A 70660-nucleotide genomic window follows, 5' to 3' on the forward strand; every position below is an offset into this window, starting at 1 on the left:
CCGTTCCCTTCTTCCTCTTGTAGGCGGCTAAGAAAAACATCTGAGCAGCGAACTTGTCCCACTCCTCCAGTTCAGAGGCTCAGTCTGGTTGGCGATTCTAAAATAAAATGCTACTACTACTACCCACTGGGCCACTGGGCACACATTGGTTGAATCAACGTTGTTTCCGCATCTTTTCAATTAAATTAATTTGAACCAATGTGGAATAGACGTTGAATTGACATCTGTGCCCAGTGGGTAGAATCACACTTTGATGCAAGTAGATCTTACTTTTGGTCTCTCTTTCTCTTGAAATGCATTTTCTTACAGTACACGTACCCCCGAGACACACCCACAGAGAGGTTGGAGCACAGGTGCACAGGGTCAACCACCACGCAGCACCCCTGGAGCAGATAAGGGTTGAGTGCCTTTCTCAAGGGCACAACGACGGGAGATGGCATTTAGAGACCCATTTAAACGTGGTGCTAACATAAGTCCTTAATCTTGTCCACATTCTGATTGGGCCCACCTTTCTAGACAGGTTTAGACGATTAAAAGATGCATTGTGATCTGATCTTCCTGACCACCTCTGAAGGTAGTCAGGCACACATTGTGTGTAGACGGAGCTGAACAGTGAAACCATTTAAATAATCATTATCCAGCCCTCTTAAAACATTGACAGGAGGCACCATTGCCTCAGGCCATCAATATGTGTCTTTAAATAAATACATATTATTTTGCAAGAATATTTCTGAAATAATTTGAATACAGGGAGGGATCAGGAAGTCTGGTCAAAATGCAGACACAGTGTAGATTCATGTGAACAAGATCAGGACAACGGATGCATTATAGCACCAAATGGAGCTTATGATTTGATCCTTATTATATTAACGCTGTAGACAATGTCCAGGACAGAGTTCTTCTCCTAGGAGTCACAGTGAGGCCAAATCGTCCAGGGAGGAATGGACAGGTCTGTACACCCACTCAGTGAATTTACAGGACAGGTGTCTGGTCTCCCTCTCATGGAACTAACGATGCATCATGTTCTCAAACAGCTAGAGGAAGAATACAACAATTGGCCAACACTGTAATGGAAGAATGTAGCACATTATCATAAACACATATGGAGGAACAATGGATTTTCTTCTGATGTCTAGCATGAACAAAATATTACATTAAAGATCAGATGGCTTAATTTGTAAACAACAAACTGTTGATCTGTTCTCCAGTAGGTCTACATACAGTAGTGGTTCGAACAACCATACAACATTACTCCATATCAGACTCCTTCCTTACCCCGATCTTGCCAGTTTTATAGGCGTCAGGCCCTGGTTGTTGTCCAAGTCTTCCAGCCTCCACCTGGGGTGCAGGTGAGCAGCCGTGGTGAGGATGTAGTCGTACATGGAGGTGATGAAGTCTGTGTTCTCTGGTGTGTTATCAGTTGACACCACCACCAGGGCATGCAGCACCATGTTACCCAGGGAGTCCCTCTCTCTCATATCCACCCAATGGTAGGAGTTCTCCAGCAGGAAGGAATCTACCTCAGGCTGGTTGGTGCACACAGCCAGGGGCAGAGTCAGCTCACCTGGAAACACATTTTCCCTCACTTTAATGTATTTTCCATCACTCTACCCACCACAACAGTGACAATTGTATTTTCTGGATATGCAAACACACTTTCTGTAAGGTTTCACAAAACCCTTTCATACAATTCCCTGTCATAAACAAGGGAATCATTATTCTCTCAGAGGAATGACTAGAGGTCTGACAAGCAGGGAAGTCTTTTGCAAACCTACCAGAGGAGGGCACTGTTCAAGGCTCAGTGATACTGACACACTCACCAAACTACAGTAGAAGCTGAGTAGATCATGAGCTGGAAGAATTTCCCACAGGCTTTGGCACGGACTTCTGCTCCTTTCTTGATCAATAGCTGAACAGAACAGGTGCTCCTTCTCTCAATGGCAATATGAAGGGCTGTTTGCCCTGAATGATACAGAGATAGAAAGGATAGACTGTCAGAAAATGCATGGCCTTACATATACACTAACATGACTGTATTTTTATATTACATTGGTTGAGGACTGTGTACATAAAACTGAGTTGTCAGAAACATGGTGTAGAATAGATGAATAACATCAAGTAATGATAATTCTGGTTATATGAAAGTTCACCTTTGTAATAGCTGCTGGTGTATGCTACATTTATAAATGATTTGATGTCCCCCATCTTCTCTGAGATGTCAAGGAGAAATTTAATTGCGTTATTTCTGCCGTCTCTCAGATTCAGTAGAGCCTTCAGCAGGGTGTTTTTACCATACGATTGATCTAGGAGAGCAGAAGGTGAAATAATGGAGTATAAAAGAATACACAGACTAAAAATATTATCCATTTACGTACATTTTATTTTGTCATTTAGCATTCGCTGTTATCCAGAGCGATTTACAGGAGCAATTAGGGTTAAGTGTCTTACTCAGGGGCACTCCGGCAGATTGTTCACCTAGTCAGTTCAGGGATTCGAACCAGCAAACTTTCAGTTACTAGCCCAACACTCTTAACCGCTAGGCTACCTGCGTTACATTACAGGGCCCTTATAACTGTGTAATCACAGTGTAACAAATATTGTAATAACTCATTGTTACATTGTACTTACACTGTACTTGGGTTAGGGATAGGGTTAAGGCTAAGGTTACAGCTATAAGTACAATTTATAACCACTCTAGGGCTAGGGTTGAGGTTAGGGTTGAACTGGGATGTGGACATGAAGATAGGGTTAGGGTAATGGCTAGGGTTAAGGCTATAGTGTAGCCGAGGTGTGGACATGAAGCTGTAAAGTACTAATGTACAATGATACCCTAAAATGCAAAAATTATACAATACTACAGAATATAAAACACAGTGTGCCTAACACTCAGTGTTGGAGAGCTTCTTCGTGGACTGATGCAAGTACTGAACCAGACCCTCAAGCTTCACGACATTCCCAGTGGACACGGCCTCAAACAGCTGCCCCCTCCTCTTTGTTCTCCTCTAAACCTTTTATTTTCCTACAAAGAAACATGTTAGACTTTAGTATTGGGAAAGCATTTCTTTTTCAATTGGAAAACAAAATACACATGGTCTTGCCCAAAAGGGCTTTAAAACAAAAGGCCTTATTCTAATGATATTGTAAATGAGCTTCTGATGAACAAAACCTTCCCCCTGAGAAAGACAGTTGTGTCCTCTCAAACAGTGTTAAAACTGTTATTAGTGTTACTACAATAAGGCTATAAACACCAATTGTCCCCATACAGCACAGTATGTGTTATTACGTTCAGTGAACGTGCCGTCTCACTTGTCAAAGTTGAGATTGAATCTCATCTTGGGTATGGCATTCTCCAGTTCCTCCTCCATGGCAGTCAGGCTTCTTCACCTGTCTGCTCTGTGTCTTCTCATCATTCTTCCTGTCCACTGTCTCCAGAGAGAAGGTAGGGTACTCTAGGTCCATTGCCTTGCTCATAATGACTCCTCGCACCGATGGTCTGGAAGAGACCATACAATGATAACACATCACATTCATGTAAATACAGTATGTTCAGTATGTTATAAATCCCCTGAGAGGATTTACCAAATCTAATTGGCTCTCTTCCTAAGTTTTGACCTGGTCAAATATTGTTTGGTCATACACATTTTAATAACTTAACATTGAATTTACATATGACCAATAATAATTTCTTACATTTATCTAAAATGTGCCGTAAAATGTTCATAGATCCTCTGAAACATGGTAGGAGAGTTGACCTCTGAATACACCAGCTTTAAGATATGTGATGTTTCACCCCCAGATGGCTAACAAAGCTGGTTATTTATTAGTACTTCCCCATTACAACTGTAATAGAAAAACAACTTGTTTTGTTATTATTTCCCTCAACATGCCTTAGAAAAGAGGAAGGGGTAGACAATGACTCAGAGTGAAACTGTAAAGTTGTTCTCTGCCCACCATGAAGGGAACATCACATGTGGAAGAACAGAAAGAAGTCAGGACCATAATTCAACCAAGTGTCCATCCCCATTTATAACCTAGCACATCTAGACCCATCTCATTCTCATCAAATATTTCAGGTTGATACCCTTGATTAATTAAACCACATAATTGAGACAAATCTACATAACTGCGTTATTAGGGGCTACAGCATTCTGAAAACAAATCATATAATGCACAACATTAGTCACATTTGTTTTTTGAGCAACATATTGTTCTTCTGCTGATACATTATTGTAAAACGAATGTGTCCATCGTGTCCATTTGCATGGCACCACACTCGCTCAGTGTTAAACAGTGTGCATGTGAAGAAAGACTCTTATCCACTATGAGATCATGTCTGTATGCATAATTGATGTGGCCATTTTGCTGTCACTTGATCTACTTTTCGGATCCACATCTACTTGTCTCATAATGCTGCTGGACCCATTAGGGCTCAAGATGGCTTCCTCTCAGACAAAAAAAAAATGTGATTACCAACCCCTCCCTACTGTCATAGGCGTCGTAAGGATTGGACCAAGGCGCAGCGGGTAAAGTGCTCATCTTCTTAATTTATTAAAGAACATTCAAAACAAAATAAACAAACAACGATAACAGTTCCATAAGGCTCCCAGGCTATACAGAAAATAACCACCCACAAAACACAAGTGAAAACAAACCCAACTAAATATGGCCTCCAATTAGAGACAACGACAACCAGCTTCCTCTAATTGGAGGTCATTGCCAAAAACCCAACATAAAAATAGAGAACTAGATATACACATAGAAATAGAAAATATAGAACATAAACCAAAAACACCGAAACACACAAAACAAAACACCCCCTGCCACGCCCTGACCAAACTACAATGACAAATAACCCCTTTTACTGGTCAGGACATGACAGTACCCCCCCCCCCCCCCCCCCCCCCCCCCCAAAGGTGCAGACCCCAAATGCACCTCAAAACACAAAAACAACCCCAAACTTAAAGGGAGGGAAGGGAGGGTGGCCACCGTCAACGACGGTCGCTGTGCTACACCCCCCCTTCACAATCCTCTACGGAGGTGGCTCTGGGCGTAGCTCCCGTTCAGAAAACTCTGGGCTGAGGGGTGTCGCTGGAGACTCCGGGCTGAGGGGCGTCGCTGGAGACTCCGGGCTGAGGGGCGTCGCTGGAGGCTCCAGGCTGAGGGGCGTCGCTGGAGGCTCCGGGCTGGGGAGCGTCGCTGGAGGCCCCGGGCTGAGGAGCGTCGCTGGAGGCCCCGGGCTGAGGAGCGTCGCTGGAGGCCCCGGGCTGGGGAGCGTCGCTGGGGGCCCCGGGCTGAGGAGCGTCGCTGGAGGCCCAGGGCTGAGGAGCGTCGCTGGAGGCCCAGGGCTGAGGAGCGTCGCTGGAGGCCCAGGGCTGAGGAGCGTCGCTGGAGGCCCAGGGCTGAGGAGCGTCGCTGGAGGCCCAGGGCAGAGGAGCGTCGCTGGAGGCCCAGGGCAGAGGAGCGTCGCTGGAGGCCCAGGGCAGAGGAGCGTCGCTGGAGGCCCACGGCTGAGGAGCGTCGCTGGAGGCCCAGGGCTGAGGAGCGTCGCTGGAGGCCCAGGGCTGAGGAGCGTCGCTGGAGGCTCAGGGCTGAGGAGCGTCGCTGGAAGCTCAGGGCTGAGGAGCGTCGCTGGAGGCTCAGGGCTGAGGAGCGTCGCTGGAGGCTCAGGGCTGAAGAGCGTCGCTGGAGGCTACGGGCTGAGCAGGCGCACTGGAGGCCTGATGCGTGGCTGGCTTTGGAGGCGCCAGACTATTAACACGCACCTCAGGGCGAGTGCGGAGAGCAGGAACAGGACGCCCCGGACTGGGCAGGCGCACTGGAGGCCTGATGCGTGGGGCTAGCTTTGGAGGCGCCAGACTTTTAACACGCACCTCAGGGCGAGTGCGGAGAGCAGGAACAGGACGCCCCGGACTGGGCAGGCGCACTGGAGGCCTGATGCGTGGGGCTGGCTTTGGAGGCGCCAGACTTTTAACACGCACCTCAGGGCGAGTGCGGGGAGCAGGAACAGGACGTACTGGGCTGTGAAGGCGCACTGGAGGTCTGGAGTGCACGGCCTGCACAACCCGTCCTGGTTGGATGGTCACTGTAGCCCGGCAACGCTGCGGAGCCCGTATCGACCGCACCGGAATGTGCGTGCGGATGGGCGAGATAGTGCGCACTACCCTGTAATGCATTTCTCGCCCCTCTGTCCGCCAGCTTCGTAGTGCCTTTTCCGCCAGCACCATTCTCCGGAATCTCGCGTCAAACTCCTCGCTTAACTCCTTGACTGGCTCCGGTTTGATCCACGGATCTCTCCTGTACGCCCGGGAAGTTAGATCAGGGCTGCCCCCTGACTTAGCCAGGGGGCAGCCCCAAAACAATTTGGGGCTGCCTCTCCAACTCCTGAAATGGAGGATACAATGCCTCGTACCTCCATCGTTCCCTCTTCGCTTTCTCCAGTTCCTCCTTTGGGCGCTGGTACTCCCCAGTCTGGCTCTATGGACCCTTGCCATCAAGGATCTCCTCCCACGTCCATGACTCCAAATATCTCTCCTGCTGCTCCTTCTTCCGCTGCTTGGTCCTTTTTTGGTGGGTGGTTCTGTCATAGGCGTCGTAAGGATTGGACCAAGGCGCAGCGGGTAAAGTGCTCATCTTCTTAATTTATTAAAGAACACTCAAAACAAAATAAACAAACTACGATAACAGTTCCATAAGGCTCCCAGGCTATACAGAAAATAACCACCCACAAAACACAAGTGAAAACAAACCCAACTAAATATGGCCTCCAATTAGAGACAACGACAACCAGCTGCCTCTAATTGGAGCTCATTGCCAAAAAACCAACATAGAAATAGAAAACTAGTTATACACATATATATTTTCTATTTCTAACATAAACCAAAAACACCGAAACACACAAAACAAACACCCCCTGCCACGCCCTGACCAAACTACAATGACAAATAACCCCTTTTACTGGTCAGGACGTGACACCTACTAATAAAAAGATACACAAAAACAAAACTACAGCTTCTACCAACTGTAGCTTGTCAACGATGAGATCTCCCTCACCACAATGTATACTATGTTTCTCACTTGAAAACATTATTGTTTTTCTCATTCTAATAGACATCACATTAACCGCAGTATAGCTGAAACTCAGGCTAAGTAATCTAGTTGTTGTGCTTGTTTTAATCTGCTCTGATACAGTCTGTCTGTAACTGTGTACATTTGAATTGTCCTCCTGTGCAGGCCTTGTTATAAACCGACTAGACTTTTAGACAATAACATCATGTATCATCATGGAAACAATACATTTTAGAATTGCAGTTTCAGACACGTGTAATTAATAATGTGCATGCAATGCCAAACAGTGAGAAATTGTGATTTGGTTATCTTCATGGTGTCTACTGGTAGCCTACACAGTAGTTTCTCAGTGATCTCATGCACAACATGTTGACTGGAGGGAATGTTTACAGTTTTAAAAACTCTCCTACAAGTCAGTTAAAGCAATAGAACTGAAAGCTTCTCACATAAACAAAGCAAATGCAAGCCATCACCAACACCTACGTATGATCAAATCATTCAAACAAGGACATGAAACCATCTGGGATCTAACAAACTGTGTACTTACACAGAAATTAATTAATTCCTTCCGTGCCAGTATAAAGAGCATTTCACTGAGTGGTCTGTTGGATCACATTTTCTCTTATGTCTCTGTCCATCATATCATCTTTATATTAAATAAAGGTCTTAAATCCACAACCACAAGACAATTCAACCTCTACAAACAGAGGGTGCGTGAATCTTACTCACTACAACTGTGAGTAGTAGTGAGATTCATACACACATGCAGGGAGCATCAGAGAGTATAAGAGTACATTACCACCAGAGAGAGCTCTGCTCTGAAAACTTAAAAGGCTAGATGGCTGACCCTTGGTGTTATTGACCCAGCCTCTGTAGCACAGCTGCGACAGCAATGATAGTGACCAGGAGATGCACAAAGGATCTTAGCTAATTGTTATGAAAGTTGACAAATAACAGATTTATTGTAAAGGTATGTTGTTAACATTATATTCAAAAGTAAATGGACATCAGTTTAGCCATTGGCTCTTGTTTATGCATAATCACCATATGTATACATACTGTATCCCTATTGATAAAAACATAGAACACCACATCCATAGTTGATAAGGTGTTGGACCAACATTATTAGTAAATCCTCAAAGTTGGATGGCAAGGTAAAATTAGCAAATTCGGCATTTCACAATCTCTGCTTCAAAAGTTAATTTCAGTGTCCTGATTTGCCCCTTGTTGTACAACATTATGTTGCAAATGCTTAGCTAAAATATCATCCCCTTCTCATTACTTCACACATTTAGTAGCCTACAACATTTTGCACAACTGACCAGAGGTTTTCTAATGTCCCTATATGACCTAATGGTACTGTCTAGTTAGTTAGAGGCACAGGCATCTATCTTCTTGAATACTTTGTATACATCATAACAATGTAATAACACAAAAGTAGATTAATCTACACTGAACCCAAAAATATAAACGCAACATAAAAGCAAGTGTTTCATGAACTTAAATAAAAGATCCCAGAAATTTTCCATACACACAAAAAGCTTATTTCTCTGTTTACATCCCAGTTAATGAGCATTTCTTCTTTGAAAAAATAATCCATCCACCTGACAGGTGTTGCATATCAAGAAGCTGATTAAACAGTATGATCATTGCACAGATGCACTTTGTGCTGCGGACAATAAAAGGCCCCTCTAAAATGTGCCACAGATGTCTCAAGTTTTGAGGGAGCGTGCAATTGACATGCTGACTGCAGGAATGTCCACCAGAACTGTTGCCAGAGAATTTAATGTTAATTTCTCTACCATAAGCCGGCTCCTACGTCGTTTTAGAGAATTTGGCAGTACGTCCAACTGGTCTCACAACCGCAGACCACATGTAACCACACCAACCCAGGACCTCCATATCCGGCTTCTTCACCTGCGCGATCGTCTGAGACCAAAAACCAAAGAATTTCTGCACAAACTGTCAGAAACCGTCTCAGGGAAGCTCGTCTGTATGCTCGTTCTCCTCACCAGGGTCTTGACCTGACTGCAGTTCGGCGTAGACTTCAGTGGGAAAATGCTCACCTTCAATGGCCACTGGCACGCTGGAGAAGTGTGCTCTTCACGGATGAATCCTCGTTTCAACTGTACCGAACAGATGGCGTCGTGTGGACGAGGTTTTCTGATGAGAACCTCATGATGGTGGTGGGGTTAGGGTATGGGCAGACATAAGCTACGGACAACAAACACAATTTAATTTTATAGATGGCAATTGTAATGCACAAAGACACCATGATGAGATCCTGAGATCCATTGTCGTGCCATTCATCCACTGCCATCATATCATGTTTCAGCAAGATAATGCACAGTCCCATGTCGCAAGGATCTGTACACAAAGCTGAAAATGTCCCAGTTCTTCCATGGCCTGCATATTGTACTCACCAGACATGTCAACCATTGAGGATGCTCTGGATCAACGTGTACGACAGCGTGTTCCAGTTCCCACCAATATCTACCAACATGTTGGTAAATGTTGGTCACACCAGATACTGACTGATTTTCTGATCCATGGCCCTACCTTTTTTTAAGGTATCTGTGACCAACAGCTGCATATCTGTATTCCCAGTCATTTGAAATCCATAGATTAGGGCCTAATAAATGTATTTCCATTGACTGATTTTCTTATATGAACTGTACCTCAGTACAAAAATAGAAATTGTTGCATGTTGCATTTATATTTTTGTTCAGTGTAATTTTACATAATTACATATTATCAGATGATTCATTACTTACTTATCGTTTTGAATGTCTCATCACAGGGGGTTTACTTCTCCTTTCATATAACATATAACATTCAGTTCTTCTTTCTTTCAGAACCACTTTGCAGAGCTTCCCGAGAGTCTGCCTTTTCTCAGATCTACCAACATGCTTTGTTGTTGGTGAGTCTCTGTTCCTGTGACTAATATTGTGGTCAGAAAACCTCTGCTGATGAGAAGAGACTGATATATAGTTAGAGGCATCAACAAGACTTTGGCATGTAAAATAAATCCTTTATAACATAACAATTGAATCATTAAGTAAAAACAGTTGTAATCATTAACAATACTAAAATCTTACCTAAGTAATTATTACTAATAACACTGATATGTAAGCTAGCAGTAGCAGAACAATGTTTTAGTTGAAATTTCAAGTGCACTAATGCAAACATGAATAAAGTAAAAACATTTTTTACTGTAGTTAACTATACATGACCAATTACCACTTACTATAGACCTAATTGAACTTTTAGTTCATACTATAAATGTGAGACATCATTTTGATTGGAGATTGCACAATGAGTTTCCAATAGAATTCATTAATAAACATGTCTGAGGATATCAATGGAATGTAAAATAAGCATGATGTTGATTGTAATAGTCACTGTTAGCCATTCAGAAAAAATACAATTCAATTATTCAAATATGCAAGTAAACAAATAGTCCCTCTGTGTGAATCATAACTCACATTCTGTCATGAAAGACTATCGCCACACCCACAGCTGAGTCCACATCCTGTCCGTATTCCACAGGCAGAGGAAACGCCCTTTCTGCTTCCTGTCTGAGTACTGCGTTACGGGATAAGGCACTCCCACTGCCCTTTATCCTTTGCACTCCGGCCTCCAGCAGGAAGACAGGGTGCATCATGGAGGTGATATTGTCCAGAACACCACGGCACACCGCTCTGGTCATGTGGCCCAGGGAGAGGTTGGAAGGGTGTATGTTGGACACCTGGCCCAGGCTGAGCGGGTCATGTCTTTCCCCCAGGATGGTAGGACTAACCCTCAGGTCACTACTGTCCACTCCAAGAGCACATCTGATCAGCTTCTCATACAAGCTGGAGTCGCTCACTTCCACCTCTATTAGGTAAAAAGATGAAATAGGTGTAATGACTAAGTAGCTCTCATGGACTTAACATGCCTTCTGCAAATGACACAAACGTACAGGGTTTATGACTAAGTCAATGACAGTTGGTGAAAGTTTATGGATTAATTTACCTAGTTCGTTCATCCAGCCACTCAGCATGCCTACAAGAGTGGCCATCACGTTCCCGCCGTTGAGCGATGCTGCCACCGCCAAGTAGGAGCCATCGAAGTAAGGGAAGTAGGAGATGGAAGAGGTGGGATCAGGGATATTTGGCGGGGTGAAGTCAAGTGGCATGGCATAGGTCAGCTGGGCTGAGGTGCTTATATTGAGAACTGCAAAGAGGCACAGAAACGGTTACCTTATTATAATCAATGATAAAGTTTAATTTCAAAAGTGAATGCTTAATCAACCCCTAGTTCCTATCATTAGCATTTAGGCACTAAAGTAGATCTGAAAGATGGATAGGTGTGTAACGGTTGTCGTCGGGAATGGAGGACCAAAACGCAGCAGGAATGTGGATGCTCATCTTGTATTTTATTTTAAATAAAAAGAACACCAAAACGAAACGCACAAACAACAAAACAGTCTTGTCAAGCTCACACACGCAAAACAAGAAACAATCTCCCACAAACACTAAACCAAACACATACCCATATATAGGACTCCCAATCAGAGGCAACGAGAAAACACCTGCCTCCAATTGAGAGTCCAACCCCAATAAACCAGACATAGAAATACAAAAGACCAGAGACCACATAGAAATACAAACATAGAACATTACCCAAAAACCCGGAAATAATAAATCAAACGCCCTACTAAATAAACCACCACCCCGAACCACATAAAACAAATACCCTCTGCCACGTCCTGACCAAACTACAATAACAAATAACCCTTATACTGGTCAGGACGTTACAGTACCCCCCCCCCCCCCCCCCGAAAGGTGCAGACCCCGGATGCACCTCATAAATAAATAAATTTAAAATAATAAAAAAATCCCCCTAAACTAAAGGGAGGGAAGGGAGGGTGGCTGCCGTCACCGACGGCACTTGTGCTACACCCCCCCCCCCTCCCCAACCCACCTATACAGGTGGTGGTTCAGGCTCCGGCCTACTGTCCTCCAGAATGCAGACAGACTTGATCAGTTTCGGGCCGTAGGCAGACTCCCCTCGTTCCGGATCGTAGGCAGACCTCTTCCGTTCCACACTGTAGGCAGACTCATTTGAAACACAGTTACTTATATTTAGTTCCGGATCGTCAATAGACTCCCTTGGTTCCGGGTCCCTGATAGACGCCCTTGGTTCCGGGTCACAGGCAGACTCCACACTGTAGGCAGACTCATTTGAAACACAGTTACTTATATTTAGTTCCGGATCGTCAATAGACTCCCTTGGTTCCGGGTCCCTGATAGACGCCCTTGGTTCCGGGTCACAGGCAGACTCACCCGGTTCCGGGTCACAGGCAGACTCACCCGGTTCCGGGTCACAGGCAGACTCACCCGGTTCCGGGTCACAGGCAGTCTCCCTCGGTTCCGGACTAGACACTGTTGCCCGGATACTCTGGACTGCACACTGTTGCCGGATACTCTGGACTGCACACTGTTGCAGGATACTCTGGACTGCACACTGTTGCCGGATACTCTGGACTGCACACTGTTGCCGGATACTCTGGACTGCACACTGTTGCCGAACTCTCGAGGCTGGGCTGACGCACTGAAAGCCTGATGCGTGGTGCTGGTACTGGAGGTATCAGCCTGGGAACACGCACCTCAGGGCTAGTGCGGGGAGCGGGAACAAGACGAGTCGGACAGGGCTGACGCACTGGACCGTAGAGGCGTACTGGCGGTCTCGAGCGCAGAACTGGCATCGCTCTTACTGGCTGGATGCCCACTTCCCCCTGGCAAATGCGGGGCGCTGGTATTGAGCGTACCGGCCAAAAAATACTTGGCCTCGCCACAGTACCCATTACCCCGAAGCATGGGACCTGTCCATTCACTGGTTGCCCAGAAAAGGTACGGGGATTTGGCCTGGGGCTCACTCCTCGCCCAGCCAAACTACCCATGTGCCTCCCCCCAAAAAAATTATTGGGGCTGCCTCTCGGGCTTAAACGCCAGTCGTGTCCCCCGGTAGCGTTCCCGGTCCTCACTAGACTTCCTCCATGGACCCTCTCCGGCCAGAATCTGCTCCCACGTCCATTTCTCCCACCAGTCCATATTGAATTCCCCTTGCTCCTTACTCCGCTGCTTGGTCCATTTGTGGTGGGAGATTCTGTAACAGTTGTCGTCGGGAATGGAGGACCAAAACGCAGCAGGAATGTGGATGCTCATCTTGTATTTTATTTTAAATAAAAAGAACACCAAAACAACAAAACGAAACGCACAAACAACAAAACAGTCTTGTCAGGCTCACACACGCAAAACAAGAAACAATCTCCCACAAACACTAAACCAAACACACACCCATATATAGGACTCCCAATCAGAGGCAACGAGAAAACACCTGCCTCCAATTGAGAGTCCAAGCCCAATAAACCAGACATAGAAATACAAAAGACCAGAGACCACATAGAAATACAAACATAGAACATTACCCAAAAACCCGGAAATAATAAATCAAACGCCCTACTACATAAACCACCACCCCGAACCACATAAAACAAATACCCTCTGCCACGTCCTGACCAAACTACAATAACAAATAACCCTTATACTGGTCAGGACGTGACAAGGTGTAAGCACAGAATTCAGAATTTCCCACCTAGCCTATCGGAAAGTTTAAGGTGGAGCTGTTACCATATATAGCTTATATCTATTCAATCCTCATTCAGCAATACTATTGACATTCAAAGGTCAAACTGCCCCTCTTCACCTGCATCCGTCCTGTCAGTCATGCTGGAGTAGACAGAACACTGGAAGTCCCCCAGGGCTGCCCCTACTGGTGTGCTGGCAGGGACACCATGCCACTCACAGCACGTCTGACCAGCCATGCAGCCAGACGGCACACACTCAGGGAGCAGGTGCACAGGAAAGCCAGCATCCTTCAGACTAGAGCATGCACACACACGCACACATACACACAAAGATACAGGTAACTGCCAAAATAACGGAAACACTTGAGTAAATGAGGGATACAAAGTATATTGAAAGCAGGTGCTTTCACACAGATGTGGTTATTGAGTTGATTAAAGTCTCTATGCAGACGTTTTTATCTCAATATCAAATCATTTCTAGGTAACAATAAATCATTTCCTGTGATTGTTTTCAATCAAAATGGTCAAAAAGAAACCAAAAATTACTTCTTAGCAAGAGCAATTTCTTAAGCAAGAATTTTGGGAGTGGTCTGAGTGGGGAGGGGAAACTGAAAACTAGCTGCTATTGGCAGAGAGGTTTAGAACTGTCCTTATTTTTGTTCTATTGACTAATTTACCGCATAGTGATGTCACCAGACAGGCAAAAACTCCATCCCAGCACAGGCTGTCTTTTCAAACAGCTCTTACACTAAAAGGGCATTATCATAATTTTCACAATTTCACAGTATTCTTCCAACATCACAGTGTGGAAGTATATACAAAACACAGAAAAATCTAGTTTTTTATTGCACTCGGCCTTTAAGCAATTAACGTCCCATCATGCTTATGGTCATGTGACCCCGCGCCTCCCGAGTGGCGCAGCGGTCTAAGGCACTGCATCTCAGTGCTAGAGGCGTCACTACAGACACTGGTTCGATTCCAGGCTGTATCACAACCGGCCTTGATTGGGAGTCCCATAGGGCGGCGCACAATTGGCCCAGCGTCGTCCGGGTTTGGCCGGGGTAGGCGGTCATCGTAAATAAGAATTTGTTTTTAACTGACTTGCCTAGTTAAATAAAATGCTGGGCAGGCCATTATTTTGGCTACCATGGCTATGACCCCATACAATGACAATGCCCCCATCCACAGGGCATGAGTGGTCACTGAATGGTTTGATGAACATGAAAACAAAAACCCAATTGAACACTTATGGGAGATTCTGGAGCGGCACCTAAGACAAGGTTTTCCACCACCGTCAACAAAAAAGCAAATTATGGATTTGTCGTAGAAGAATGGTGTCCTCTCCAATAGAGTTCCAGACACTTAGAATCTATGCCAAGGTGCATTGAATCTGTTCTGGCTCGTGGTGGCCCAATGCCCTATTAAGACACTTTATGCTGGTGTTTCCTCTATTTTGGCAGTTACCTGTACATGTTAGCTAACACACAACACAACATAACACAACAAATGCATTCATATTATGTTCAGAATGTAGTATGTTAGTAATAACATATTTTGTACTAAAAAGCATAGAATTGGTGCTAGAAAAGGAAGAAGGCCAGGATATTGTGCTCACATGTCTATGTTCCACTGGTTGGTGGCAGTGTTGAAGTAGCCCCAGCTGGCTGCATTCTGGCCAGTCATGACACAGCTCTCCAAGCCACACAGCATGGACACCAGATAGTCATGGATGGTTCCAGCCACCATGAAGTCAGACAGGAACCCCGGCCTGCATTCAAACACACAGTGAAAATAAGAATGACAAGCTTTCTGAATCTATTAGTCTATAGAGTAAACTCCTGATAAGAGCACATAGGATAAGTGTAAACTGGGTGTAATAGACATAAACTTATCCTACATGTGTACTTATCAGGAGTCGACTGGCTGTATATGAAGTAAACCTATTCCTCAAAATCAGCCAAGTCATGTAGGCATGATATTATAGGCCTATGTACCTGTGTTTCATGTACCAGAAAATAGTGGCACAACCAAAGCCTGTGGCTATGCTGAGATGTGAGTCTGGGTTTGGAAGAGTAGACAGGAAATCACTGTTGCAACGCCCATCCTGCCAGGTGATTAGATGACTGGTGTCTCTAGGGCTGAAGAGGTGACGGCTGTCTCTACCTGACCAATCACAGCCTGAGGGTAGACAGTACAGGACTTGTTTGAATAAAGAGTGTTGTGATTTCTACATAAAAAATGTATACCACATAATAGTGGGTGACACACTTTATGGGTTTACCTGTTTGTGCTTTCCAGAATACAACCCCATGCATTTGTCCAGACACCCCAATTCTACTGACATTCTGGAGCTTGTCTATGGGCAGAGAGGCAATGCACTCATTCAGAGTCGTTATGATTTGTACAGAGTCCTGCTCTTTGGCCTGCAAAGGAAAACCAATCATATAATATATAGTTAAGAAGAGGTCTATAAATCAACAGGATTATGCCCAATTTGAGATAAAATGCACACCAGTTTGAAAGGCTTAAAAGGCTGTACACTTGAAAGAGTGAAAGCTCATTATGTACGGTGATTCAGAGAGGTGCCTGTCACCTGTCACATACATGCGTTTCGTCGCTGACGATATATGCCTTGGTTGGCAAAGAGAAGCTATCCGTTACTGTTTTTGAGTTAATATCAAGTAACACGACCTTGATTGAAGTAGTTCCTATGTCTATGCCGAGCACATATTTCGCCATGGTTGCTCCCCGGATAGTATTAGGCTCCTTAGCCAATTAATATCTGTCCGTTTTATCCAGAGCGCAGTGTTTATAAACAGTGCTCTACTATTTTGATCTCAGACAGACACCGTAGAGACCAAAGTTCATTACAAAGGTCATAGGTCACAACAAATACGCCTTAAAAATATCACAAAATGTGAAAGTAATTTAATTAAATAAATTATATGGGTGATTAAAAGTAGATAAATGAACATATTCATCCACTGACTTCATAAAAAGCGAGCAGTTGATACAAAAACAAATGTCCCAGAATGCATTTAACAAGAAAATGGCCGATTCAGAATGACGGGTCCCATCTGCTGTGCTAGCTAGGTTGAATTTGCTTTTTTTTCTGTAATTACATTCCAGCAGCTAGTAAATAAATTGTGTAGGAATAGTACGTATCACAAACGATGTCCATTTGATGTTTTTGTGAAGTAAACAAAGCACTGTATATTATTTTTTCATCCGGTGAGTTACCCGCTAGCTGCAGTCCAGATGTCAATTTAGCTAGCACTTTCGTTAGTATCAAAATTGGCTAGATTGACAAATGACTCACAATTTGTTCAAGATCATGAATGTATTAGGCAACATGTAATCAATAATGCATTTTTTTTGCAGCAGCTGTCATCGTTGGAAATCAAATCAAGTGCAGACATGTCTTCAGTCATCGTAGCAAAGCGAGAGGGACCACAGTTCATCAGCGAGGTTGCTGTGAGGGGCAACGCCGCCATGCTGGACTACTGTCGGACGTCTGTGTCGGCTCTGTCTGGGGCAACAGCGGGCATCCTTGGGCTCACAGGACTGTACGGATTTATCTTCTATTTCCTCGCCTCGTTTCTCCTCTCCCTTCTTCTAATCCTCAAGGCCAGTCGCAGGTGGAACAAGTGCTTCAAGTCTCGGAGGATGCTCTTCACAGGAGGGCTCGTTGGAGGTCTTTTTACCTACGTCCTGTTCTGGACCTTCCTCTACGGAATGGTGCATGTGTACTAATATAGTTGACCAGAATGATTTTGGTTTTAACCCTAATGTCAGAGAAATGAATATTGTTTAACTGCCCACACACTGTTTGTAGATATAGGTGATTGATGAAAGATGTTAGATTAACTGTTTATACAGCTATGTGAAGTACACTATATATACAAAAGTATGTGGACACCCCTTCAAATTAGTGGATTTGGCTATTTCAGCCACACCGTTGCTGACAGGTGTATACAACTGAGCACACAGCCATGGAATCTCCATAGACAAACATTGACAGTAGAATATCCTTACTGAAGAGCTCAGTGACTTTAAACGTGGCACCGTCATAGGATGCGTCCTTTCCAACAGTCAGTTCGTCAAATTTCTGCCTTGCTAGAGCTGCCCCAGTCATCTGTAAGTGCTCTTATTGTGAAGTGGAAACATCTAGGAGCAACAACAGCTCAGCTGTGAAGTGGTAGGCCACACAAGCTCACAGAATAGGACCGCCGAGTGCTGTAGCATGTAAAAATTGTCTGCCCTCAGTTGCCACACTCACTACAGAGTTCCAGACTGCCTCCGGAAGCAACATCGGCACGAACTGTTCGTCGGGAGCTTCATGAAATGGGTTTCCATGGCCGAGCAGCTGCACACAAGCATAGTGCCAACTGTAAAGTTTGGTGGAGGAGTAATAATAGTCTGAAGCTGTTTTTGGGGGTTCGTGCTAGGCCCCTTAGTTCCAGTGAAGGGAAATCTTAACGATTCTGTGCTTTGAACTTTGTGGCAACAGTTTGGGAAAGGCCCTTTCCTGTTTCAGCTTGACAATGCCCCCGTGCACGGTCCAAACAGAAATGGTTTGTTGAGATTGGTGTGGATTGAATTTGACTGCCCTGCACAGAGCCCTGACCTCAACCAAATCGAACACCTTTGGGATGAATGCCGACTGCGAGTCAGATCTAATCACCCAACATCGGTGCCTGACCTTACTAATACTCTTGTGGCTGAATGAAAGCAGGTCCTCGCAGCAATGTTCCAACGTCTAGTGGAAAGCCTTCCCAGAAGAGTGGAGGCTGTTATAGAAGCAAAGGGGGGACCAACTCCATATTAATGCCCATGATTTTGGAATGAGATGTTGGATGAGCAGGAGTCCACATAAGTTTGGTCATGTAGTGTATGTCTAAGTCAGTAACTCTATTTGTATACTAATAAAATATTTCTCTCATGCACTGAACTGTGAACTGCTGCAGTATGTTATTGTTTCTCTGCTCTATTGCATCTATAGGATAACTGAATTTTCCAAGTTCTCATCTAGCAGTTGACACATTTTATAGTAAGCATATCTAGGTTATAAACATAGTGATAGGTAGTGGGCTACAGGGTGATGTGCCTGATGCATTACCAATACAAAAATGTTTGAATATCAAGGCAATACATTACAAACCACTCCTTTAGTCACAGGACATTTATATTTTATTTGACCTTTATTTTAACAGGGAAGACATATTGAGACCTAGGTCTCTTTTTTTCCAAATGTGCCCTGTATAGTACAACATAGATATGCACTTTGTCTTTTTTTTATATACAAAAACACAAGTCATGGGAAGCACAAATAAAACATCACAAATCACTCAGAAAAACAGTTACATTCCTTCACAAATAAGTCTCCAGTCAATACATGATGGAAATTACAAGTAATCACATTAAATGCATAGTATTTATGATAGACAACCTCACACTCAGTGTATTTTCCAATGACGTGAGAAAGCAATTGTAGGCCTAATCTCGCGATATGTGTGGAATTGCATAATATGACTCACAAGGATTTAATTATACTACAAGCTGTCTCTTTAGGTGTGAAGAAACACCACAGCCAGCATAACCTAGTTCAGTCCTCTACCATGGTTTGATTGCACGGCCTAATTGACACCAGATGCATTATGCTTCCATCTTAAACAAATAAATATGACACCACAGAAATGTAATGGTGCTTTTTCTCTTTGATAAATATCTCGCTTCGTAGAGCGTCTGCATTGTCATTGCACCAGTAAAGTGTAAGGAGAGGAGAGCATTGTCATTTCTCTTTGCTAGCCTATCAGTCACCATCATTTCCAATCAGCACACACATCACTCCTGAGACATTGGAAAACCAGAGCCAAGTGTCAGCATCAGCAACCTCCGCTGGTAGAGAAGAAGGAGGGTGGGCATCAGGATCACCACCTCACCCACCCTCGTTTCCCTTTCCACCTGCTAGAGGACCCAGTCTAGCCGTCTTGACGATAGCAGCACCTCTTTCTTTGTCTCACGTCTTTCTTGAAAAACAAGTCTTCTGACCTCAATCGGCCAACCTGTGTTAATAAAGGGTAAATAAAAATGTGTCTCACTCTGAATTAATTGGTTAGTGTCGTGGAGGGTGAGTATTATACCGTTGCCCCACAGTTCGCGGAGAGAGACTATGAACCTCCTTTTTCTCCCCAGTTTTAAGGTCCTGTTTCTCCGCGTCCTGAGTGGTGGGCTCTGGTTTCTCCTCTTTTTTCGTAGAGAGTGTGGTGAGCTCATGTTGTTCCCCAGCATGTGTCCTGTGTTTTCTTGTGTCTCGGTTCACCACTGTCTTCGCACTCTCTTTGTGCTTCTTAATCCGTTCTTTCCTGTTAAAGGGATGTTTTACAGAGCAAGCAATCCCAGACTTCAAATACATACTTTAATTGATTAAACTACAAAGTGTAAATTCTGTATTTAGTAGCAATACTATGTCATAGTGTCTTACTTGAGAATCTCAAATTTCCTGTCTCGGAAGTAGGAACTCGTGCTCATCATGTAGATGAATATCATATCGCACACAAATTTTCCCTGAAACGAAAAACAAACACAAAGCCCAGGTTTAGGTCAAGACATACAATAGACCACAGTAATCAGTATGATATAAATAAAACCAAAAACCCCAATAAAGCTTGAGGTAACCTTTTAGGCCATAGCAAAAACAAAAAAACACTAAATGTCCTGTGAATGTAAACAGCAAATAGCTGTCTCCTCTGATAAATAATATGACTAAAATAGGGCACTAAAACCTTATACAAGGGGGCAGAGGGTTTCTGAATCCCAAATGAACCCCTATACACCCAAGGTACTCCTGTAGATCTGACAGAATTAGATAGGCAAAAGAAAATGTAGGTATCTTGCCAGTGTTGGGGAAGCTACTCTGAAAGTATATTTTAACATAATAAACTACCAATTACTTCACACTGGATGAAGTTAAGATACAATAAAGCTACCCTTAAGAAAAATATAGTTTACTTAACTAAGTTAATTTTTAAAAGTAGTTCACTTCATCCAAACTACTTGGTGAAAAATGTTCATAGACCACAAATTGCAAGAACAGATCACTTTGTTAACATAATGTGTTATTTAGCCTATTAAACAAAAAAACATGTTTCAAGTGAGAATTAGGCAGGACTAATGCCAAAAACGAGAGGAAATGATTCCCTACTTCACCCATTTTTTGGTGTGTAGTTCCAATAACAAAAGTAATTAACTACTGAAAACACTACTTAGATTTGAATTTTGTCAGAGAGGAAAAGAAGAAGCGAGAGGTTTTACTCTGCCCAAAATCTGTCCATTTTTTTTTATGGAAGTCAGTGTCGAATTTGGTCAACAAAAAAATGTATTGCTGATTTGTTACGTGAGGCTCATTTGATTGAATATAAGTTTCGTAATGGTTAGGTTGTTACGAATGCACTAATATAAGTGAAGGCACATGGCATTTCGGCAACTTTGATAAAACGACTATATCGGAGTTGTGTTTGTTATAGAAATAGAGGACTCATCATGGATATAACCCATTTTAGCATGGACATTGCCATTGAGGCCTTCCACCCTTTTAAAGTAGACAACTGGGTGGGGATTCCTATGGGTTGGGAGCGAGCAGCCAATGAAGAAGAAAATGGACTACTTTAAAATGGAGAAAGCTTCAATGGCGCTGCCAATGCTGTCACGCTATAATGGCACAGATACAAAGATGAGTCCTCTATCTAGCTCTATGGCCTGTTGTTCACACATATCTGCCCTCTCATTGGCTAGAATGGTCCCACCTGATCTCTCGTCCTCCCGCATAACTTCCATCTTTGAGGAGTATTTCCATTGTTAGAGCGGTCACCGAATATCTTGTCAATATAATAGACAATCTTTGATTTAGTTCAACGACCACCAAGCTACTGCAAAATGTAGTTAAATTACTAGTTGAATTACATGTAGTTCATTACTCCCCAACACTGCATATTGCTTAGACCTACCCAATTGTTTCAGATCTACAGGAGTGCCTAAGCAAGGGGATAGGGGCTAGGGATCGATTTGGAATTAAGAAGATTACTATTTCATTGAACAATGATAGGGGATCGCTCTCTTGTGGTGATATATCAAAATAATTTGATAACATCCAATCTGGCCATGCTACATGACATAGAATCACAGAGGAATATATTTTGGGGGACCAGTATGTCTATTGGAAACAAATGAATACACACATATATTAAATTACTTACCATGCCCATTATAGCTAACCCAGACCCAATAGCTATTACTGTGGGAATGATGTTGAATTTTCCAGCCTGAAAAACACAATAAAGAACATTTAATCTGACAGACTGTAATATGAATACTATCAACACATTCAAGTAAGTGTGGCAAGAATGACTGTCATACCCGTCCATTCACCATGATATCAAAGCGAATCCCATAGACTTTATATAAAGTCCGGAAGCTCTCTCCAGCTTCGTCTTTGTAATACCGGGCATATCTGGAAAACAAACAAATCAGCTGTTTGGAACAGAAATGTCAACAACTGCCTGGTAGAGATAGATCTGAGATTAAATGCAGTAGTTGGAGAGAGCTCAAGCCTTATTAGTTGAAGCTAATACCTTTTCAGAATGAGGGCATGGATTATTATATCTGCTTGAAGTACAATCTGCTTATTACTGCATGTCAAGATGTACCTGAAGTTGTAGCCTGACGTGACAGAGCTGTTTAAGTTGATATCCAAACGAGTAAAGCTGTACTTTGGGTTACACTGTGAGTAGTCCTTATCCAAATCACAGTTCCACTCAATCAGAATTCCAACTGACCCACCCTGAGAGAAAGAGAGAGGGTTAGAGATAGAAAGAGACAGACAGAGAGAGTTAGAGATAGAGACAGAGAGAGAGAGAGATTAACATTGCTCTAAATATGGAGGATGACTCTATTGCAGTGCTATTCAAGATGTACTTTCTTAACCTTGACTATGAACTGTGGTCGCATTTCCATCAACTCCTCATTAAACATTAACAACTAGGAACATAATTATACTGTACTTTAAAATGTTAAAACCTCAAGTACAAACTGGCAACTCTAACAATCACACAGTAGTAAACACATTGCTGATCATCTTTGCCATAATTCTATCCTCCTGATTCCTGCTTACAAGCAAAAACTAAAGCAGGAAGTATCAATGACTCGCTCAATACGGAAGTGGTCAGATGACGCGGATGCTACGCTACAGGACTGTTTTGCTAGCACAGACTGGAATATGCTCTGGGATTCATCAATAAGTGCATCGACGACGTCGTCCCCACAGTGACCGTACGTACATATCCCAACCAGAAGCCATGGATTACAGGCAACATCCGCATCGAGCTAAAGGCTAGTTCTGCCGCTTTCAAAGAGCGGGACACTAATCTGGACGCTTATAATAAATCCCGCTATGACCTCAGACGAACCATCAAACAAGCAAAGCGTCAATACAGGATTAAGATTGAATCCTACTACACTGGCTCTGACGCTTGTCGGTTGTGGTAGGGGTTGAAAACTATTACGGACTACAAAGGGAAACCCAGACGCGAGCTACCCAGTAACACAAGCTTACCAGACGAGCTAAATGCCTTTTATGCTCGATTCGAGGCAAGCAACACTGAAGCATGCACGAGAGCACCTGCTGTTCTGGATGTGTGATAACGCTCTCGGTAGCTGATGTGAACAAGACCTTTAAACAGGTCAACATTCACAAAGCCGCAAGGCCAGATGGATTACCAGGACGTGTATTCAAAGCATGCATGGACCAACTGGCAAGTGTCTTCACTGACTTCACTATATTACTATATTTTCACTATATCAACAATGTCACTCTTGCTGCGGGTGATTCCCTGATCCACCTCTACGCAGACGACACCGTTCTGTATATTTCTGGCCCTTCTTTGGACACTGTGTTAACTAACCTCCAAACGAGCTTCAATGCCATACAACACACCTTCCGTGGCCTCCAACTGCTCATAAACGCTAGTAAAACCAAATGCATGCTTTTCAACCGATCGCTTCCCACACCCGCCCGCCCGACTAGCATCACTACTCTGGATGGTTCTGACCTAGAATATGTGGACAACTACAAATACATAGGTGTCTGGCTAGACTGTAAACTCTCCTTCCAGACTCATATTAAACATCTCCAATCCAAAATCAAATCTAGCATCGGCTTTCTATTTCGCAACAAAGCCTCCTTCACTCACTCACGCCGCCAAACTTACCCTAGTAAAACTGACTATCCTACCAATCCTCGACTTCGGCGATGTCATCTACAAAATAGCTTCCAATACTCTACTCAGCAAACTGGATGCAGTCTATCACAGTGCCATCCATTTTGTTACCAAAGCCCCTTATACCACCCACCACTGCAACCTGTATGCTCTAGTCGGCTGGCCCTCACTACATATTTGTCGCCAGACCCACTGGCTCCAGGTCATCTATAAGTCTTTGCTAGGTAAAGCTCCGCCTTATCTCAGCTCACTGGTCACCATAACAACACCCACCCGTAGCACGCGCTCCAGCAGGTATATCTCACTGGTCGTCCCCAAAGCCAACACCTACTTTGGCCGCTTTTCCTTCCAGTTCTCTGCTGCCAGTGACTGGAACGAATTGCAAAAATCGCTGAAGTTCGGAGACTTATATTTCCCTCAACAACTTTAAACATCAGCTATCTGAGCAGCTAACCGATCACCGCAGCTGTACATAGTCCATCTGTAAATAGCCCACCCAACCTACCTACCTCATCCCCATATTGTTTTTATTTACTTTTCTGCTCTTTTGCACACCAGTATCTCTACTTGCACATCATCATCTGCTCATCTATCACTCCAGTGTTAATCTGCTAAATTGTAATTACTTTGCTACTATGGCCTATTTATTGCCTTACCTCCCCTCACCATTTGCACACACTGTATATAGACTTTCTTTTTTTCTATTGTATTATTGACTGTACGCTTGTTTATTCCATGTGTAACTCTGTGTTGTTGTTTGTGTCGCACTGAATTGCTTTATCTTGGCCAGGTTGCAGTTGTAAATGAGAACTTGTTCTCAACTAGCTTACCTGGTTAAATAAAGGTGAAATAAAAAATACAATAAATAAACATCAACAGCATCCTCCCGGATACCCTAGACCCACTCCAATTCGCATATCGCCCCAACAAATCCACAGATGACGCAATCTCAATCGCACTCCACACTGCCCTTTCCCACCTGGACAGAAGGAACACTTATGTGAGAATGCTGTTCATTGACTACAGCTCAGCGTTCAACACCATAGTGCCCACGAAGCTCATCACTAAGCTAAGGACCCTAGGACTAAACACATCCCTCTGCAACTGAATCCTGGACTTCCTGACGGGCCGCCCCCAGGTGGTAAGGGTAGGCAACAACACGTCTGCCACGCTGATCCTCAACACTGGGGCCCCTCAGGGGTTTGTACTTAGTCCACTCCTGTACTCCCTGTTCACCCACGACTCCGTGGCCAAACACAACTCTAACACCTTCATTAAGTTTGCTGACAACACAACAGTGGTAGGCCTGATCACCGACAACGATGAGACAGCCTATAGGGAGGAGGTCAGAGAACTGTCAGTGTGGTGCCAGGACAACAACCTTTCCCTCAATGTGAGCAAGACAAAGGAGCTGATCGTGGACCACAGGAAAAGGCGGGCCGAACAGGCCCCTATTATAACATCAACGGGGCTGTAGTGGAGCGGGCCGAGAGTTTCAAGTTCCTTGGTGTCCACATCACCAACGAACTATCATGGTCCAAACATGATAGTTCGTTCACAGTCGTGAATAGGGCACGACAAAACCTTTTCCCCCTCAGGAGACTGAAAAGATTTGGCATGGGTCCCCAGATCCTCAAAAAGTTCTACAGCTGCACCACTGAGAGCATCCTGACCGGTTGCATCACCGCCTGGTATGGCAACTGCTCGGCATCTGACCGTAAGGCGCTACAAAGGGTCGTGCGTACGGCCCAGTACATCACTAGGGCCAAGATTCTTGCCAGGACCTATATAATAGGCGGTGTCAGAGGAAAGCCCATAAAATTGTCAGAGACTCCAGTCACCCAAGTCATAGACTGTTTTCTCTGCTACCGCACAGCAAGCGGTACCGGAGTGCCAAGTCTCGGACCAAAAGGCTCCTTAACAGCTTCTACCCCCAAGCCAGAAGACTGTTGACAATTATTACATTGACCCCCCCCCCCAATTTGTTTTGTACACTACTGCTACTCACCGTTTAATATCTATGCATAGTCATTTCACACCTACCTACATGTACAAATTACCTCAACCAAACTGTACCCTCGCACACCGACTCGGTACTGGTACCCACAGTATATAGCCTCGCTATTGTTATGTTATTGTGTTACTTTTTATAATTTTTGTATTTTATTTTTTACTTCAGTTTATTTGGTAAATATTTTCTTTAACTCTTCTTGAACTCCACTGTTGGTTAAGGGCTTGTAAGTAAGCATTTCACGGTAAGGTCTACACTTGTTGTATTCAGCGCATGTGACAAATAGATTTGATTTGACATATGGTAAGAATGGCTCTGGTTAACTATTGTTTTCTTCTATGCTGGGTGTCCTGCTACACTAACAACCAGAGGTAGTGTTTACTTGTAAATGTCTAACCTGACCTTGCTGGGAAGTTGAGGTGAGCGCAATTTATACAGGGCTCTGTGTCAAGCCATTTAATAGAAATCTAACAACTGTTATGTTTCATAATGTTGTTATTATGCAACCATAGTTGTTATTCATTTCAATTTCATGCCTAATTACCACAGCCTACATGGCAAAAGTCAAATTAAATGTCCTCAAAATAATTGTAATTACCTAACTGCCTGAAAGCAAGTATCATTATGAAATGGACTGGAGGAAGAGAGACCTACATCCCTCCCACACTGCTTGGATAGCATGACGAAGGCCTGAAAAGCATAATTCGGAGTCACTGTTAAACTAGAAACCCAACCCTGATTACTGACTGTTTAATGCATTGTATTGGGTGTCTTTCCTGGGTAGCAACGTACTGTATGCTGATAAACCTTCGTTTTTATACAACATTGCTGCCCCTCAATGCCAGGTCTCCCTCTGCCAGGGAAAAAGGTCACCTAACCTCAATGGGACTACTTGGTTAAATAAAGTGTACATTTCAAAACAAAAAGATTGTAAATATGTACCACTACAGCCATGTCCTGAAAGTCGTGTCCAGTCCTGCTGACCAGGTCTCCTAGACGAAAGATGGGGCAGTAGGGTTGGAGGATGTTGTCATAGGAACATCTCTTTAGATAGGAGTCATTACCGGTGTCCAGAACATTTGACCTGAGGGGAAAGAAGACAGAACAGGACATGTAGCTTTTAGCTATGTGCTTAGTAGTTCAGTATCATACTTTTTCTTGTCTAAATCCCAAAAGGTCATAGTCCTAAAACATAATAAACTGAGCAGTGAAGTTATCTTATCAGCTTCAAATAACAAGCTTTCTCTTTGACCCTTACTTAGATAAGGAATAGCACAGAGCTACATATCATATCAAGTAACTTTATAGATCAATTACTTCATAGTTTAGACATTTTCCATTCAATACACACAACTGAAATGATCAATTGGCAGAGGTCTGACGTCTCTGTAATTTCCAGGTTAGGCTTGGAAAGACAATACCAATGTTCTAGCTGATTAAACCTTCTACAACAGCCTTATTGGCATGAGAGCCCAGTGAGCCAACCAGATCTGTTCTAACACCTGTCCAGGGCTGGGCCTGCTCTGCTGTCAAGGACATCTCAGATCACCACACACACACACACACACACACACACACACACACACACACACACACACACACACACACACACACACACACACACACACACACACACACACACACACACACACACACACACACACACACACACACACACACACACACACACACACACACACGGCCCTGGGCTATATGGCTTTGGGGGTATATAAATAGAAGGGACTGTGCACCCTCATAGCTATTCAGAGCAGTGCTAGGACATGTATCCCCCACTGCCCTACTCACACATACTTACTGATCTATGTCACTGACACTGACTGTGTCTGTAGAGACAGACAGTCTCTAGGGACTACTTTGAGGTCTGTATGAACAAGCACCACTTAGCACCACTCATAACCACTTACTTGGAGAATTCAAACTTCGGAAACCTGACAAAGTTCTTGATGTAAATTGTGAAGTTTTCTGCCTTGCTTAATAAAGCCTCCCTGGAAATGAAGGGGAAAAGTGTTCAACCAGAGTGACTGCTACATAATGGTAGATAATCAGGACAAGGTACTTCATACTGAAGTTCATAATGTACAGATGTAGGATCTTAATCTTTTGTTGCTGAGAATTTTCCTCCAAAGCAGGAAATGCAAACTTGTAGTGTATTTGAGTTTTAAAAAGGCTTCCAAAGTTCATCATTTCTACTTTGAAATTTCAGACTTGATTTGCCCTAACAAAAAATGTATCAACCCCTACAAAAATGTCCATTAGTTATAATCCACATAATAATTCACATGTCCTGTTGCTGCAGGATTATATTCCTGCTGTAGCAAATTGGCTCCAATTAAGATCCTCAATCTGTAGTGGAGTGCAAAAGTGAGTATTTCATTATTTTCACAGCAAAAGAGGATGAATTCTCACGAGGGTTTCCGGCCCGTCTCGACGGGACACCAGCCATGTATCTCACAGGTCCCTGTAGAGTTTAAACACAGTCCAGTCTTTACCCCTGCAGGGAAAAGCAAAGATCCCTGTCAACATCCTGGAAAGACATAATACTCTGGGTGGAAATTAGGGGAAATGGTAACATGTAGGAGATCCCAGAGTTGAATAATTTTAACATGCAAAATAGATTTTTTTAAATGTCAATATCAAGGAATTTTTTAAGAGAGACACTTGTCCAATTCCAACCCTGGTGATTCTCATACACTTCCCAAGAATTTGTGGTGTACATGTGCATTTATGAGAAATGTGACCAAAACCAGTGTTAATCTGTAAATAAATGTTATCTTGGAAATTGAAATGAGATAGACTGCCCCAGTTGACCATATTAGTCCTTACCATTGCCAGCTATTACCACCTCACCCTCGGCACAATCCTCATTGTTTACACATTGGCCATCTGGCACCTTAGGGCTCTGGAGAAAAAAGGACACGTTGCTGTAGTTAAAAATGCAAACCTGTATTCAAAGCAGTGTATTGAAGAGCCTAGAGACGACGGCAACATACAATAACATGGTGAACACAATAGGGAGTATCATTTGAATGCTAAAGCAATTTAGGAATATACAATGTTATTGGACCAGTGAACAGTGACACATTGCCCCCTTCATACTATGAACATTTTTATCATTATTAAATATAATTCATCTATTTTTCATAACTTTTCTGAAAATCATCATAATGGCACTGAAAACCTACTATAATATCAAATAAGCAAGTATTGGAAGACAATGTCAAGGTCAAGCCATCTCTCTCTGGGGGAAAAACTGTTGCTATAGGCAGTTTGGATTCTGACATCCGCCCCAAATTACCAGTCGATTTTCTGTTTACTTTGCCATATATGGTGAGAATACTTGCATCATCAATGCGGAGTTTAATTTCTTTGCTTGATTGGATCATTAAAGTATTTATATCTCAGCTCCACAGTCATCCAATCTCTATCTCAGAATTGGGGGATCTTTCAAAATAAAGTCAATTAACAACATTTTTGTCTCGATTATGGTAGTACAATATTGCTTTTCACTCACCTCAGCACAGAACCCAAGCCTCTGATTTGGGGTCTCAAGGTAGTTTGTAACAATGAAGAAGACTTGTTCACCCTGAAAATCAACAACAAGCTAAAATGTTGGACACTATACTTTCCTCGGTCAGGTTAGTTAGGGGACTGTGTATTAACTGTACAAAATCAAAGCCCTAAATACATATTCATTTATCAAAGCTTTTAATGCCGTAAGCTTAAATGTAAATAGCACAGCTTCACACTCCATATTAATATAGCCTTACAAAATGAAGGAGATCCAGTGGTGGCTGACTGGGCTCACCATGTGGACAAGAGCAGACCTTTCTATTTAATCTGTTTATCATTGAGTCGCTAAAGGTTAAGAGAATTATAGCAATTAGACTTGGGGAACAACCCTCTCTCTTTTATTTAACAGGACAGATGAAATGGTTTGTCTCTTGAGGAAAAAAGACTCAGTAGTTTATAGCTAAAATGTATATAGCAAAAGGTGTGATTGTCCTATTGCTCTATAGCCTGTAAAGTATAATGTCCAATGACCCCAATCATTGCCTTTTCCATGACCTTACAAAATAAACATTATTTAAAGACATCAGACATGTTCTTAAAAATAATTGAAGAGCACTCTAAATACATGTCAACTTATCATATTCTAAAACTGTACCAAATAGATGTTCAAAATAGCTGGCAAACATGCTTATGCTAGTGTTTCTAAAAGCGCACTATTCTCATGCCATGGCCAGATATACTGTCTCTGTTGATGTGATATAAATCTGCATGTGGTGTCCTGTTATTTAAAAAACTATTTGGGTCTGATTGAAAACTGATGAAAGTGAGTTAATGGTGAAACCCCATAAAAATGTGACTCGTTGTACTTGAAATATACAATCAATGACTTGCTGTATCACTGATGAGCTTCAGCTTCAACTCAATTAGACTTGAATGAATCATCTAGCAGTAAAGCTGTGTACTGCGCCAGCTTTACCTGTGTACATAAAACCTCCCCAAATGTTCCCGGATCTCACCGTTGGAGGTATGACATAATCCTCAGCCCCCCATAGGTAAAGTCCAGATTCTGTGTTGTTGGTCATGACCACTCCTTTCAGCTTGGTGATGACAGAGCTCTGGACGGTCTCTTCCCTCGATTGGTACCCCTTCTTATACACTAAGACCCACCTGAGAATTTAAATGCACCGGTTATTGATTGATTGATTGATTGATTGGTTGATTTCTTACATTTAGTCTAAGCCTCAACTTTAAAAAAATATATTTTTAAATCGTTCTAACTCTCGGTCACATTTGAAAATGTTGAGCCGTTGTCAGTCACATATAGAAATTAAATTGATGGTAATTTGAACAAACTTTGAACAAATTACAGTATGGGACTTGTGCCCTGGATATATTAAAGCGTTCATTCATGTGCTGAGTCAAAAGACATAGAAATGTCAAGTGCACTCTATAACACTGTCTATATTGTATGATAAAATATATATATATAAATATATTATTTTATACTAACACAATTGCTCAGAGAAAGGGAATTTGTTTAAATACTCCAGCAGGGCCCTTGCGAGGATAACGACACTGAGCCTTTTTCTAAAATGTTTTATGAGATTGGAGAACACATTGGGAGGGGTCTTAGACCATTCCTCCATACAGAATATGTCCAGATCCTTGAAATTCTTTGTCTGCGCTTAAGCCTTATGGACTGTCCTCTTCAATTCAAACACAATGGGGTTCAAGTCCAGACCCAGCTACTCCATACTGCCTGTTTGGCCCTGTCCGGGGGTATCATCGGATGGGGCCACAGTGTCTTCTGATCCCTCCTGTCTCAGCCTCCAGTATTTATGCTGCAGTAGTTTATGTGTCGGGGGGCTAGGGTCAGTCTGTTACATCTGGAGTATTCTCTTGTCTTATCCGGTGTCCTGTGTGAATTTAAATATGCTCTCTCTAATTCTCTCTTTCTCTCTTTCTTTCTTTCTCATGGAGGACCTGAGCCCTAGGACCATGCCTCGGGACTACCTGGCATGATGACTCCTTGCTGTCCACCTGGCCATGCTGCTGCTCCAGTTTCAACTGTTCTGCCTGCGGCTACGGAACCCTGACCTGTTCACCGGACGTGCTTGTTGCACCCTCGACAACTACTATGATTATTATTATTTGACCATGCTGGTCATTTATGAACATTTTAACATCTTGACCATGTTCTGTTATAACATCCACCCGGCACAGCCAGAAGAGGACTGGCCACCCCTCATAGCCTGGTTCCTCTCTAGGTTTCTTCCTAGGTTTTTGGCCTTTCTAGGGAGTTTTTCCTAGGGATTTTTTCCTAGCCATCGTGCTTCTTTCACATGCATTGCTTGCTGTTTGGGGTTTTAGGCTGGGTTTCTGTACAGCACTTTGAGATTTCAGCTGATATACGAAGGGATATATAAATAAATTTGATTTGATTTTGATTTGATGATAACATTCTGAAACCATATGTTTCTTAGCGCATGGCGAGATCGTGGTTGTCCCAGAGTTATTTTGCATACAACCTTTCAACAATTTCATTACTTTAGCATAAGGTTTTCTGTTGGTTTCCTCATGTTTCTATTTAAAGTCATGTTCTCAGAACATTCAGAGAATGTTAAGAAACAACGTTCTTCTGTGGGAATTTCAGTACTACAGAATAGTGTTTCCTACAGGTTACCTCATGGTTCGATTTTAAGTCAAGTTCTCAGAATGTTCCGAGAACGTTAAGCAACAACGTTCTTCTTTGGGAATTTCAGTACTACAGAATAGTGTTTCCTACAGGTTTCCTCATGGTTCTATTTAAAGTAATTTTCTCTGAATATTCAGAGAACGTTAAGAAACAATGTGGGAATTTCAGGACTTCGGCATACCTGCTGGAAACACACTCATTCAATCAACGTTACATCCACGTAATTTCAATGAAATTACATTGTACCAACGTGAAATAGACGATGAATTGACATCTGTGCCCAGTAGGTAATGTTTTCCGCAGTTTTCCTCATGTTTTTTTCTGTAGGTTTCCTCATGGTTCTATTTAAAGTCATGTTCTCAGAACATTATGAAAATGTTCCATAAAAACCACAATAAAACATTAGTAACGTTCAAAGAACATCCTAAGAATGTTATTTAAAAACATAAACATTCTGTTCTAGCCTAGTGGCTAGAGCATTGGGCCAGTAACCGGAAGGATGCTGGATTGAATCCCCGAGCTGACAAGGTAAAAATCTGTCATTCTGCCCCTGGGCAAGGCAGTTAACCTACTGTTCCCCAGGCGCCGAAGATGTGGATGTTGATTAAGGCAGCCCCCCGCACCTCTCTGATTCAGAGGGGTTGGGTTAAATGTGGAAAACACATTTCAGTTGAATACATTCAGTTGGACAACTGACTAGGTATCCCCCTTTCTCAGCATTATAAGAATCTTTTAAAGATAAATACACAATGCAGAGACAGAGTACAAGAGGTCAAGAGGAAGAGAAGTCAATAGAATTAACGATCAATGGAAATAGTGTTTTTTCTGCAATAGAGAATTATGTATTAATGGGTCAGAGACATGGGAGGAATTTGTCTACACAGTGAGCCTGAAATAGGATACTTGTTATTTGGCCATTGGCCCAGTCGTACTGCAAGGACTTCTAATTGGTCAACCACAGGCTAGGGCTGGGTTATAAAACTAGATCCTGTCCCTTTGTTCTGTGGAGATAATCACAGGAAACAACCACAGGAGAGAATGGCTAGAAAGAAGCTTGTTCAGGCCACTTTTCTCTCTGTAATTGATTATGGTGACTTGTTGTATATGCATGCAGCCTCCTCCGTCTTCCAGAGACTGGACATCCTTGCGCTTTATTACAAATACCAAGTCACTCACCCATCATTGCACATTGTACCAAATGGTAGGTTGGACCTAAATATATATGCGCAGAAAGATACATTTGTATGTGTTCATCTACAAAGCCCTTTTGGGTAAACTCCCTCTTTATCTCTGTAGTCTGGTCTCCTTCACCACCAGCAGTTACCATACCTGGTCTGCTAGGTTGTTGCTACTTAAAGTCCACAGGACATTTACAGTATTAGGCAAGACTGCCTTCTCTTCTTGTGCACCAGACGCATGGAATAATCTACAATCCATTCTTCATCTAGATATGTTAGTGCCACTGAATGAATTTAACATTTTGATGGGAGACTGTTACAGAGTGTAAATGCTTTTTTTAAGGCTGGATCATGTTGTTCTATTGTATTGTTGTATGTTTAATTCTGTAATGTATTGATTGCTGCCTTCTTTGCCAGGTCTCCCTTGAAAAAGAGACTCTGGGTCTCAATGGGCTTTTCCTGGTTAAATAAAGGATTAATAAAAAAATGAAAAAGGATCACTGGCGAGGGGAGAACTGAGGACAGGGGAGAACGACCATCTACTTCCAATCATGATTTGTCCTATTTGAATAAACCTATTTTCCTCCCCCTGATTTGCTTTGGGGTCTGTGTTATTAAAGAATAACATCAACTGCTAACAGCGTCAACAAAACTCTATCTCAGGGGTTCCAAAACTTTTTCACTCAGCCCCCCCATTCAGAATTGGGAATCATCACATTTAAAGTTTATTTCCTGCAATTCTACACATTTTGTTATGGGGGCAGAGACAATTTTGCAGTTTCAAAGCTAATTTTCTTGCATTTGCAATTCTATACATTTTGCCATGTCTAACATGTATTCATGGGATATTTGAGTGACTCAAACACTACAACAAAATCTATGGGCTAAAAAACCCACTTAAAAAAACATTAGCTGACATGGACTAGCTGATCCGGTATGCAATGACTGACATTACATGAGGAAAACTGATGATGCACTACCCAATTTCGAAATTGCACCAAGTGCAATCTACTATTACAACTTTCAAGAGCCAGTTGAAAGCCGGAATGAGTTCCTTAAAAATACATTAACAAAAAAAAAACACTAATTGGCCACACTTGATCTTAATGAGTGATTGTTTCCTTTGAATAGACTGAAATGAACAGCTTTGTATGAGTTAAACAAAAGATGGCATGCTTGCTCCATCCTGGTGGTGCAGTGGCCATGGATAGAAAACAGAAGATCATAGGTTCAAATCTCACTGATGCTGTGCCACAATAAAAAAGAATAAAACATATAAATAATAAAACATATTTGCATAATTAGTGCCTTAAGCAAATGAATTTATGTGTCCTATCTGTTCAAAACAGTTAACCTAAGCCTCCCAGGAAAACGTTGACTTTTACTGGTATTACCAGAACCAATGGGAAACCAAAAACGGACCTTCTGACAACTTCCAAGGAACCAAATAAGCTAGCTGGGGAGACTGAGATGGCCATTGCAAAATGTTGATTTTGTGGTCAATTAACCATTTTTTTGTGGATTTTTGGTGTATGCAAAAACCCACCACTGGTAAGCGTGGCCAAAGACCTCTATTTTCGTGTCATATGACCATAGCACTGCTTCCAACCAAAGTGCCAATGCAGTGGCGGCCCGTCATTTAGGGAGTTTTGAGCCCCACCTGTTTAGCAAAAGAAAACAAATCTGTTTGCAAACAATGTAATAAAAAACTAATTTGAGTCAATAAAGCCGCATACAAACATGGTCTCTTTTTGCTTTCTTAAGTAAGGCAGCTCCAAAATGCAGGTGTTTCAGCCTAGCTCAGTGCTTTCTGTAGTGGTGGGGCAGCCAGCAGAAAATACAGAGCATAGGGGTTGATAATGTTCTCTAGTTGCGACGTGATTGGCTCAGTGTTCTGTCACTCATGGGGACACTTCGTCATGGCAAAATATACGGGTAGAGCTTGAAAATTCAAGCCGCTTGGGTGCTGCCATAGATTTACATTAGAAGTGCCCATCCAAAAAGGCTCAAGGTCATTGGCCACAGATAAAATTATGTCAAATCACGTTATATCTACCGTAGCTTTGATTGGACATGTCAACATCATACTTTCAAAATCTTAGCTAGCAAGCTGGACAAGCAGTCATCGTCATGAATCAAGTCGATAATCTACTGGCAAATCCTTTTCAAACCTTGTCATATGAAGAGAAATTATATATAAAACATATTGGTACTCATCAGCCATTGGACATAAACATTACACAACAAGTTTGAAATTGCTAATTCAACAATGAGTGGTTAGGAAGGAATCAGTGGCTAACTGCAAGTGTTGCAAAGCAATCACTAGCCTGCTATTCAGTGGAGAGGGTGTGTGGTCCAAGTCTGGGGTCTCTATTCCAAGCTTAAAAGGATAAACATTCACATGCAACACCATGGGCCAGAAAATGTTGAATACATTGGCTATGCTGTCAATCCAGCATGACTTCTGCCGTGCTCAAAACCACTGGAAACTCGGAAATTGAAAATCTCAGACTTCAGTGAGTTCAAGACAACCGGGAACTTGAAAGAAAACGAGCTCCAAAAGGGAAAATAATCCAGTAATCCAACTCGGAGTTCGAAGTCGGGAACTCTGGCCTCTTTCTAGAGATCACTGACGTCATGATTCAACCTTGTTTTCTTTTCGAGTTCCCAGTTGTCTTGAAAGCACCATAAATCCAGAGAACGCCAGACTTTGATGACAAAGTTTGATGACAAAATTTGCCCACAAGAAAGACCGCCGCGCCACCTTTCTGTTCAAGTGAGCACAGCACAACAAGGTGATTTCAAAAACATCTTGTATGTTGCTGCATAAATTATGTAATATGCCAGGGAGATATGTATACTGTAGCTAAGAAAGTAATACAAGTGTATGTTGTATAGTAAGTTGCCCATGTGCCTCACCCTAATAACTTGGTCCCTTTCCCCCTCATAACTTAGCCTACTGTTCTGACTTGGTGGTGCACATGTAGCCTATTGCCTGTTTTAGAGAAATTACATCATCGAATATTGTAAGAGCTTTCATTGTCTGCTTATATGCCCCCTTTATTTATCCTATGGTTCCTACTTGGTGTACAGGGAGAGTACTGTAAGAACAGCCCAAAGTTCTGAATTCTGTCGCTGTACATTTGAAACAAATAGTTATATTGACTGCATCCATCTTAGCTTGCTCATTAATGTCTTAATCGAAATTACGGATTGCCTCTTACCTGCTCCTCATTCCCTTATGCCATAGTTTGTACATCTAAATTGTCAGTAGAAACCACATTGGTTAATTAAAGCAAGTCACCCATATCAGCTATGTTTTTTAAAAAGGTAGTAAAAAAAAAAAGCTTTTATTTCACCTTTATTTAACCAGGTAGGCTAGTTGAGAACACATTCTCATTTACAACTGCGACCTGGCCAAGATAAAGCAAAGCAGTGCGACACAAAGAGCAACACAGAGTTACACATGGAATAAACAAACATACAGTCAATAATACAATAGAAAAATCAATAAAAATCATATTAATAGTAATAATAAATAAAATAAATGTAAAGAAAAGTCTATATACAGTATGTGAAAATGAGGTAGGATAAGGGAGGTAAGGCAATAAATAGGCCATAGTGGCGAAATAATTAGAATATAGCAATTAAACACTGGAGTAATAGATGTGCAGAAGATGAATGTGCAAGTAGAGATACTGGGGTGCAAAGGAGCAAAATAAATAAATAACAGTATGGGGATGAGGTAGTTGGAAGGGCTATTTACAGATGGGCTATGTACAGGTGCAGTGATCTGTGAGCTGCTCTGACAGCTGGTGCTTAAAGTTAGAGAGGGAGATATGAGTCTCCAGCTTCAGTGATTTTTGCAGTTCGTTCCAGTCATTGGCAGCAGAGAACTGGAAGGGGGGTGACCAGTGAAAAATACCTGCTGGAGCACGTGCTACGGGTGGGTGCTGCTATGGTGACCAGTGAGCTGAGATAAGGCGGGGCTTTACTGAGCAAAGACTTATAGATGACCTGGGGTCAGTGGGTTTGGCGACGAATATGATGCGAGGGCCAGCCAACGAGAGCATACAGGTCGCAGTGGTGGGTGGTATATGGGGCTTTGGTGACAAAACGGATGGCACTGTGATAGACTGCATCCAATTTGCTGAGTAGAGTGTTATTTTATAAATGACATCGCCGAAGTCAAGGATCGGTAAGATAGTCAGTTTTACGAGGGTATGTTTGGCAGCATGAGTGAAGGATGCATTGTTGCGAAATAGGAAGCCAATTCTAGATTTAATTTTGGATTGGAGATGCTTAATGTGAGACTGGAAGGAGAGTTTACAGTCTAACCAGACACCTAGGTATTTGTAATTGTCCACATATTCTAAGTCAGAACTAGACGGGCGGGCAGGTGCGGGCAGCGATCGGTTGAAGAGCATGCATTTAGTTTTACTTGCATTTAAGAGCAGTTGGAGGCCACGGAAGGAGAGCTGTATGGCATTGAAGCTCGTCTGGAGGTTAGTTAACACAGTGTCCAAAGAAGGGCCAGAAGTATACAGAACGGTGTCGTCTGCGTAGAGGTGGATCAGAGAATCACCAGCAGCAAGAGCAACGTCATTGACGTATACATAGAAGAGTGTCGGCCCGAGAATTGAACCCTGTGGCAAACCCATTGAGACTGCCAGAGGTCCGGACAACAGGCCCTCCGATTTGACACACTGAACTCTGTCTGAGAAGTAGTTGGTGGACCAGGCGAGGCAGTCATTTGAGAAACCAAGGCTGTTGAGTCTGCCGATAAGAATGTGGGAATTGACAGAGTCGAAAGCCTTGGCCAGGTCGATGAATACAGCTGCACAGTATTGTCTCTTATCGATGGCGGTTATGATATCGTTTAGGGCCTTGCGCGTGGCTGAGGTGCACCCATGATCAGCTCGGAAACCAGATTGCATAGCGGAGAAGGTACGGTGGGATTCGAAATGGTCGGTGATCTGTTTGTTAACTTGGCTTTCGAAGACCTTAGAAAGGCAGGGTAGGATAGATATAGGTCTGTAGCAGTTTGGGTCAAGAATGTCTCCCCCTTTGAAGAGGGGGATGACCGCAGCAGCTTTCCAATCTTTGGGAATCTCAGACGATACGAAAGAGAGGTTGAACAGGCTAGTAATAGGGGTTGCAACAATTTCATCTGATAATTTTAGAAAGAGAGGGTCCAGATTGTCTAGCCCTTCTGATTTGTAGGGGTCCAGAATTTGCAGCTCTTTCAGAACATCAGCTATCTGGATTTGGGTGAAGGAGAAATGGGGGAGGCTTGGGCAAGTTGCTGTGGGGGGTGCAGGGCTGTTGACAGGGGTAGCCAGGTGAAAATCATGGCCAGCCGTAGAGAAATGCTTATTGAAATTCTCAGTTATCGTGGATTTATCGGTGGTGACAGTGTTTCCTAGCCTCTGCAGTGGGCAGCTGGGAGGAGGTGTTCTTATTCTCCATGGACTTTACAGTGTCCCAGAACTTTTTGGAGTTTGTGCTACAGGATGCAAATTTCTAGCCTTTGCTTTCCTAACTGCCTGTGTATATTGGATCCTAACTTCCCTGAAAAGTTGCATATCGCAGGGGCTATTCGATGCTAATGCAGTACGGCACAGGATGTTTTTGTGCTGGTCAAGGGCAGTCAGGTCTGGAGTGAACCAAGGGCTATATCTGTTCCTGGTTCTACATTTTTGAATGGGGCATGCTTATTTAAGATGTTGAGGAAAGCACTTTTAAAGAATAACCAGGCATCCTCTACTGACGGAATGAGGTCAATATCCTTCCAGGATACCCGGGCCAAGTCGATTAGAAAGGCCTGCTCGCTGAAGTGTTTTAAGGAGCGTTTGACAGTGATGAGGGGTGGTCGTTTGACCGCAGACCCATTACGGACGCAGGCAATGAGACAGTGATCACTGAGATCCTGGTTGAAGACAGCAGAGGTGTATTTGGAGGGCAGGTTGGTTAGGATGATATCTATGAGGGTGCCCGTGTTTACGGATTTGGGGTTGTATCTGATCGGTTCGTTGATCATTTGTGTGAGATTGAGGGAATCAAGCTTAGCTAGTAGGATGGCCGGGGTGTTAAGCATGTCCCAGTTTAGGTCACCTAACAGCACGAGCTCTGAAGATAGATGGGGGGCAATCAATTCACATATGGTGTCCAGGGCACAGCTGGGGGCAGAAGGTGGTCTATAGCAAGCGGCAACGGTGAGAGACTTGTTTCTGGAAAGGTGGATTTTTAAAATTGTTTGGACACAGACCTGGATAGTAAGACAGAACTCTGCAGGCTATCTCTGCAGTAGATTGCAACTCCGCCCCCTTTGGCAGTTCTATCTTGTTGGAAAATGTTGTAGTTAGGGATGGAAATTTCAGGGTTTTTGGTGGTCTTCCTAAGCCAGGATTCAGACACGGCTAGGACATCTGAGTTGGCAGAGTGTGCTAAAGCAGTGAATAACACAAACTTAGGCAGGAGGCTTCTGATGTTAACATGCATGAAACCAAGGCTTTTATGGTTACAGAAGTCAACAAATGAGAGTGCCTGGGGAATGGGAGTGGAGCTAGGCACTGCAGGGCCTGGGTTACCCTCTACATCACCAGAGGAACAGAGGAGGAGTAGTATAAGAGTACGGCTAAAGGCTATAAGAACTAGTCGTCAGAGAGTAAAAGGAGCAGGTTTCTGGGCACGATAGAATAGTTTCAAGGCATAATGTACAGATAAAGGTATGGTAGGATGTGAATACAGTGGAGGTAAACCTAGGCATTGAGTGACGATGAGAGAGATATTGTCTCTAGAAACATAATTTAAACCAGGTGAGGTCACCGCATGTGTGGGGGGTGGAACTAAAGGGTTAGCTAAGGCATATTGAGCAGGGCTAGAGGCTCTACAGTGAAATAAGACAATAATCACAAACCAAAACAGCAATGGACAAGGCATATTGACATTAGGGAGAGGCATGCGTAGCCGAGTGATCATTGTGGTCCAGTGAGTAGCTAAGCAGGCTGGAGACACGGTGATTCAGACAGCTAGCGGGTCAGGGTTAGCAAGCTAGCAGAAAGGCCTTAGAGGGACGTCGCGACGGAAGAAGTCTGTTGTAGCCCCCTCGTGCAGTTACGTCAGCAGACCAGCCGTGATGGATCAGCAGGGCTCCGTGTAGTAAAAGGGTCCAGGCCAATTGGCAAAATAGGTATAGTGGCCCAAGAAATTGTCAGATGGGCCTCTTGAGCTAACAGTCCGATATGCTCTAGACAGCTGGCGGGCCGCGGCTAGCAGGCTAGCAGATGGGCTATTCAGGGGACGTCGCGACGGGGGTGCCTGTTGAAAACCCCCTCGGGCAGATTACGTTGGTAGTCCAGTCATGATGGGTCGGCGGGGCTCCGTAACGGCAGTTAAAGGGGTCTAGGCCAATTGGCAAAATAGGTATTGTAGCCCAAGGAGTGGCTGATGGACCTCTTCAGCCAGCCGGGATATGGGCCTAGCATAGGCTAGCTCCAGGCTAATTGGTGCTTGCTTCGGGACAGAGACGTTAGCCAGGAGTGGCCACTCGGATAGCAGCTAGCTAGCTGCGATGATCCAGGTGAAAAGGTTCAGAGCTTGCGGTAGGAATCCGGAGATATGGAGAAAAATAAGTCCGATATACTCTGGTTTGAATCGCGCTGTGTAGACTGGCAAGTGTTGCCTGGGCTAAAGGTTAGCTGATGTCCGCTAGCAGTGGTTAGCTGACTAGTAGCTAGTAGCTAGTTAGCTGGCCAGCTTCTGTTGGGGGTTCCGGTTCTGAAGTAAAGAAAATAGCAGATCCATACCACATTGGGTGAGGGCGGATTGCAGGAGAGTATGTTGAAGTTAAGAAAAAGATAAAAAATATAAGCGAAGAAAAAATATATAAAAAGATATATACACGGGACATGACAAGACGAAGACAAAAGATGTCTGACTGCTACGCCATCTTGGATGCTTTTAGAGGCTGAAATGAGGCTGAATTAACTGTTTCACTGCCAGATAAGGCTCCGCAGACAGCCAGGTGTGGCGGTGGTAAGGATTTATTTTACTCCATGGTGCTGAAAAGAAAGCTCTGCTGTTGGGACAGCTTTATGTAGGCCCTAACAGTTTGTGGGCACCGTTTGTCACCGTTATAGTACAATTCCTGTATTGTTTAGTGTTGTGTTGTGAAGTGGCTTTGCTGACATGCTAAAATTGGCACTGTGCCAATGTCATTTTGCAAACTCCAGGCGGTGCAATGGTCAGATGATATGAAAAAACAAATGCTTTTCGGCCAAGCACGCCAATGGTAGGGTTGGCCTTCGAAAGAACAATGGATATGCAGAAAATACCTCATCTTTACTATGAACAATTTCCATTTACCCAAATTGCAATTATTTTGATATTTGTATAAAATTGTATCGATGAACATAGTGCATCCGGAATGTATTCAGACCCTCAGTCTGAGGTCCAGAGCGCTCAGGACCTCAGACTGGGGCGATGGTTCACCTTCCAACAGGACAACGACCCTAAGCACACAGCCAAGTTAACACAGGAGTGCCTTTGAGACAAGTCTCTGAATGTCCTTGAGTGGCCCAGCCAGAGCCCAGACTTGAACTTAATCAAACATCTCTAGAGAGACCTGAAAATAACTGTGTAGCAACACTCCCCATCCAACTTGATAGAGCTTGAGGAGCGTCTGCAGAGAGGAATAGGAGAAACTCCCCAAATACAGGTGTGACATGAGCTTGTAGCGTTCAATCTTCAATAGCTCTTACACACCTTGTGTAAGACTGAAAATTATATATTCTGAATCGGGGAGGATGGACAAAAATCCATGCCTTTTTTTTTTTGCTTTCAATTTTCAATAGCTCTTACCATGACTATGAAAATGATATATTCTGAATTGGGCAAGGATCGACAAAAACCCACTGCTTTTTTTGTTGAAAGTTGTTTTCCTTTTTTTTTTTTTTTTTTTTTTTTTTGTACATCGATCTTCAATAGCTCTTACAGAACGCGTGCCATGACTATGAAAATGATAGCTTAAAATCGTCAGTCAGTGGCTCAGCGGCCTAAGGCACTGCGTCTCAGTGCTAGAGTCTTCACTACTGACTTGTATTTAAATAAAAAAAAATTTACTCCTGTTCCATGATGACAGTTTGAACGACCTCAAAGACACCCAAAATGTACAATTAAATCTACTGTAGTTGCGACTTTGTATCTAAATAATGATTGACACTTTTAGTACATGATTTAATACATTATTTTTACGTCGCAAGCATGCAATAAAATACAATAAAACATGCACCTCACCCGATCACGTATAGCAGCACACAGATCTGAAAAACTCTAAATGAGATTCCCAATTTTCTGTTTTCGGCGATGACATATTTTTCTGTTTTAAAATTAAGGAAACCGAGGAAAAAGATTCTCCAAGTCAATTCGCCCATATTCCTGTCACCAGACTTCGACAGCCGGGTGACTGCGCGTGTGAGACTTACAGCACTGAAGTCAGTGGCAATTGCATGGGCTATCATTAGTCAATTTATAAGAGGCTACTGCCATTCCAATGACCTAGCCCTAGGATAACCTACCATGAAAGCTGTTTAAGTTTCTGCTTTTTCTGCAATAATAATTTATAATTATAATTCCTAGGTCTGATCTCAGATCAGCTAATCATTAACAGGTTATTCTAGGAATGAATATATTTCATGACTGCCTATCTCAAACATGACCCTCACCCTCTACTATCTCTAGACTTCATCACTAAAACAGTGCTGTTTTAATGCACTTTATTTCGGTCAATGAGCATGTAGAATATCTCTAGGTATAGAATAAAACAACATTAATTCGTACAAGCTATCAAATATTAGCAAGAGCAGCACTCTGCTGGTCTGGGCTGGTAAAATACAATTGTTAAATGGAGTAGCTAATAAGAGCGAAAGTAAAAATAGATCCTGGGTAGGTTACCCGACACTGGTTAGAGTGGAGTGGGGTTGTGAGAGTTATTTCCTCACACCTTGGATTGAAATGTGGACCAGGACAGGGTGGGCTCAGTCTGGGTAATAACCTAAATTATGTACATTCTAACAAGCAATATGGTGTTAGGTCTAATTAATACAAAAACATTGTGTTCATTAGGCCTAGCTCGTGTGTGTGTGTGTGTGTGTGTGTGTGTGTGTGTGTGTGTGTGTGTGTGTGTGTGTGTGTGTGTGTGTGTGTAATATGATATTGCAGACTGCTGGACTTGGTCACCTGAATTGCAGTACCATCTCAATCAGTCACATTTTATTTATAGGCTATAATCCTTTTCACAACAATATTTCTCACACAAAATACTATGGAAAATCTCCCAGACAGTCCCAGACTAAATTCAGAATCAACTACTTCCACAGACTAGGTTTGAAAGATACTGTAGACCGTTGGAGATGTTAGGGGTCACAGGCTGCTCTTCTCACTCTCTGTGGGCGACAGTTCTAAAGTCAGGTTCAGTTCATGAGTGTACTACAGACATTTAGGGAGTTCAATTCTCATTCTGTAGTATGTATGTACTATGTGGGCTCCTCCTCAGGTTGCCAACACTGTATTGATTACTTTAGCTGGAAAGGTCACTGCATATGTTGAAAAGCTTTTATACAGGCTGCTTGTGTCAGCTAATTTCTGTCTGGTAGTAATCCTGTTTTATGAGGGGAATGGAAGTTTAGGCAATCCCATTTCAGATTCAAGTGTAAGATAATACAGTCCTCCACTACATGGCCAAAATTATGTGGACACCTCTTCAAATTACTGGATTTGGCTATTTCAGCCACACCCATGGCTGACAGGTGTAAAAAATTGAGCACACAGCCATGCAATCTCCATAGACAAACATTGGCAGTAGTATGGCCCGTACTGAAGAGCTCAGTGACTTTAAATGTGGCACCGTCATGGGATGCCACCTTTCCGACAAGTCAGTTCGTCAAATTTCTTCCCAGTCAACTGTAAGTGCTGTTATTGTGAAGTGGAAACGTCTAAGAGCAACAACGGCTCAGCCGCGAAGTGGTAGGCCACACAAGCTCACAGAACAGAACCACCGAGTGCTAAAGCACGTAACTCATAAAATCGTATGTCATCGGTTGCAACACTCACTACCGAGTTCCAAACTGCCTCTGGAAGCAACATCAGCACAAGAACTGTCTGTAGGGAGCTTCATGAAGTGGGTTTCCATTTCCGAGCAGCCGCACACAAGCCTAAGATCACCATGCACAATGCCAAGCGTCGGCTGGAGTGGTATAAAGCTTGCGGAGTAATGGTCTGGGTATCAGGTTTAAGGTAAGACCCAGATGCAGACCGTGTTGAATAAACAATAATTTCATGATCCAATAGGGTCAGGCAATATACAGGTCAAGGCAGGCAGGGGTCAGTAACCAGAGGTGAGGCAACGGTACCGGACGGCAGGCAGGCTCAGGTTAAGCAGAGGTCAAAAATCCAGCGGGGGGCAAAGGTACTGTAGGCAGGCTCAGGGACAGGCAGAGTGGTCAGACAGGCGGGCTTGGAGTCAGGACAGGCAAGGGTCAAAACCAGGAGGACGAGAAAAGAGAGACTGGGGAAAAACCAGGCGCTGAGAAACTAAAGCTGGTTGACTTGACAAACAAGACAAATTGGCAATGGACAAGCAGAGAATTCAGGAATATATACACAGGGGATAATGGGGAAGATAGGCGACACCTGGAGGGGGGTGGAGACAATCACAAGGACAGGTGAAACAGATCAGGGTGTGACGCTGGGGCTGTTTTTCATGGCAGGCCCTTACCTGTTTCCGCATGACAATGCCCCCGTGCACAAAGCAAGGTCCATACAGACATGGTTTGTCGAGATAGGTGTGGAAGAACTTGACTGGCCTGCACAGAGCCCTGACCTCAACCGCATGGAACACTTTTGGGATGAATTGGAACACCGACTGCGAGACAGGCCTAATCACCCAACATCAGTGCTCGACCTCACTAATGCTCTTGTGACTGAATGGATGCAAGTCCCCGCAGCAATGCTCCAACATCTAGTGGAAAGCCTTGACAGAACAGTGGAGTCTGTTAAAGTAGCAAAAAAGGGGGACCAACTCCATATTAATGCCCATGATTTTGGAATGAGATGTTCGACGAACAGGTATCCACATACTCTAGGTCATGTAGTATATTTAAAAAAACACCACATAGCCTAGTATCTTTACTTTTACTCCACTACACTCTTAGACAAAGGTTGCTATCTAGAACCTAAAAGGGTTCTTCATCCGAAGAACACTTTTGGAACCCTTTTTCTTAGAGTGTACATTCCTAAAGAAAATATATACTTTTTACCATACAGTTTTCCTGACACCCAAAAGTAGGCTACTCATTACATTTAGAATGCTCAGGCAGGACAGCAATCCTGACCGGTTGCATCACCGCCTGGTATGGCAACTGCTCGGCATCTGACCGTAAGTCACTACAGAAGGTAGTGCGTACGGCCCAGTACATCACTGGGGCCAAGTTTCCTGCCATCCAGGACCTATATAATAGGAGGTGTCAGAGGAAAGCCCATAAAATTGTCAGAGACTCCAGTCACCCCAGTCATAGACTGTTTTCTCTGCTACCGCACGGCAAGCGGTACCGGAGCACCAAGTCTAGGACCAAAAGGCTCCTTAACAGCTTCTACCCCCAAGCCATAAGACTGCTGAACAATTAACCAAATGGCCACCGGACTATTTACATTGACACCCCCATTTGTTTTGTACACTGCTGCTACTCGCTGTTTATTATCTATGCATAGTCAATTCACCCCTACCTACATGTACAAATTACCTCTACTAACCTGTACCCCTGCACACTGACTCGGTACCGGTACCCCCTGTATATAGCCTCGTTATTATGTTATTGTGTTACTTTTTATTTTTTACTTTCGTTTATTTGGTAAATATTTTCTTAACTCTTGAACTGCACTGTTGGTTAAGGGCTTGTAAGTAAGCATTTCATGGTAAGGTCTACAATTGTATTCAGCGCATGTGACAAATTAAGTTTGATTTGACTTGAATATGTTCCAATTCCAAACCTATTAATATAGCGCATTACCTCTAATGTGGCTGACTCACAAAACACAAATACTGCATTTGTAAATTGTGTCTGAGTGTTGGAGTGTGCTAGTTTTGGACAAGTCTTTTTAGCTAACATTCCATTCCTTTCCACTTCTGTCATTTGCCAAAGAGACTGGCCTTCCAGCAATCTCAACTTTCAGTATGCAGCCGAATTTACAGTGCAGTTGCTGATTGGGAGTTGGAAACAATATTAATATTTTCCATATATAATTTGAAGAACAATATTAAACATTGTTTACAACCTGCTATGGTCATTCCCTTGTGAGAACCCACTGGGCACACACTGGTTGAATCAACGTTGTTTCCAAGTAATTTCAATGACTTGTAATGCACATTAAGACCACAAGATGTCACCAAGTTATTTTCCCAACACTTTCCCTGGCTGCCACTGCTCTTGCTCAACAAAAAATGTCCTCTGTTTTTAAATGTTTTATTTCACCTTTATTTAACCAGGTAGGCCAGTTGAGAACAAATTCTCATTTACAACTGCGATCTGGCCAAGATAAAGCAAAGCAGTGCGACAATAAGCAACAACACAGAGTTACATGTGGGATAAACAAAAGTACAGTCAATAATACAATAGAAAAATCTATATACAATGTGTGCAAATGGAGTAAGGACGTAAGGCAATAACTAGGCCATAGTAGCGAAGTAATTACAATTTAGCAAATTAACACTGGAGTGATTGATGTGCAAGTAGAAATACTGGTGTGCAAAAGAGAAAAAAAAGTAAATAAAAACAATATGGGGAAGAGGTAGGTAGTTGGATGGGCTATTTACAGATGGGCTGTGTACAGCTGCAGCGATCGGTAAGCTGCTCAGATAGCTGATGCTTAAAGTTAGTGAGGGAGATATGTCTCCAACTTCAGTGATTTTTGCAATTCGTTCCAGCCATTGGCAGCAGAGAACTGGAAGGAAAGGCGGCAAATGAGGTGTTGGCTTTGGGGATGACCAGTGAGATATACCTGCTGGAGTGCGTGCTAAGGGTGAGTGTTGTTATGGTGACCAGTGAGCTGAGACAAGGCAGAGCTTTACCTAGCAAAGACTTATAGGTGACCTGGAGCCAGTGGGTCTGGCGATGAATATGTAGTGAGGACCAGCGGACAAGAGCATACAGGTCGCAGTGGTGGGTGGTATATGGGGCTTTGGTGACAAAACAGATGTGTCATCACAACTTTTGGAGATATTTGAACATATCGATTTTGTGGTAAATTGATTTAAAAAATATTCCAATTAAGTTAGATCTATAATTGTCGTTTTTTAAATATACAAGTAGGAAAACCTTAAGATAAATAATCCACTTGTTTAGAAACATTTTGATATTTTTTTTAGTAATGTTATGTGTTTCTACCTGTCATTTAAACAATGACTATCCCAGTTAGCGCTAGTTTATGTTAACTTACTAGCTAGCAACTTCATTAGCTGATTGTCTGAGGTAAAATACATTAAAAAGATAACTTAATTGCAGTTGTAAATGTTTCCACTAGGGACTGATAGCTTTACAGTTAATGTTACTTTATAGCCTTTTAGCTATTTTACACAGTATTCTATGTCATATAGTTTCACCATATGGATGGTGCCAGGTTTCCTCCCGATGTGACGCTTGGTATTCAGGCCAATAGATCAATCTTGGTTTCATCAGACCAGATAATCTTGTTTCTCATGGTCTGAGAGTCTTTAGGTGCCTTTTGGCAAACTCCAAGCTGGCTGTCATGTGTCTTTTACTGAGGAGTAGCTTCTGTCTGGCCACACTACCATAAAGGCCTGATTGATGGAGTGTTGCAGAGATAGTTGTCCTGCTGGAAGGTTCTCCCATCTCCACAGAGGAACTCTGTCAGTGACCATCGGGTTCTTGGTCACTTCCCTGACCAAGGCCCTCCTCCCCCGATTGCTCAGTTTGGCCGAGTGCCAGCTCTAGGAAGAGACTTGGTGGTTCCAATCTTCTTCCATTTAAGGATGATGGAGGCCACTGTGCTCTTGGGGACCTTCAATGCTGCAGACATTTTTTGGTACCCTTCCCCCTTCCTCGACACAATCCTGTCTCGGTGTTCTATGGACAATTCCTTCGATCTCATGGCTTGGTTTTTGCTCTGACATGCACTGTCAACTTTGAGACCTTATATAGACAGGTGTGTGCCTTTCCAAATCATGTCCAATCAATTGAATTTACCACAGGTGGACTCCAATTAAGTTGTAGAAACATCTCAAGGATGATCAATGGAAACAGGATGCATCTGAGCTCAATTTCGAGTCCCATAGCAAAGGGTCTGAATACCTATGTAAATAAAGTATTTCAGTTTTTTTTGTCATTATGTTCTGTTTTGTCTTTACTGTTTTCACTTTGTCATTATGGGGTATTGTGTGTAGATTGCTGAGGATTGTTTTTATTTAATCCATTTTAGAAGGCTGTAACGTAACAAAATGTGAAAAAAAGTCAAGGGGCCTGAATACTTTCCAGAGGCACTGTAGATGTCTGCAGCGCAGAAGAAGAAAAAAAATCCAGCACCCTCAAGGGACGAATTACTTCCAGCACAGGTGTTGGTCGCCTAAATTCACAAATTGGCTAGGCCTAATATATAGGCTAGCATACGAATGGTGGATTAATAGCCCCAGCCTATGAACAACATTTGAATTTACAGTCTTCACTGTTCCCTTCCACTAGCTTCTCCACTGGCCTTTCAGTAAAAATATATATTTTCGAGGAAAGAAGCACCTTGCTCTTGCTTGCTGGATAAAAAATAGGCTAGTGTTCACAATGAACTGGCGGGAAGTTTGAATGTCGTGAGATTCTTTGGTGTGATCACATAGGCTGGTGGTAAAAATACAATAAACGGGAATCCTTTGTTCTCCCCGCACCCTATGTTCCTAGCCCACGCCCAATGCTAGTTTACAATTAAATGTATGTCAGAATGCCTAATGTTAGAATGTGATTGCTGGTAAAGTGACTTAAGTTGCAAGGAGTGAAATGTACAGTAATAGCTGAACAGAGACGGCAAGTAGGGTGAGTGTGCCCCTCGCTGTCAGCAAATAAAATAAAAATGCAATCGTGCTGCTAGGCAATTATATGTATAGCATTTACTTTTACTCAAGTATGGCAATTGAGTCCTTTTCCCACCATTGTTAGGCTACTTGAGTACATTTAAATTCAGATACTTTTACTCTAGTATTTTACTGGGTGACTTTCGCTTGAGTAATTTATTAACTTTACTTGTTCAACCATCAGCGGGCTGAAAACCTTTTCCGTATAGCTTTGGTTTTGCTGCTATTTTGTTTTTAGTTTTTGTCAACAGGGGGCGGCAAAGGCTCATTAATAGGAATTCAGGTACAAAACTGCCGATGCTTCCTTTTTACATTGTGTAACTAATAACTACATTTTGCAGTAGCTTGGTGGTAGTTGAACTTAATTAAAATCTAAGTAGTTTTCAGGTTTTTTTTAGCCATGCAGCTAACTACTGGACCTACACAATCCTTTTTTGTAATAAAAAAAGCAATTATTTTCTGCCCAATTCTCACTTGAAACAGCGTTAGTCAAAATTACTGATGCATACTACCCCAAAGTGACCCATCTTGCCATTGTAGGCAATTCCCCCAGCTAGTTGTAGAGGACAATTTTGGAAATGGGAGGCTAGGAATATGGCAGTTACATTCCCAGCCATTTCATGTAGACCAGCTGTCTCTTCAGAATCTTATTGTAGTAATTAGTCATTTAAAAAAAAATGAAACCCATCGAAGCACTTGAATCTCCAGCTGTAAACCATGTGGAAGTAATACCTCAGCGGATTCATAACAATTTCTCTCCACTAAGTTAACTTGTCCTCGCTGTGATCTGCTACAAAAGGCATTGGCAAGTATTAAGTGATGTGCTCCTGTACCCAACATGCGTGGGTACAAGTCATATAAAAAGGTTGAATAAAATTGTTTCATTACAAGTGTGATAATACCATGTTTCTAATACATCATGAAAGAGACCTCATGCAATCAATTTAAGATATACATGTTGCATTGTTGTATAAGAGCATTCAAAGCTATGAAAGGAAACTGAAGACAAAATAAATGAAATACCTTTATTGTGCCTTTATGGCTTCAAGAATAAAAAACTATAATCAGTAACTTTTTTAAAAAGCAAGGGAAATTTAAGGTCCTCCCCTGAGACGCAGCACAAGATGGAGGGTGGATTCTTTTTGGATGTTGTAATCTGAGAGGGTGCGGCCATCTTCCAGCTGCTTGCCGGCGAAGATCAGCCTCTGCTGGTCTGGGGGGATGCCCTCCTTGTCCTGGATCTTGGCCTTCACATTCTCAATGGTGTCGCTTGGCTCAACCTCGAGGGTGATGGTCTTGCCTGTCAGGGTCTTGACGAAGATCTGCATACCTCCCCTGAGACGCAGCACAAGATGGAGGGTGGATTCTTTCTGGATGTTGTAATCTGAGAGGGTGCGGCCATCTTCCAGCTGCTTGCCGGCGAAGATCAGCCTCTGCTGGTCTGGGGGGATGCCCTCCTTGTCCTGGATCTTGGCCTTCACATTCTCAATGGTGTCGCTTGGCTCAACCTCGAGGGTGATGGTCTTGCCTGTCAGGGTCTTGACGAAGATCTGCATACCTCCCCTGAGACGCAGCACAAGATGGAGGGTGGATTCTTTCTGGATGTTGTAATCTGAGAGGGTGCGGCCATCTTCCAGCTGCTTGCCGGCGAAGATCAGCCTCTGCTGGTCTGGGGGGATGCCCTCCTTGTCCTGGATCTTGGCCTTCACATTCTCAATGGTGTCGCTTGGCTCAACCTCGAGGGTGATGGTCTTGCCTGTCAGGGTCTTGACGAAGATCTGCATACCTCCCCTGAGACGCAGCACAAGATGGAGGGTGGATTCTTTCTGGATGTTGTAATCTGAGAGGGTGCGGCCATCTTCCAGCTGCTTGCCGGCGAAGATCAGCCTCTGCTGGTCTGGGGGGATGCCCTCCTTGTCCTGGATCTTGGCCTTCACATTCTCAATGGTGTCGCTTGGCTCAACCTCGAGGGTGATGGTCTTGCCTGTCAGGGTCTTGACGAAGATCTGCATACCTCCCCTGAGACGCAGCACAAGATGGAGGGTGGATTCTTTCTGGATGTTGTAATCTGAGAGGGTGCGGCCATCTTCCAGCTGCTTGCCGGCGAAGATCAGCCTCTGCTGGTCTGGGGGGATGCCCTCCTTGTCCTGGATCTTGGCCTTCACATTCTCAATGGTGTCGCTTGGCTCAACCTCGAGGGTGATGGTCTTGCCTGTCAGGGTCTTGACGAAGATCTGCATACCTCCCCTGAGACGCAGCACAAGATGGAGGGTGGATTCTTTCTGGATGTTGTAATCTGAGAGGGTGCGGCCATCTTCCAGCTGCTTGCCGGCGAAGATCAGCCTCTGCTGGTCTGGGGGGATGCCCTCCTTGTCCTGGATCTTGGCCTTCACATTCTCAATGGTGTCGCTTGGCTCAACCTCGAGGGTGATGGTCTTGCCTGTCAGGGTCTTGACGAAGATCTGCATACCTCCCCTGAGACGCAGCACAAGATGGAGGGTGGATTCTTTCTGGATGTTGTAATCTGAGAGGGTGCGGCCATCTTCCAGCTGCTTGCCGGCGAAGATCAGCCTCTGCTGGTCTGGGGGGATGCCCTCCTTGTCCTGGATCTTGGCCTTCACATTCTCAATGGTGTCGCTTGGCTCAACCTCGAGGGTGATGGTCTTGCCTGTCAGGGTCTTGACGAAGATCTGCATACCTCCCCTGAGACGCAGCACAAGATGGAGGGTGGATTCTTTCTGGATGTTGTAATCTGAGAGGGTGCGGCCATCTTCCAGCTGCTTGCCGGCGAAGATCAGCCTCTGCTGGTCTGGGGGGATGCCCTCCTTGTCCTGGATCTTGGCCTTCACATTCTCAATGGTGTCGCTTGGCTCAACCTCGAGGGTGATGGTCTTGCCTGTCAGGGTCTTCACGAAGATCTGCATACCTCCCCTGAGACGCAGCACAAGATGGAGGGTGGATTCTTTCTGGATGTTGTAATCTGAGAGGGTGCGGCCATCTTCCAGCTGCTTGCCGGCGAAGATCAGCCTCTGCTGGTCTGGGGGGATGCCCTCCTTGTCCTGGATCTTGGCCTTCACATTCTCAATGGTGTCGCTTGGCTCAACCTCGAGGGTGATGGTCTTGCCTGTCAGGGTCTTCACGAAGATCTGCATCCTTGCACCTGAAAATAAAGTGAAATCAGTTAATCATAACAATAATCCAAATTATGTCCCTACTGAATTAGTGTACCACTCAATACTAATGTCCATTGTTAACAAAGTGAAAATATTACTGCGGTGAAGGAACACATCAAACCTGTTAGTCTGATGCCAATAACTTTTAATTTCATGCATTTGCCATTATGCAAGCTCAAATCGGTCCAAAAGCATACATAGCTCAAATTTGTTGGACTGTAACCAAATATTTTATTATAATTAAACCAAGATATACTACAGCCTGTAGTTTCCAAGTGGGACAAATTAGTCGAGTGTGCAGAGCCAAGCATGCGCTAGCTAGATACTATTAGGTGTTGTAGCATATATCCGTTTAGTAACTCAATTCGCCTTTGCACTCCTTAACGTGATTTTTTTTTAACTTTAAGACGGTAAAGTCTATAGAAAAAACGTAGTCAACTCTGTTCATAACAGAATTTTGTTTTTGGAACAGAACTTTAAGATAAAATGTTTCGTCGATGAGGAAGTGTAAAATGTCGGCCAAAATACATCTTCTCCAACTGGGCTTGGATGCTTCACATTTATACATCCGGTGAAATCTGTCTTTGTTCTATCTGTGGCGTAACGTTAACGTTTGGATTCCGTACCGGCGCCATTTTCCCCCCTCTAACTAGTGTGCCCTTTGTTCAGCTGGCTAGCGAAGCAGCATAAAAATGGGGGAGAAAACTAACAATCGTCGCTACGGCTAACAAACTTCCAGGGAGTTTGAGAAATATTTCACTTGTACAATTGAGGCTTTTTTAAAAAATGAGTAAGGAACAAAAATTAAATATTTTGTGAGGGAAGAGCGAAACAAAGTTGTTCAACACCATTCCAGTAACGTTAGAATTCGACCTGACAGTCTAACGTTACTGGAATGGTGTTGAACAAAGGTGTTTCGCTCTTCCCTCACAAAATATTTTTTGTGCCTTACTCATTTTTTTTTTTTAAAGCAAGTAAATCCAGCCCAGTAGTTAGCTAACAAAATACTATCTGTAATATTTTTAAACGTTAAACTTACAGACATATCAAATCAGTGTACTTACGATTGACCGCAAAGAAGATTTCAAGAAATAGTATTTTGTAATTTCTTCTTGCTTCTAGGTTGAATATATTTCATTGAGGGAGCGCTGTATTTATACAAAGAAAACGTTGTGACGTAGAAAAGCGTCATGTGACAATATCCATCCGCTATTGAAAACATAGTCCGGTCTGTAACCTGTACATTTACGATTTACATTGCATTAATCAATTTCGATTGCAATAAATATACATATTATAACACATATACAAATTCTCGATTAGGACAAGGTGATTTAAAAAAATTACTCGCGGCGGAGTCACATTTATCTGCTGTGTGCTGAGATGTCTCTAGAAATTGCTGGAACGATCCTCGTGAAGAACCCATCCTCCGAATCTGTGATTGGACGCTTGTTTGTCTGAATAACGATTGGTGGATGCTAATGTATCGCTGCGTTGGAATGTGAACGTTTTCAAACTTGTCTGACTACCATGAACTTTCCCAACAACACTGATATGATGTTAAAAAATGTTTTGTGTCATTTCCGATCAACTGTAAAAACAGTTTGAGACTCAAATTATTATTTGGCTTGTTCAGTGTTGGGGGATTATTAATGAAACAATGGAAACTTTTTAGACAATATGTCTCATATCCTCCCATTGATATAGGCCTACTCATACTGTATCAATACCAAGACAATCCCTTCATTAAAGCTATATGGCACAACCTGTCAAATACAATTATTTGTCAGTTGTTCACATTTGTTTCTGTAAACATAATACATAAAGAGCAAATGTCATGGCATTTCCCAATCGTAAAAAAGCAACCAGTAGCAGACCTTTTCATCCAACATACTTCTTAATATAGAGCAGAAACGTGCAGCATGAGGTCCAGCCTCCACGTGTTTCCCAACATATGCTACCAGCTGCTTTGTCTGCACATGTAAAGTAGGCCAGAAAAAACTGAAAAAACTGACACTACTTAGTCCACGAGCCAGACCCCCAAATTTGGGCAGTCGGGCTCACTTGGGCCTACAATGTTTCATAGTGATTTTCTTGAAGGTCTATGTCCCTAGAGTTGGAAAATGTGTGATAGCAGTGCAGCAATGGTAGCTTTTTCTTTCATACATTTTTTTATTTAACCTTTAGTTAACTTGGCAAGTCAGTTAAGAACAAATTCTTATTTACAATGACTCCTACCAAAAGGCAAAAAGCCTCCTGCGGTGATGGGGACTGGGACAAAATATATATAGGACAAAACATACATCACGACAAGAGAGACACCACAACACTTCATAAAGAGAGACCTAAGACAACAACATGGCAGCAACTCATGACAACACAGCACGGTAGCAACACAACATGACAACAACATGGTAGCAACACAACATGGCAGCAGCACAACATGGTAGCGGCACAAAACATGGTACAAACATTATTGGACACAGACAACAACACAAAGGCAAGAAGGTAGAGACAACAATACATCACGCGAAGCAGCCACAACTGTCAGTAAGAGTGTCCATGAATGAGTCTTTGAATGAAGAGATGGAGATTAACCTGTCCCGTTTGAGTGTTTTTTGCAGCTCATTCCAGTCGCTAGCTGCAGCGAACTGAAAAGAGGGATGTGTGTGCTTTGGGATGTGTGTGCTTTGTTTTCATCCCTCCATCCCGTTAATTTTTCCTATAGGGATTTTACCCTATGACAAACAATGTCAGTATACAAAGTTATTGCTCACATATACCCTTTAATCATATCTAATTGAAAAGCTTAGATTCACAGCTATCCATCAGACACCTTTTTTGGAATGTTCAGATCAACAAACCCTCTAGGGTACATGTCAGAATGACCTGTATAAATCGCTTAAAAAAGGAAACTGATACATTTTTATATTTGTTTGACAAGTGGTTCTGAAAGGTCGTGAAATTACCTTTCAAATTATATATAATAAAGCCAACTAAGAAAACATCAGCTACAACTATTGTAGCCCAAAATAGCCCATATTGTGCCAAGGAATACCTAGGATAGGATAAAGTAATCCTTCTAAACCCCCCCCCCCCCAGTGGTTGTTCCATTGGATATCACAAGGTGAATGCACCAATTTGTAAGTCGCTGGATAAGAGCGTCTGCTAAATGACTTAAATGTAAATGTAACTTTAGTGATAGAGGAACCATATTTCACACAGACAGCTAGAACAAGGTTTGAAAATGATTTGTAGATACAGGGCCATCACAGGATTCACGTATTAACCCCACAGACAACTCAATGTGGTCTCATTGGATCAATTTTGCATGACCATACCTGTATGAAATATAATTGTAGTATGAATGTGTGGCAGATATAAAGATGTTAAATGATTCACAGAATTGTGGTAATGTGCCCAAAAAGTTGTCTGAATTGCTGATTTCTGAAAATGTCATGGTCAATAATTGCAATATTAATTACAATAGCAATAATTACAATACAATAGCTTCAAGTTCCTTGGTGTCCACATCACCAACAAACTAACATGGTCCAAGCACACCAAGACAGTCGTGAAGAGGGCACGACAAAACCTATTCCCCCTCAGGAGACTGAAAAGATTTGTCATGGGTCCTCAGATCCTCAAAAGGTTCTACAGCTGCACCATCTAGAGCATCCTGACTGGTTGCATCACTGCCTGTCATGGCAACTGCTCGGCCTCCGACCGCAAGGCACTACAGAGGGTAGTGCAAACGGCCCAGTACATCACTGGGGCCAGCTTCCTGCCATCCAGGACCTCTATACCAGGCGGTGTCAGAGGAAGGCCCTAAAAATTGTCAAAGACTCCAGCCACCCTAGTCATAGACTGTTCTCTCTGCGACCGCACGGCAAGCGGTACCGGAGTGCCAAGTCTAGGTCCAAGAGGCTTCTAAACAGCTTCTACCCCCAAGCCATAAGACTCCTGAACATCTAGTCAAATGGCTACCCAGACTATTTGCAATGCATAGTCACTTTAATAACTCTACCTACATGTACATATTACCTCAACTAACCGGTACCCCCGCACATTGACTCTGTATCGGTACCCCCCCTGTATATACTCTCGCTTTTGTTATTTTTACTGCTGCTCTTTAATTACTTTTTACTTTTATCTCTTATTCTTATCTGTATTTTTTTGAAACTGCGTTGTTGGTTAGGGGGTCGTAAGTAAGCATTTCACTGTAAGGTCAACACCTGTTGTATTCGGCGCATGTGGCTAATACAATTTGATTTGATTTGATCCTGTTAACGGATTTCATAAAACAGAGGACTAGAAACTCCATAAGGATGCCAACAGGTTTTAAACAAATATCTTGATGATGAGAGCAGCAAACTATTACACATAGCTAGTCTTAATTAAGATGTATTCTTACTATGGGCCCATAGCAGATTGGTCTGTTACTAGAATACTAAAAGTTATATAATTGGCCTCAACAGGTTCAACATTTAATTTTACTACATTGTAATTGAATGTACGGGACAGGTTTATAGCCCTTATAATGAAAGGAGTTAAAGGATAACATTGTTTATCATTTTAATCAGCCCACATCCATGACTATTAACATGTATAAATCAATTTTACATGTTTGAAGATTAAGTATTGCAATTAAGGATTGAAACATATTCAGAAATTATTCAATTATACACTGCTCAAAAAAATAAAGGGAACACTTAAACAACACAATGTAACTCCAAGTCAATCACACTTCTGTGAAATCAAACTGTCCACTTAGGAAGCAACACTGATTGACAATAAATTTCACATGCTGTTGTGCAAATGGAATAGACAACAGGTGGAAATTATAGGCAATTAGCAAGACACCCCCAATAAAGGAGTGGTTCTGCAGGTGGGGACCACAGACCACTTCTCAGATCCTATGCTTCCTGGCTGATGTTTTGGTCACTTTTGAATGCTGGCGGTGCTTTCACTCTAGTGGTAGCATGAGACGGAGTCTACAACCCACACAAGTGGCTCAGGTAGTGCAGCTCATCCAGGATGGCACATCAATGCGAGCTGTGGCAAGAAGGTTTGCTGTGTCTGTCAGCGTAGTGTCCAGAGCATGGAGGCGCTACCAGGAGACAGGCAAGTACATCAGGAGACGTGGAGGAGGCCGTAGGAGGGCAACAACCCAGCAGCAGGACCGCTACCTCCGCCTTTGTGCAAGGAGGAGCAGGAGAAGCACTGCCAGAGCCCTGCAAAATGACCTCCAGCAGGCCACAAATGTGCATGTGTCTGCTCAAACGGTCAGAAACAGACTCCATGAGGGTGGTATGAGGGCCCGACGTCCACAGGTGGGGGTTGTGCTTACAGCCCAACACAGTGCAGGACGTTTGGCATTTGCCAGAGAACACCAAGATTGGCAAATTCGCCACTGGCGCCCTGTGTTCTTCACAGATGAAAGCAGGTTCACACTGAGCACGTGACAGACGTGACAGAGTCTGGAGACGCCGTGGAGAACGTTCTGCTGCCTGCAACATACTCCAGCATGACCGGTTTGGCGGTGGGTCAGTCATGGTGTGGGGTGGCATTTCTTTGGGGGGCCGCACAGCCCTCCATGTGCTCGCCAGAGGTAGCCTGACTGCCATTAGGTACCGAGATGAGATCCTCAGACCCCTTGTGAGACCATATGCTGGTGCAGTTGGCCCTGGGTTCCTCCTAATGCAAGACAATTCTAGACCTCATGTGGCTGGAGTGTGTCAGCAGTTCCTGCAAGAGGAAGGCATTGATGCTATGGACTGGCCCGCCCGTTCCCCAGACCTGAATCCAATTGAGCACATCTGGGACATCATGTCTCGCTCCATCCACCAACGCCACGTTGCACCACAGACTGTCCAGGAGTTGGCGGATGCTTTAGTCCAGGTCTGGGAGGAGATCCCTCAGGAGACCATCCGCCACCTCATCAGGAGCATGCCCAGGCATTGTAGGGAGGTCATACAGGCACGTGGAGGCCACACACACTACTGAGTCTCATTTTGACTTGTTTTATGGACATTACATCAAAGCTGGATCAGCCTGTAGTGTGGTTTTCCACTTTAATTTTGAGTGTGACTCCAAATCCAGACCTCCATGGGTTGATAAATTGGATTTCCATTGATTATTTTTTGTGTGATTTTGTTGTCAGCACATTCAACTATGTAAAGAAAAAAGTATTTAATAAGATTTTTTCTTTCATTCAGATGTAGGATGTGTTGTTTAAGTGTTCCCTTTATTTTTTTGAGCAGTATATTTCATACAGGTATGGTCATGCGAAATCGATCCAACCATTGAGTTGTTTAGCGGCCATTTTGGAAAAAGGCTTCTGTGGGATTAATACATGAATCTTGTGATGGGCACCAAGAGGCAAACCCTGTTCTAGCTATGTGTGTGAAATGCGGTGCCTCTATCACTAAAGTTACAATCCAAAAACATAGCTTCCCCACTACATGGGATTCTATGGCTAAGCTTCCAACATTCTAATGTCAATGGCACAATATGGGCTATTTTCTAACAATAGTTGTAGCTGGTACTTTCAAAATTGGTGATATTATATATAATTTGAAAGGTAACCAACTTCAGTATTGTAATGGATAGGCTAGTCATAGCATTGTACAAACTGGCTGAACAACCCTCATGGTAAATACAGGTTTCTTGGTAAGACAACACAAGTAAGTGCTGTCAAATAAATGTACCAAAAAACAATATACTGTGTCACTCATCAAAATGAATTACATTGTTTCATCTTTGAACAACTCCTTTGACTCCTGATTCAGGGTGAGATACATATCAATCCAGTTGTAACCTTTACCATCCTGACCCAATAGCAATCTGGTTTGGATTGAAATTACACTCTTGATGGAGTTTGTGAATTATTTTCCATAACCATCACAGACTTTTCTTTTAATACATTATTTAACAGATGTTGTTCCTGTAGCGGCTAGATGTTCTTTACCATTCGGCCATCAGATTTGCCACCAATGCTCCTTATAGGACACATCCCTGCACTCTATACTCCTCTGTAAATTGGTAATCTCTGTATACCCGTCGCAAGACCCACTGGTTGATGCTTATTATAAAATCCTCTTAGGCCTCACTCCCCCCTATCTGAGATATCTACTGCAGCCCTCATCCTCCACATAGAACATCCATTCTGCCAGTCACATTCTGTTAATGGTCCCCAAAGCACACACATCCCTGGGTCACTCCTCTTTTCAGTTCGCTGCAAATAGCGACTGGAACGAGCTGCAAAAAACACTAAAACTGGACAGTTTTATCTCCTAATTCAAAGACTCAATCATGGACACTCTTACTGACAGTTGTGGCTGCTTCACATGATGTATTGTTGTCTCTACCTTCTTGCCTTTGTGTTGTTGTCTGTACCCAATAATGTTTGTATCATGTTTTGTGCTGCTACCATGTTGTGCTGCTGCCATGTTGTGTTGCTACCATGTTCTTGTCATCTTGTGTTGCTACCATGCTGTGTTGTCATGTGTTGCTGCCATGCTATGTTGTTGTCTTAGGTCTCTCTTTATGTAGTGTTGTGGTGTCTCTCTTGTCGTGATGTGTGTTTTGTCCTATAATTACATTTTTTTGTCCCAGTCCCCGCAGGAGGCCTTTTGCCTTTTGGTAGGCCGTCATTGTAAAGAATTTGTTCTTAACTGACTTGCCAAGTTAAATAAAGGTTAAACGCTATAGTCCTTCTGTTTTATTTCAAGAAGAGGCATAGACTGGTGTCATAATGACCAAGCAGTTATCATCAGTTCTTTTAAGGCACACTGAGTTGGCAGTATGAAGGTGACATGTCTGTGACATGTCCATACAGAGCACCATCCAGACACTTGAGCTAGAATATACAGTACATGTTAAGTTATAATATTTGTGACATTATCAAATTAAAGCATTTTCATTTAATGTGAACAGTCAGTGTTTTGAGCGGCTGAGGGCCAAGTTTGATATTCTTCTGCCTTCCAGGGAATCAATAACTGGACAACTGTATATTGAGGGTAAGAAGTGGTTTGGTTTGTCTGGTCTGTCATTTAGGTCAGTCACAGTATTCTCATACGGATACACAGCAGCACTGTGGACTGTTGGTTCTTCATGTGACTCAATCCCAACGCGTGATCGCCACGTCACTCTTTCCTCAAGACTCGTTGAGCTTAACTGGAATGTGTTTGTGCAAGCCTGCTGTACTTTGCAACCCAGTCTGGCTGTTTGTAATTATGGGAGGGAGGACAACTTTTCATGCAAAACATGTTCCATAAGTCTATGTTGAGTACTGTATGTAAAGAACTGCTTCATGTAAATGATTGTTTTACAAAATATGAGAAGCGATTGACTAGGGATCTCACAACAGACAGACGTGGATATACGTTTATTGTGTACTATAGTAACCACAGCCCTTTTTGGATAAAATTATTATAACCCTCTACTCAATTATGTAATCATCCCTATTAATTAGAAATGTATTGTTCTTTATTCATGAGATAATCCAATCAAATGTTGTGGTGAATAGCATAAAACATAATTAAATTAAACTTGTTTGTTTGAGTGTTTGTCTGTCAACTGTTACCAAGCTACTAATGAGCTTTGGATACAGTATCAGTGTTTTGGGACAGCATGATTCAGCATGTAATGTGGGAGGGACATGGTTACAGAAGGTGGCAACACTGGCAGACTCGACGTGATTCCACGTAAGCAAGGGAAGTTGTTTCGCAATAATGCCGCGTTCATAACTGGAAGCTCGGAACTGGTAACTCGGAAATCTTTGACCTCCAATTTCAGTGCGTTTAAAACAACTGGGAACTCGGTAAAAACGAGCTCCTACTGGGAAAAACGATTTGACCGGTCATCCAACGCAGAATTCCAACTCGGGAACTCCGGCCTCTTTCTAGACCTCTGACTTTCCGACCTGAAGATCACCGAGGTCATGATTTGATCTAGTATTTCTCTGAGTTCCCAGTTGTTTTGAACGTGGCATAATCTTGTTAAGCGACGCGTCACTATCATGGTTGGTGGAATATTTCACGGAATACAATACACTGGAATTCGCTTTCCATTCCATTGAAACGTTGCACGAGAAAACGGTGCGTATACCCCGAAAAAAAGCCTTTGTCAGTTTTGAAAAGAAGCATGAAGTAATGCCTCACGAACAGTCTAAATAGGTTGTGTTGTCTTTACACAGGGTGGGACTGGGAATGGATCACGTGAAGCACACAGGCTCATGCCATTGTGGGGCTATCAGATTCGAAATCTGGAATTCCCCAGACCTTCTTGTTTTCGATTGCGAGTATGCCGGTTCCTTATCACATTCCAGTAGCCTAATACTTGACATACCTAACACAAAAATAATGTAATCTTTTCATATTGATCCACTACAGAATGGTTTAATAAACACTGGACATATAGGCCTTCCTTTTATTATATATGGAATAGATACCCCACTGAGCAAAAACGGTTTAAATCAACATTGTTTCCAGGTCATTGCAACCACAGAATTAAATGTGTTGACGTTGAATCAATGTTGAAAACTGAGTTGCCTTGTTTACGTGCTATTCGGAACTAGGAAACTGAAATGTCCGACTTGCTAACTGGTTGTAGTTAACACATGCCATGTTCAACTAATAGCAAGTTGGACATGTCCTAGTTCCGACTAGCATGTGAACGCGGCAAGTGGATTTTCAAAATTTCATAAAACTAAGAGAATTTCGTCACCCAAGCTTTAAACCTAAATCCAATGAAAGGGTGACCTTTTTGGTTGATTTCACGTTGCATTCACGGTAGTTGACAACTCAACCAAATGTAAATAACAACTAGAAGTTGAACTGGCGTCTGTGCCCAGTGGTACAGGTCTGACTGATAATGAGAAAAAACGGCTCAAATCACAAAGATGGGGAACTAACATGACTAGTTTGTTATATTGTTATTAACTGGACATAATATCATCACACTTTGTAATGAATGGGAGAAAATGGAGTATGACAAAATGACTCACTCATGTTTCATTATCTAGTTGTAGTATTTGCACCAAGAAGCAGAACCATCATTTCATTGTGCCAAAAAATCAGTTTACCCTTTTACAGGTAGGACAATGTACAGAGGTTTCTAACAGATTCACTCAAAATGTATTTATATATGGTTCAGGTTAATTGCTAGTGAATGCTGCAATTAATGAATGTTTAACTTAGTTGATTTTCTTGTTTTACAGGGTTGGGATCATCTGACCACATATACATTCAATACACACGCTGCCAAGCACACATTCTGTAGGATCTGTGGAGTCCAGAGTTTCTACACCCCACGCTCCAATCCTGATGGATATGGTAAGGACGACCAGTATCAATCATGCATGTTGGTTTTTTCTTTATGCTGACGTGCCATGTATTATTTGTGGTTAAACAAGGAGGATGGGCTGTTGGAATGTGTCCCATGCATGAAAGGTAACAGACTGGTTTGTGTATGTGTGTGTTTGTTTTCCCCAGGCATAGCTCCTCACTGTCTGGACCCAGGTACTGTACGCAGTGTGACAGTGGAGAAGTTCTGTGGAAAGAAGTGGGAGGAGAGCATGCAGAACCACCAGACTATCAAAGGCATGTCCAAGCCATAGGTCCAAGCCAGTAGCAGACACACACAGCTGAGATAGAAACAAACAGGCCCCTATTGTATTACTGAGCCAACTGTTTCTTAAAACAAATCAACTTTCCCCAAAAAATCTGAAATAAAAAGACCAAACCTAGTACTCTGTTTGGTCACAACCAATCTCTAAGCGTCTGTGTATTTCTGTCTGCAAGTTCACAATTCATTTCAAGTGTTCATTATGCAAAACATTTTTATTATTGGTACTCTTTGATAGAGGCAGTGAAACCACAGTAGTTGAATGGGCCTACGGTGACAAGAGCATGGCCCTCTGGTGACAAGAATGAAGAGAAGAGTATCAATATTTTGGGAAAGCATGATTCAGCATGGTGAGAGTGGAGTCGGACATGGTTCCAGCAGAAGTTGGCAATGTAATGCAGAGCCATATTTAGAGCTATCTCATATTGCTCACAGGCAATAAGGGACTTTCTCTCGCAATATCAACCGACAAACTACAGTAGTGCTTGGGGGATTTTAACTTGCTGACATTCCTGATCATCGATTTCAAAAATATTTAATGGAATACACTGGAATTCGTTTTCAATTTCATTAAACGTTGCAATGGAAAAACGGTGTGTAGCAAAATGTCTTTTCTATCTATGAACAGAATTAACCTCTTATTGAAGTTATGCCATGAACAGTCTAAATTTGTTGTGTTGCTTCACACAGGGTGGAACGAGTGAAGCACACAGGCGGATGCCATTGTGGGGCTGTCAGATTCGATGTCTGGAGTTCCCCAGACCTTCTGGTTTTTGACTGCGAGTATGATCTGCAACATTTCAACAGTGATCCATTACAGATACGGTTCACTGCTACAGCAATAGAAAGGGCAGGCTATAATCCTGAGACCTGGAAAAAAAAATTTGGGATTATTTTAATTTTTACATTAGTGCTTGGGTTGAAAAAACAAATGAAAAAATGTCTAGAAATATAAATATTTTATTGTAAGTGCAAAATTGCCCTCTGTAGTGGTCATTAGGACATAAATATGAAAAAATGTACATGGTACAGTAGGTGAAATACATAGTTGTGGCATCCGGGTGTCCACTACAGGATATTTCTTAATAAGCTCTTATTTAATGGGAAAAATTATTACACAGTCCTGACGACTCACTTCACTATTCCTGAGATATTCATTTTCTAGAAACAATGTGAATTTCCAACTCAGCAAAAATTACAATTCATAATTACACTTATTTTGAAATGTCCATAAAATGTGCATAACATGTGCAATTGTTTTTAAAAACTAGGAAGATAGGGTTGTCAAGGTCACACCCCCACACGTGAAATCATTGAAAAGCCCAGAATGTCCTCTCAAAGGGACAACAGTTCTTAATACAGTGGCTTGTATGGCCTCAGAAATAAGGACCAAGAACTGATGTACACTAGAGAGAAAAAAATCAATTGCTGGGTCTTAGGAGGATAACAGAAAGGAAAACAATGCAAATCTGGGGCCCCAATTTATAGTGATGGAGAATTGGAGATACAGGTTTGAGAATGAGCAAAAATAAAAGGAAACTATGGGCTGTTTTGGCTCAGACAATGTTTACTTACTTCCGGCCCAAATGACAAAATCTCTGTAGATGAACTGTCTTGATTCTTTTACAATCATATTTCTATTACGGAATTATAACTTACTATGTTCATCACAATATGACTAATTCTGGTTTCTTTATCTAGCTGTAGCATCTGCACCAAGAAGCAAAACCATCATTTCATTGTGCCAGAAAATCAGTTTACCCTTTTACAGGTAATACAACATTTTTACAGGGCGAAGTTTGGTAATAGCTCTACCAGATTGGTCAATTTGAATGTTAATTTAGTTAATTTCTTGTTTCAGGGTTTGGAGAATATTAACACATATACATTTAATACACACATTGGCAAGCACACATTTTGTAGTACATGTGGAGTCCAGAGTTTCTTCACCCCACGTTCCAATCCAGATGGATATGGTAAGGACAACCAGTAAGAAACACAGTAGCAGTCATGTTTACCTTTGCTTATTATGTAAACCTGAAGCATGCCTTGTATTGTTGTTTGTGGTAAAACGGTGACGATAGCAATGGGTTAGAGTGTCTCGCATGCATGAAACTGAACCAAAAGGTTTGTTTGTGTGTTGTTCCCACCCCAGGCATAGCTCCTCACTGTCTGGACCCAGGTACTGTACGCAGTGTGACAGTAGAGAAGTTCTGTGGACAGAAGTATGAGGAGACCATGAAGAACCACCCGAATATCAGAGACTTGTCCAAGCCTGTAGCAGAAACACATACAGTTGAAGTCGGAAGTTTACATACACCTTAGCCAAATACATTTAAACTCAGTTTTTCACAATTCCTGACATTTAATCCTAGTAAATATTCCCTGTCTTAGGTCAGTTAAGATCACCACTTTATTTTAAGAATGTGAAATGTCAGAATAATAGTAGAGAGAATTATTTATTTCAGCTTTTATTTCTTTCATCACATTCCCAGTGGGTCAGACGTTTACATACACTCAATTAGTATTTGGTAGCATTGCCTTTAAATTGTTTAACTTGGGTTAAACTTTTCAGGTAGCCTTCCACAAGCTTCCCCCATTAAGTTGGGTGAATTTTGGCCCATTCCTCCTGACAGAGCTGGTGTAACTGAGTCAGGTTCGTAGTCCTACTTGCTCCCACACGCTTTTTCAGTTCTGCCAACACATTTTCTATAGGATTGAGGTCAGGGCTTTGTGATGGCCACTCCAATACCTTGACTTTGTTGTCCTTAAGCCATTTTGCAGCAACGTTGGAAGTACGCTTGGGATCATTGTCCATTTGGAAGACCCATTTGCGACCAAGCTTTAACTTCCTGACTGATGTACCCCCACAACATGATGCTGCCACCCCCGTGCTTCACGGTTGGGATGGTGTTCTTCGGCTTGCAAGCCTCCCCCTTTTTCCTCTAAACATAACATAACGATGGTCGATATAGGACTCGTTTTACTGTGGATATAGATACTTTTGTACCTGTTTCCACCAGCATCTTCACAAGGTCCTTTGCTGTTGTTCTGGGATTGATTTGCACTTTTCGCACAAAAGTACATTCATCTCTAGGAGACAGAACGCATCTCCTTCCTGAGCGGTATGACAGCTACGTGGTCCCATGGTGTTTATACTTGCGTACTATTGTTTGTACAGATGAACGTGGTACCTTCAGGCATTTGGGAATTGCTCCCAAGGATGAACCAGACTTGTGGAGGTCTACACATTTTTTTCTGAGGTCTTGGCTGATTTCTTTTGATTTTCCCATGTCAAGCAGAGACACTGAGTTTGAAGGTAGGCCTTGAAATACATCCACAGGTACACCTCCAATTGACTCAAATTATGTCAATTAGCCTATCAGAAGCTTCTAAAGACATGACATTTTCTGGAATTTTCCAAGCTGTTCAAAGGCACAGTCAACTTAGTGTATGTAAACTTCTGACCCACTGGAATTGTGATACAGTGAATTATAAGTGAAATAATCTGTCTGTAAACAATTGTTGGAAAAATGACTTGTGTCATGCACAAAGTAGATGTCCTAATCGACTTGCCAAAACTATAGTTTGTTAACAAGAAATTTGTGGAGTGGTTGAAAAATGAGTTTTAATGACATCAACCTAAGTATATGTAAACTTCTGACTTCAACTGTAGCTGAGATCAAACACAGTCCTTTATTGTATTATAACTGAGACACATTTTTCTTCTAAATCAAATTAACTTCATTGGTTCATTAACAATTTGAACATTTGTTCTAACTTTTGTACATCATTTCCAAAAATAAAAAGGACCAAACCTACCCTGTTTGGTTACAATCAATGTCTATGTATTCATATTTTCCTTAAATTTGGCAAATTCACTATTCATTTACAGTGTCAGTATATGTCAAAATGTTTACAGTAAACTGAGAATAGTGTATTAACGATCATAAGTAAACTGTTCCCAACTAACAATGTTGGCAACGAGTGGAAGAGAAACTTTAATAATGTATTTCCTTCAACAACAAAAAGTTAGAAAAATATAATATCTACATTCAATCAATATGTAGCAATAGGTATGTGTGAATATATCAGTGCTATGAGATCAATATGTCAGATGAGGCAAATCATATGAAAAGATGCGCAAACTGATTACAGTAAGATTAACAAACCCAAGTAACAGTGTTCTCAGAAGATTAATCAGGAACCTCATTTTTGACTAATAGATCTTCAGATTCTTTGGTCCTTGATCAATAACTTGGAATGTGTTGATAATCATGTAGCGTGAAAACCAAATGTAGAGGTAACGAAACCACAGGAGCTGAGTACGGTGACAGAGCATGGCCCTCTGGTGAATAAAGAGAGGAGGAGTCTATTAGACTAGAGAAAGATCTATCGACGTTAGAGAAAATTGTCAGACACCCCTCGCTGGACATCAGTCATTACAGACAGAGTGAGGCATGTATAAAAATAGCATTGGGATTTACATCCGCAAGTGTATAAGGTGATCCCTAAGTCCTTGCTCTTTCTCAATAAAAGTGAATTGACTGGTACTGGCACTGGCACTGCGTTCATGTAATGTATTTACATTTACATGCATGGTAAAAACATGAATTTCCCCAGAAGTTCAAATCAATCTGTATGTCTGATGTATGACAATTTTCTCTAACGCTGATATAGCATATTTAACTATAAATATTGATCTATGTACACAGTGCCAGTACCAGTCAATTCAGGTGTTGAGACCTAATTTCACTTTCATAGAGAAAGAGAGTGCGAGGACTTTCACTGTGTGTACACCAAGCTTAGGGATTGTCTTATACACTTGCGGATGTAAATCCCAATGCTGTTTTTATACATGCCTCACCCTAACTATATATCTACTAGGCTATTACATGTATTAATGACGTTTGTCCCATAATAATAGGGGAAGAGATGTTAGTGGAACTGCCGTAACATTTGTCTATTTCAAGCCTGATAGTATAGGCTGATGACAGGCTCACCTTAGCTTGAACGTAGCCCTTTGAGCCTATGACGCAGCAGAGATCTGATGGGAGGAGCCAGCTGATAGGCAGCTCCAGGAAGGAGAGGTACTTCCTGAGAACACCAATGGTCGACAGAGAGAGGAGACTGCAGTCTGTGGGAGAATGGAGAATCCTAGCCTAGTTAGTGTACCTTTTGTGCAATTTACATCTCACCCAGAATGTCAATGAAAAACAGAGATAATTTACAGGGTTACATGACATAAATGTAGTATAATTAGTGTGTTGATGTCTTGGAGACAAAGATATGGAAAGACAAGCCATATTTCGAGTGGAGGAAAATATGACCAGACAGGAAATTGAGCTACTAGCAAAGAGTTACTGTGGGTTTGTACAGTCATATTGCCCCCATGTTTTTGGGAGACTTGGATATCTACAGTAAATGGTTCATTGGGCAAAAGGGGCTTTGGGTAAGCTGGTGAAAATGAGAGGGGATTATAGTATGCAACTGTGTGAACAGGCTTTAGAATCACATTGAGGTTTATCTTTACATTTTACATTTTAGTCATTTAGCAGACGCTCTTATCCAGAGCAACTTACAGTAGTGAATACATACATTTAAAAAAAATAAATAAAATTGTACTGGCCCCCCGTGGGAATCGAACCCACAACCCTGGTGTTGCACACACCATGCTGGCGTTGCAAACACCATGCTCTACCAACTGAGCCACTGAATGCAGAGTACCAATGTGATAGCACACTCATGTACAGTAAGGTCTTGGTGTGGCATGTTTACGGCTAATCAACTATTGTGATAGAAACCATCCCTCTCTCAACAATGCTCATCACTGGATAAAATGGTCCTGGCTGAAATCTAATCAACAGGTTGATCTCACATCCTACTGTAATAGAAAGGTGTTCTCTCTCGTCTGCTCTAGATCATGGGAAAGGAGGACAGGGTACAGTGTTAAATGGTCTTGTTTGTTTCCTCCTTTTGATCAAGACAGTGCCACTCTAAAGGTCTCATAACGTCACTTAAAACATGCAATATTTTCTAGTGTGAGCCATGATGTGGCACAGTAGTATCATTATCTAGTATAACAGTACCTTCTTCATTTACAATATCATAAACAGAGGGTTGATATAAATACTATGCGTGCCAGTCTGTCTTGGCTAAGAGTTGAGGAGAGACTGACTGCATCCCTTCTTCTTTTTATAAGAAACATTGTGTTGAAAATCCCAAATTGTTTGCAGAGTCAAATTACACACAGCTCTGACACACACAGTTACCCCACCAAACATGCCACCAGGGGTCTTTTCACAGTCCCCAAATCCAGAACAAATTCAAGAAAGCGTACAGTATTATATAGAGCCCTAATCGCATGGAACGTCCTTCCATCTCATATTACTAAAATAAACTGCAAACCTGGTTTAAAAAAACAGATAAAGCAACACCTCGCGGTACAACGCCTCTCCCTTATTTGACAGAGGTAGTTTGTGTGTATGCATTGATATGTAGACTACGTGTGCCTTTAAAAAAAATGATGTAGTTCTGTCTTTGAGCTGTTCTTCTCTATTGATGTTCTGTATTATGTCATTCTGTATTATGTTTCATGTTTTGTGTGGACCCCAGGAAGAGTAGCTGCTGCTTTTGCAACAGCTAATGGGGATCCTGATAAAATACCAATATAGACAGCAGGGGTCAAGGGTTTGAATATTATGTAAGAGGAAGGTTTAGAGCAGAGTTTAGGGAGGGAGGGAGGCAGAGGGAGTTAACTAGGGAGAAAAACATGAGAGATGATGGAGAGTGAGAGAGATCTGCCAAGCTGCTACATTAAGAGGGGTTTAAAAGTTTGACCCTGGCCTGGCCTGAGGGGTGCAACACTTTAGGAAGAGCTGTGAGGATGTGGCTCCACTATCTTACAAAGGCCAAAGCCATGATGAGTTGGAGGAAATAAGTCTAACAGAGGAGGGAGGGTGTTGTTAATGGGAATAGATTAACATCCACCTGGGAGAAAGGAACAAATGGTGACCGTGATAAATAGGAGTGACTTTCAGTTAAAGCACTGGGTGATAGTTTGTTGTGTTCCTAATGCCTCGAGCTGAGAAGTGCAAGTGACACACACAAATTTCAACACTAGATGGCGGTCTTTGCCAAGACTCCAGTTCCAACTACACTGCTTTAGGATAACTTCTCTCTTGTCCTGAGTTTACAAGTGTACCAGTTTGTACTCCATTTACCATCATGTCAGGTAATTGATGCAAATGTTTTTAGGTGTATAGTTTATAATAGGCTAAATACCTTACCATGCTGATAATGATTATCCGAATATAGGTATTTGAGAAGTGCTTGGTCAAATAA

The 70660-nt window shown here is 42.5% G+C and overlaps 6 protein-coding genes and 1 pseudogene across 15 annotated transcripts in view; 2 read left to right on the plus strand and 5 right to left on the minus strand.

The window, feature by feature from the left end:
• Nucleotides 1-554: 554 nt before the first annotated feature.
• Nucleotides 555-3679, minus strand: LOC115148845 (transient receptor potential cation channel subfamily V member 1-like; annotated as a pseudogene).
• Nucleotides 3680-10075: 6396 nt separating this feature from the next.
• On the minus strand, nt 10076-16533 carry shpk (sedoheptulokinase). Of its 3 annotated transcripts, none has more exons than XM_029691120.1 (7): nt 16301-16533; nt 15978-16119; nt 15691-15874; nt 15312-15464; nt 13816-13991; nt 11080-11280; nt 10076-10941 (listed from the first exon to the last, which is right to left on the minus strand). In XM_029691120.1, exons 1-7 carry the CDS (start codon nt 16433-16435, stop codon nt 10547-10549), a joined length of 1386 nt encoding a protein of 461 aa, XP_029546980.1. In that variant the 5' UTR covers nt 16436-16533; the 3' UTR covers nt 10076-10546. The 3 variants fall into 3 exon arrangements, with proteins under 3 accessions (XP_029546980.1, XP_029546982.1, XP_029546981.1); XM_029691122.1 differs by having other exon boundaries at nt 15978-16052; nt 16301-16420; XM_029691121.1 differs by having other exon boundaries at nt 15978-16052; nt 16290-16370.
• A 183-nt stretch (nt 16534-16716) lies between these two features.
• emc6 (ER membrane protein complex subunit 6) lies at nt 16717-17492 on the plus strand. 4 transcript variants are annotated; one of them, XM_029691123.1, is made up of 2 exons: nt 16717-16927; nt 17078-17492. In XM_029691123.1, exon 2 carries the CDS (start codon nt 17114-17116, stop codon nt 17447-17449), a length of 336 nt encoding a protein of 111 aa, XP_029546983.1. In that variant the 5' UTR covers nt 16717-16927; nt 17078-17113; the 3' UTR covers nt 17450-17492. The 4 variants fall into 4 exon arrangements, with proteins under 4 accessions (XP_029546983.1, XP_029546984.1, XP_029546985.1 ...); XM_029691124.1 differs by having other exon boundaries at nt 17081-17492; XM_029691125.1 differs by having other exon boundaries at nt 16739-16789.
• A 1392-nt stretch (nt 17493-18884) lies between these two features.
• p2rx5 (purinergic receptor P2X, ligand-gated ion channel, 5) lies at nt 18885-43248 on the minus strand. 2 transcript variants are annotated; one of them, XM_029691130.1, is made up of 13 exons: nt 42683-43246; nt 30529-30679; nt 29514-29585; nt 28826-28901; nt 28409-28493; nt 27907-27987; nt 26924-27065; nt 22402-22535; nt 22112-22205; nt 21952-22017; nt 20181-20263; nt 19840-20061; nt 18885-19761 (listed from the first exon to the last, which is right to left on the minus strand). In XM_029691130.1, exons 1-13 carry the CDS (start codon nt 42904-42906, stop codon nt 19749-19751), a joined length of 1443 nt encoding a protein of 480 aa, XP_029546990.1. In that variant the 5' UTR covers nt 42907-43246; the 3' UTR covers nt 18885-19748. The 2 variants fall into 2 exon arrangements, with proteins under 2 accessions (XP_029546990.1, XP_029546989.1); XM_029691129.1 differs by lacking the exon at nt 18885-19761 and having other exon boundaries at nt 19770-20061; nt 42683-43248.
• A 7277-nt stretch (nt 43249-50525) lies between these two features.
• On the minus strand, nt 50526-54087 carry ubb (ubiquitin B). Of its 2 annotated transcripts, XM_029691128.1 has the most exons (3): nt 53752-54087; nt 50845-52674; nt 50526-50616 (listed from the first exon to the last, which is right to left on the minus strand). In XM_029691128.1, exons 2-3 carry the CDS (start codon nt 52664-52666, stop codon nt 50609-50611), a joined length of 1830 nt encoding a protein of 609 aa, XP_029546988.1. In that variant the 5' UTR covers nt 52667-52674; nt 53752-54087; the 3' UTR covers nt 50526-50608. The 2 variants fall into 2 exon arrangements, with proteins under 2 accessions (XP_029546988.1, XP_029546987.1); XM_029691127.1 differs by having other exon boundaries at nt 50526-52674.
• A 7799-nt stretch (nt 54088-61886) lies between these two features.
• Nucleotides 61887-63462, plus strand: cenpv (centromere protein V). Its single transcript, XM_029691135.1, has 3 exons — nt 61887-61991; nt 62910-63024; nt 63184-63462. The coding sequence occupies exons 1-3, from the start codon at nt 61926-61928 to the stop codon at nt 63306-63308; spliced, it is 306 nt and encodes a 101-aa protein (XP_029546995.1). The 5' UTR covers nt 61887-61925; the 3' UTR covers nt 63309-63462.
• Nucleotides 63463-64258: 796 nt separating this feature from the next.
• pigl (phosphatidylinositol glycan anchor biosynthesis, class L) overlaps nt 64259-70660 on the minus strand; it is a 26918-nt gene continuing 20516 nt past the window's right edge. Inside the window, exons 6-8 of one of the 3 annotated variants that reach the window (XM_029691134.1) lie at nt 68320-68453; nt 67489-67664; nt 64259-65529 (exon numbers count right to left, since the gene is read on the minus strand). In XM_029691134.1, the coding sequence (XP_029546994.1) occupies nt 67536-67664; nt 68320-68453 (263 nt within the window). In that variant the 3' untranslated portion in view covers nt 64259-65529; nt 67489-67535. Of the gene's footprint in view, nt 65592-66927; nt 67665-68319; nt 68454-70660 lie in introns of those variants that run through there. The other 2 variants (XM_029691133.1, XM_029691131.1) reach the window with 2 other exon arrangements.

This window comes from Salmo trutta, chromosome 15 (assembly GCF_901001165.1).
Source record: "Salmo trutta chromosome 15, fSalTru1.1, whole genome shotgun sequence".
NCBI classification, from domain to species: domain Eukaryota; kingdom Metazoa; phylum Chordata; class Actinopteri; order Salmoniformes; family Salmonidae; genus Salmo; species Salmo trutta.

Bases quoted from the DNA above. Each gene is read 5' to 3' on its own strand.
- shpk (XM_029691120.1), bottom strand. From the start codon at position 16,435: ATGGCGAAATATGTGCTCGGCATAGACATAGGAACTACTTCAATCAAG. The intron at 15,875-15,977 runs GTAAACCCATAA...GTCTACCCTCAG, and splicing joins ATTCTGGAAAGCACAAACAG to GCTGTGATTGGTCAGGTAGA. The intron at 13,992-15,311 runs GTGAGCACAATA...TGCATGCTCTAG, and splicing joins AACCAGTGGAACATAGACAT to TCTGAAGGATGCTGGCTTTC.
- emc6 (XM_029691123.1), top strand. From the start codon at position 17,114: ATGTCTTCAGTCATCGTAGCAAAGCGAGAGGGACCACAGTTCATCAGC.
- p2rx5 (XM_029691129.1), bottom strand. From the start codon at position 42,906: ATGATAGCCCATGCAATTGCCACTGACTTCAGTGCTGTAAGTCTCACA. The intron at 28,902-29,513 runs GTGAGTGAAAAG...TTTTTTCTCCAG, and splicing joins GGCTTGGGTTCTGTGCTGAG to AGCCCTAAGGTGCCAGATGG. The intron at 22,018-22,111 runs GTATGACAGTCA...TGTGTTTTTCAG, and splicing joins ATATCATGGTGAATGGACGG to GCTGGAAAATTCAACATCAT.
- ubb (XM_029691127.1), bottom strand. From the start codon at position 52,666: ATGCAGATCTTCGTGAAGACCCTGACAGGCAAGACCATCACCCTCGAG.
- cenpv (XM_029691135.1), top strand. From the start codon at position 61,926: ATGCCATTGTGGGGCTATCAGATTCGAAATCTGGAATTCCCCAGACCT. The intron at 61,992-62,909 runs GTATGCCGGTTC...CTTGTTTTACAG, and splicing joins CTTCTTGTTTTCGATTGCGA to GGTTGGGATCATCTGACCAC. The intron at 63,025-63,183 runs GTAAGGACGACC...TGTTTTCCCCAG, and splicing joins CTCCAATCCTGATGGATATG to GCATAGCTCCTCACTGTCTG.